The following is a 61,028-nucleotide window of genomic DNA, read 5'->3' on the forward strand; positions in this document are numbered from 1 at the left end:
CTCTCACATCATGGGTAGTGGGAAGATAGGTATAACTATCCCACTTCTCTTATAGCATGGATAGATATAACTACCCCACTCCTATATTATAAGCAGTGGTAAGATAGGTGTAACTACCATTCTTGGATTGTGCTTTACTAAGGTCTCATTATAGATTGATAACTCTCGTTCTCTTGAATCTACACCACATTCATTTGGTTTGTGCCACCTTGGTATTTTAGCCTGCACCTCCTTTAGTGTATCAACCTTTAGATCACAATCGATTGGGATATGCTGTAAATAATGCACCCTATATCCCATCAATCGATGATCAGAAAGGTGATGGATGTATCTGACACCACATCCATCGGCCTAAGTTTTGGACTTGGATTGCATTCAACTTGGCTGATTTGAAGATATGGAGGTTGTGGTAGCAGTGAGATTTAAATTTGACCAATAGGTTGAAACCATGGAGGATTTGGTAGAGGTAAAACCCATCATCGTATTTGCTTCTTAGCGTGTATTCACTGCTAATTGATTAGTAGTTTGTCCCCTAATATATGGTATTGGAGCACATGGATGTTGATGAAGAGAAAACAGAAACTTCCACTGACGTTGTTGCCCCACAACCCTCAATATTATAGGCCATATTGGCTCTTCTTATCTTGTTCAGGTATGCCAAAAAACTCGTTGGCTGATGGAAAAAGAAGGTAATCAAAGGGAAGATGGAGAGTAGCATAGATCCAGATGCCATGATCTTCAAGAACTTTCACTACAATCATACAACCATTCGAAGAAGATAGGTTTGGATAGGAATAGAAGTGTAGTAATAGGTTACGATGGTAGAAATTCTATGTTACAACTACTTCTAAGGTAGAAACTAGTGGTAGGTCAAGGATTCATGATAAGGATTTTAGTCACATCGTATAACTTGAACTAAAAGAAAATGCACCAAAAGAACTAAATAAATACCTCATTTTATTGGGTAATATCCATTTTGAACTCTTGATTTTCTCTTTCTTAAGCCTAATGTTTAACATCCATGTGTAGTTGCACTAGGATTTTAATCTAGACCTAACACATCTTTAAGGAATATAAAATCCTTCTAACTGCTCTTCACTAGACAACACTAAAGCCTCATCATTGCATGATTGCTTTTTGCTAGAGTATTTATCACAATAGGAGCAAACTTTTGTCGTATTTTTTTATCTTCTATTTCTAAGTTTAGATTGCATTTACACCACATCTCCACGACCCAGAAAGCATCAATAGAAAGACGCCACATGGACCAAGTTTGACGAAGTCATAGAGTGAAAATCACATGATCCTTACTAGGCTTGATAGAGTTGGTCATGATAAATTCCAGATAGGGAGGGATAGGCCAAAAAGATGAAGATTTGATGATGAGCAGGCCAAATTATCAAGACAACAATAATCAACCATAATACAAGGATGGGTGAGTCGGTCCCAATGGTGTTAGAGGAAGCAGAAGATCCTGCTGTAGGATGCTTAAAAAAAAGGGCCAACAAAATAGGCCGAAGAAGGTGAACGGTAGGTCAAGGCTGACAAATATGAGTATCAATTTAAAAATTAATTGATCCTGATGATCAAGTAGTAGAAACAAGATAACTGGCATCGATTAATAGAATCGCATAGAGTGGAGGCTAGACATCGACCATAACTATCAGAGTCGGTAGTTAGTTTATTTTAGTATAAATATTGGATTTATACTATGTAGTGTGACCTTTCGATAATTAATATAACAAATCTTTATCTTTTATCTTAATTTAATCTACCTTTTATCCTAGGAGTATGCATAACTTAGTTTTATACCATAGCCACACACTACATATTTACTATAGCCCAATACTATACTCCTATCATAGCCTAGTACTGCTACCCTACCATAGTGCAATGCTACATCCTTCTTCCATAGTCCAATACGTCACCCCCTTATCCACCTTTGAACGGAGTCATGATGGTGATGAAAGTCCTTAAGGTCAAGGTACCTAGATCCATGCTATTCTCTATCCTCCTTTCAATCTACATCATCATCTTTTCAGTTGATTAAACACTGATTACATGCTAGCGTATACCAATCTCGTTACTGTGGAAGACTTGGTGCCTTTCTACATTAAACCTAATTTCCTGAGACCCTGAGTTCCTTGGCACTCACCTAAATAGGATAGAAAAAATGCCAACAAATTAATAATAAGATCTTATAGTTTTACCTTTAAATCCTCTAAATCCTTTTCTTCTGTAATTTCTTGAATTTTTCTTTTGATGTTCTGTTGGAAGCATTTATTAGCATAGTATCGTTTTTGCTTGCATTTGTAACAAGTTAGAGTTTTTCTTGTCTTCTTATTCTTGCTTTTAGTTTTTCCTCCAGATTCTTCTTTAAGACTTCTTAGAGGTTTTGAATGCTTCCTTTTAAGATATTTCTTCTTATATTATTGCTCTATGATTTCTTAAATCTTTTACAATAAGGTTTATAGGGCTAAAATTGGATCGATACGGATTGGATAATAGCATATCCATATCCATAATTATTTTGTTTAATAAATACAAGTGCAGATATGGATATTAGTTGAATGCAAAAATTCATATCCATATTTAATTTAAGCATATATAGATACAAATTGCATAGTGAAAGTATAGATATAGATATGGATATAGGTCAGATAATTAAACTTTATGACTACAAAATTAAAGATATTACTAAGGCCCTGTTTGGAGGAGCTGTTGGCAGTAGAGCTTTTAAAAGTAGACATGTTGGAAGTAGAACTTTCTGAAGTAGAGCTTTTATAAAAAGTTGTTTGCTGTTTGGTAACTACATTTTTAAAGTACTGTGGCACTTTAACATATGTTTGGTGAACAAACTGAAAAAATACTTTTGGTATGACAAAATGACTATAAAAGATATTGCATAGTATTATACCACATAGTATAATAAAATATAATATCCATTAATACATAAATTTATGATATAGTATAATATTACTGTAATATAATATAATATTATATTTATAGCATAATCTAATAATAAAAATATAAAATATTATAATTATTAGCATAAACTAATTTTCCAAAATACAACATAATATTAAATTATTAAACATAACATATTAATATATTATGATATAATATAATATAATATTATATTTATAGTATAATACAATTACCATAAAATTGGTTATATTTATATTATATTATTACTATAAAAGTAGCTAGAGTTTCTTGTTGGGACTCTTACAGATTTTCAGGATTATAAAGGAACATTTTGTGTAATTGTTATATTTTATCATGGGTATTTTGGTCAAAAAACAGCTTTTCGAATGAGCCTAAAAATATTTTTTCGGAAAGCTCCAAAATGGAGCTCTTCCAAAAAGCTGTTCTTAGCTTTCTGAAAAAGCTAAAATAGCTTTACAAAATTTTTACCAAATATTTTTTTTCGTCTAAAAGTGCTTTTGGAGGGTAAGAAAGTGCGTTTTGGCCCTCCAAAAGCTCCCCCAAATGGGGCCTAAGTAAATAGTAAATCAAGTTAATAGTATGTTAATGTGGTTATATATTTCTCTTAAAAAACTATAAGTGATGTAAAATTAAATAGGGTTACAAATAGAATTTGATATTCGGATATGGCTTGAGTAGTTATCCATCCATATCCATATCCATTTTTTTTATGGATATGGATATAGATATAGATATTAGTTGGATGTTTAAATTTCTATCCATATCTATATTGATTTAAAAAAAAATGAATCCAAACTGATATTACCCGATCCATCTCTAAAGGTTTATCTATTTGGAATATAAATTGATAGCAGAAATCTTCTAGTTCTCTTCTTCCAAGCATTTTATCTCTTTAGTTGATCTCTTATTTTCAAGTCGTTGCATAGTTCAGTGCCTACCCTCTATATTTTTTATACTATGCTCTCCATGTTTAATTGGTTATATTTATACTTTCTTGTTGTTATTCCTTTTGTGCCCTAACCTTTTCCATAAAAAGGGGTGGCAAACTGGATATGAATTTTTTCTTCTAAAAATCTTGATTAGGCTTTGAAAGTTGATATAGTTTAGACAAAAATGTATCTTTGTACCATCTAAAATATATCATTATTTTAATCTAAATACAATTAATTATTTTCTAAGTTTCTCATATATCATGATAATCACCAATGAAATGAATATAGTATTTAATACTAAGGCAATAACAACATCATAATGACGCTCAGGTAGACAATTACCTTTAGGGTCTCTTGTGATAGAATTTAAATTCTTCTTTCTTTACTACTCATTGAGATAGCTGTCTTGCCATTCTCTCATTTGCCTAGAGACACTGGCTATAATCATCCTGGCAGTAGTTTTTTCAGAGTTTAAATGGAAACTTTACAGGCATTGGAGTATGAAATCATCTGATAACATGTAGTGAATATCCGATGCTCTATTAATCTATCCAAGTTTCACTTAACTAGGTACCACCCATCAAATTGTATTACGACTGCAATATCGGAGGTTTTTTCAAATTGTAGATCAACGTGAGTAGGTCTCGGGTAATAGTTTCATATCCTAGAGGCTAGGACTATCTGTTTATAGGCAAAAATTTTATTTACCTCTTCTTCTGATTCTATTGAGTGTCGCTATCCTCTTCTATTGTAAAGTCTTCCCTGGATATATAATTAACATATTCCTTAATCTTTAAGGATGATAGCCTAATGATCAGCTCATTTACTAGATAGTTTGAAAGAGATCTTCCTAACCTAACTTTTGGATTTATCTCATGGGTTATGAATATAATGGAAAAGCTTCTTGATGAAGTGATTTTATTTCTATTTGGTGCTAGCTTTATCTATTTGATCCAAGGCATTTTCTTACTATCAATATTCTTAGGGTTTATCTTATCTATTTTTTTATTTTTCTCTAAATGTATAGTTTCTATTCTCTCTGTTTGTTTTCCTATAGAGTGAGGAGCTATATCAGTAAAATTTTGTTGTTCTACAATTGCTCGAAATTTTCAACCTCAACATTTTCATTGAGGTTTTTATAGAATAATTTTAAAGAATTGGCTCTTACTTCCCTCTCTACTGGTATAGTTTCAAAGGTGGATGTATTGACTCTAGTTTTCTATGCCTTGGATGGCCTTCCAGGTGATGAAAGCCTCTTTATCACCATAACTTACTTTTCCATAGAGAGGTGCCAAAGCATAAATTTAGGGTTATTTAAATTATAATGTTTATACCAATCGAAGAAGAATATATTTCATTCTTCTTATGTCATTTGACTACCACATTTTTCTAATTTACTTCCTTCTTTTCTCATCATAATTTTTGAAAAACCATTTCTTCTTATCCTTTTTTCCTTCAGTGTTTAAAGTCTTTTCTTAAAAGTTTTTTTGTCAATTTGGATTTCCTCTTCTAATCTATTCAATTTATTTCAAACTTTGTGATGGATGGTTCATAACTATCCATATAAGTAGCATAGGCAATATCCGTTGGCTCAAGTAGATCCTTTTTTGGTAGGTGCTGACAGGGCAGATGTGGAGTGATTGAGTAAACCCCTATTTGATTTTGATGAGCTCAAAGCATTTGAGTATATTTTATGTTGTACTAATGAATTCAATCTAGTGTTTCAGGCAAATATGTATGAATTTCTAGTTAAGTGCTTTAAGCCTTGGTTCAAAGTAATTTGGATAAGTATTAGACTCAATTTGAACCAAAGTCTGCATCCCGAGTCGACTCCGGAAGATTACGAGTCGACTCCGGATGGTTTAAAGGTTCTGGCACAAGCTCGAGTCGACTCTGATACTCTACGAGTCGACTCCAACTGAGAACAGACAGAAAGAAGAGTTTTAGACACTGTCAGTGAGTCGACTCCAAAATGTTTCGAGTTGACTCCAATGCTTGCCTAGTCGACTCCCGACGGATCCAAGTCGACTCCAAAGGGTAACAGACAGAAAGACAGAATGATGGATTTTAGACCCTGTTACCGAGTCGACTTCAGAAGGTTACGAGTCGACTCCGACGTTTGGCGAGTCGACTCCGACGTTTGGCGAGTCGACTCCTAGTTATGTCCGAGTCGACTCCTAGAGAAAAGCAGTTGATCGGTTCTTTCAATTTTGAAAATAAACCACGCAATAGCACGTATCCTGTAGGATAGTGATTACGGATGTCGGTCCACAGGGATTGGAGACAAGTTATTTTTCTTTTAAAAGTAAATTAAGGAGAAGAGTTTGCTAACTTAATTATACTGAATTAATCTATGAGTACGAATTGAAATTTATCAAAGTAAATAGATCTAGGATTTGGAATCCACCGCGTAGCATTGCATTAGGGACTGTGTTCTTAATTTTTATCTTTTGGAGAGGCATGCAAATTGGCTACAAGCCTTTTAAAATAAAAACATAAAGAGTTTTAAGAAAATCCATCTTCGGTATAGCAAGAAGTGTCTACCTAACTATGCTAACCTAGGGTGCAGTACACCTCATCTTCCTAGGCATGGATCATCTTAGACTACTTTAGCAAACATGAATAATAAATAGCATGCTTAAAGTTTAAACATCATAAAAGGATTTTTCATTGATAATAAGAATTTAAACAAGCTCCAAAATAATAAAGAAAATAAGAACTACAATGCCCTGTAACATTGCTAGGGCTTCATCCAGCCCTAGACTAGACGTTTAGCCGAGCATGGCTTCCGGACGACCTCCCATCTTCAAATGAAAGCCTTCACTTCCCATTATTCCCAATATATCACAAACTATTCTCTCCCCCCCCCTCCTTTCTCTCTTTTTTTATTTCTTTCTCTTCCGAACAGAGGCTCCTCCTCTGTTCTTCAAACCGTGGCCTTCCCTCTGGCTCTTCCCAACCGTCCTCCTTTCTTATAGACCGCTGAAGACCAGCGATGGATCCCGAGAGAGGAGGAGGGCGTGATGCTGGGGGGGCAGATCGCGGACGAAGATGATGAAGGGCGTCAATGGCTGGATCTCGGGCTTGATTGCAGATGCTAGTGAATGCGGAAGGGAGAAGAGCAGCGGAGGCGGGGTCATCCGGGATTTGGGGATCTTGAATCCGGAGGAGACGCGGACGGTGATGATGAAGAACGGGATGCTGGGTCGCAGGAAGGAGGGACGCGAGCTGGAAGGAGCGGATCACGGCTTGGAGCTGGGAATCCGGACTCTTGGAAGCGAAAGACGCTCGGCTGGCTGGAAGGAGCTGATCGGGTCGCGGGATCTCGGCTGCTGGGAGGTGGAATGGGCTGCGTCACGGGCGGAAGAAGGGTCGGAGATGAAGACGATGCCGCGTAGGTGGATCTGGCATGCGGCTGATACGAGGTCCCGTTGTTTTGAAGCGAGGATGGAGGATCGGGTTGCTTTGGTGGGGGAGGATACGAATCATCGGCATCAAAGAGTCTCCCTGTTTCAGCGCTGTGATTGGAGCCGGCTGGGGCGGGCTGATGGCAGAGGAGCTGGACGCGGTGGGCACTCGTGGGATGCGGCTGGGAAGGAGCTGGTCGCTTGTGCACCGCGTGGATCACGGAGGGTTGGATGCTTCCCCTGCTTCGATGCTGGGATGGAAGGCTGATGCGGAAACCAACTCATCAAGCTGCGAGACGGCTGAGCTTGCACACTTTGCATTGGGCTGATCTCCCCTATTTTGGCTTGGTCTATTGGGTTGAGCTCCATCATGTGATTGACTTGAGCTCGAGCTGAAGAATGGCACGGATCCTGGAACGATTGGATTCTTCATCGCGGACGGTTGGGAGGAATCGTGATGCGGAAACGGAAATTTCTAAACCGTTGGATCACTTGGAGAGCCACGGATGGTGGACAGTGTTTGGGTGCATGCATGGCAGTTGGGCATTGAGCTCAAACCCAACGTTATTGAGTCTCTAGGATTACTTGCACTTAGCTTAAGGAGGGAATTATTTATTTCTTAACATGTATTAAATTTATTTCAATGATTATTCAATTTTATAGTAAAATAAGTATTTATCCATTTAAGAACATTGGTAAGTGCTATGGAAAGATAACTAAATTATAAATTATTCAACACTTATCACACCCCCAAACCTATGTTTTGCTAGTCCTCGAGCAAAATAGAAAAGAAATTAACTCACTTTCGCAGGAATTGCGATTGCATTTACCATATGCAATAAGGCTTTAAACCCCTAGGTGGCCCTAGTGGACGAGTTTTGTCTCGTGAGGATTTCCAGTGATGATATCCACAAACTTCAATATTAAAATAAATCATTTATTGTTATGATTATTAATTTTTTTTTATTTTTTTTTATTTTTTTTTTCAAGATCTATGAAGTGAAAATCAAATTCCAAATGCATACTAGCTAAGAATTTCAAAAACTCTCTCTCTTTTTTTTATTAAAATCTAATTTAAGATACATAAATGATGAAAATTTCAAAACACACATGGTTTTATTTACTAAGTCAGCCCAAATCCTAGGTCAAAATGCAATTCAAGTTGAGGTCATTAAGTTTCCGTTAGGGAGTTGTAAGACTCATTTATACTGGAGTGCTCGATGAAATATGGACCGTACACAAGCTAAGAGTTCGGATCTCCAAAATATTGTTAATACTAGTAATTTTCCAAGGATTGGTCGAAAGGACCTGCTCACTGATTCAAAATCATCTTATATGCAGAATTTCGAGAGTTGTGGATGTTTACTTTAGTACCTCACGGGCTTTATCTGTAATATTCCAGTTTACTCGAATTTTTACAACGACGGCTTTCACACTATTGTCTTTTTCAAGGTCAATACAGAGTTTTTTTTTTTTTATAAACATCATAAAAGATATATAAATTGTGCACTTTTACTCTTGTAGTGATTTCTCCATGTAACGAGCAGTTAGTCGACAACTCTCACACCAGTTGGCATAAGGTGTCGGGCATCAAGACTCCCCTACGGACTTATGCTCGGAGTCCTCATCACAAGCCCATTTGATCTTTGACAATAGGTAGCCCTTTTCGATGTTCCTGGCTAAATCCATTTTTATTGATGATTTTTTTTTTTTTGGATTAGATAAGTATGATTCATCAGGGTCCAAGGTTGCTACCATACTCTCAACATAATGTCGAGCCTAGACCTTAGAAGAGTCGGCCAGTGTGTAGTGAAATTCCAAAGTATTAATTAGCTTACAACTCCCTAAGAGAGACTTAATAAAAAGAACTTAAATTTGTATTACTTCCGACTAGTCATTGGGCTTTTTAGATTTTATATATCCTGTGTGTTTATCATTCTCGCATTCATGTATAGAAATTAGGTATTTTTTTTTAATTAATTATAAAAATGAACACAATTTTTTAAAAGATATTTTTATTTTTTTATTTTTTATTTCTTTTGATAAACCAGACATTATGAAGTGAAAACGAATGCAAGAGATGCAAACAAAATAAAAAATGAAAAAAAATACTTAAAAATACCCCCAAACCTAAACCTAACATTGTCCTAACATTGTGCACTTTTACTCTTGTAGTGATTTCTCCATGTAACGAGCAGTTAGTCGACAACTCTCACACCAGTTGGCATAAGGTGTCGGGCATCAAGACTCCCCTACGGACTTATGCTCGGAGTCCTCATCACAAGCCCATTTGATCTTTGACAATAGGTAGCCCTTTTCGATGTTCCTGGCTAAATCCATTTTTATTGATGATTTTTTTTTTTTTTGGATTAGATAAGTATGATTTATCAGGGTCCAAGGTTGCTACCATACTCTCAACATAATGTCGAGCCTAGACCTTAGAAGAGTCGGCCAGTGTGTAGTGAAATTCCAAAGTATTAATTAGCTTACAACTCCCTAAGAGAGACTTAATAAAAAGAACGTAAATTTGTATTACTTCCGACTAGTCATTGGGCTTTTTAGATTTTATATATCCTGTGTGTTTATCATTCTCGCATTCATGTATAAAAATTAGGTAAATTTTTTTTTAATTAATTATAAAAATGAACACAATTTTTTAAAAGATATTTTTATTTTTTTATTTTTTATTTCTTTTGATAAACCAGACATTATGAAGTGAAAACGAATGCAAGAGATGCAAACAAAATAAAAAATGAAAAAAAATACTTAAAAATACCCCCAAACCTAAACCTAACATTGTCCTAACATTGTGCACTTTTACTCTTGTAGTGATTTCTCCATGTAACGAGCAGTTAGTCGACAACTCTCACACCAGTTGGCATAAGGTGTCGGGCATCAAGACTCCCCTACGGACTTATGCTCGGAGTCCTCATCACAAGCCCATTTGATCTTTGACAATAGGTAGCCCTTTTCGATGTTCCTGGCTAAATCCATTTTTATTGATGATTTTTTTTTTTTTGGATTAGATAAGTATGATTCATCAGGGTCCAAGGTTGCTACCATACTCTCAACATAATGTCGAGCCTAGACCTTAGAAGAGTCGGCCAGTGTGTAGTGAAATTTCAAAGTATTAATTAGCTTACAACTTCCTAAGAGAGACTTAATAAAAAGAACTTAAATTTGTATTACTTCCGACTAGTCATTGGGCTTTTTAGATTTTATATATCCTGTGTGTTTATCATGCTCGCATTCATGTATAGAAATTAGGTAATTTTTTTTTTAATTAATTATAAAAATGAACACAATTTTTTAAAAGATATTTTTATTTTTTTATTTTTTATTTCTTTTGATAAACCAGACATTATGAAGTGAAAACGAATGCAAGAGATGCAAACAAAATAAAAAATGAAAAAAAATACTTAAAAATACCCCCAAACCTAAACCTAACATTGTCCTCAATATTAAAAAAAATCTAAGAGAATTGGGTTACCTCCCAACAAGCGCTAAGTTTATTGTCTTCAGCCAGACACAGTGCATCCTTAATTATTTTGATAAACAGGGTTCGTCAAATTAAGGAATTCGATCAATTGCCCATCGGTAACAGAGTCCACATAAGGTTTTAACCTTTGGCCATTGACTTTTAAAACATGTTCACCATTGAGGTGTTGGATCTCTACTACACCATAAGAAAAAACCTTTTTCACTACGAATGGTCCATCCCACCTAGAGCGAAGTTTACCCGGAAAGAGTCGCAACTTTGAATTGAATAGCCAAACCTTTTGACCAGGTTCGAAGGACTTACGGTTAATATTTTTATCATGAAAAGTCTTAGTTCTTGCTTTACAAATTTTAGCATTTTCATAAGCCTCATTGCGCAATTCTTCAAGTTCACTTAGTTGGAGTTTTTGGTGAGGACCAGCTACTGCCATGTCTAAGTTAAACTTTTTGATAGCCCAGAAAGCTCTATGTTCAAGTTCTACCGGTAAGTGACAAGCTTTTCCAAAAACTAATCGGTAGGGAGACATGCCAATAGGAGTTTTGTAGGCAGTACGATAGGCCCAGAGTGCATCATTTATCCTTTGAGACCAATCTTTCCTATCGGGACGTACCGTTTTTTCTAAGATGTGTTTTAACTCTCTATTGGATACCTCGACTTGTCCACTCGTTTGGGGATGGTATGGGGTAGCAACTTTGTGGGTGATGTTATATTTGCGAGCCAAAGCCTCGAAAGACCGGTTGCAAAAATGAGATCCCCCATCACTGATGATGGCTCGGGGTGTGCCAAAACGACAAAAGATGTTTTCATGTAAAAATTTAATCACAACCTTGTGGTAATTAGTTTTAGTGGCGACAGCTTCTACCCATTTTGAAACATAATCAACCCCTACAAGAATATATTCGAAACCAAAGGATGGTGGGAAAGGGCCCATAAAGTCAATACCCCATACATCAAAGATTTCTACAATTAAAATAGGATTGAGAGGCATCATATCTCTACGGGAGATGGTACCCATCCGTTGGCACCGTTCACAAGTTTGGGAAAAGTTATGGGCATCTTTGAAAAGTGTGGGCCAATAAAATCCACTCTGTAAAACTTTTGCTGCAGTTTTTCTACTCTCAAAATGTCCCTCACAAGCTTGTGAATGGCAGAATGAAAGAATACTTTGAAATTCGCATTCGGGGACACATCGACGTATTACTTGATCGGGACAATACTTGAATAGATCGGGATCATCCCAATAATAGAACTTTACTTGTGAAAAGAATCGGTTCTTGTCTTGAGTTGACCAATCATCAGGAATTCGTCCTATGGCAAGGTAATTTACTATGTTTGCAAACCATGGCGTTTTCATTCCTTGTACCCCAAATGATTGTTCATCTGGGAAAGCATCATGTAAGGGTGAGGTATTCTTAGAGGGCTCAAGAAGAATCCTAGATAAGTGGTCTGCTACGACATTTGCAGTTCCTTTCTTGTCACGAATTTCTAGATCAAATTCTTGTAGTAAAAGAATCCATCGAATCAGACGGGGTTTGGTGTCCTTCTTTGCAAGAAGGTGTCGAAGGACAGCATGATCAGTGAATACGGTAACCTTGGATCCTAATAGGTAAGATCGAAACTTGTCTAGCGCGAATACTACAGCTAGCAATTCTTTCTCAGTGGTGGTGTAGTTCAATTGTGCATCTGAGAGTGCTTTACTAGCGTAGTAGATGACATGAGGTACTTTATCTAGCCGTTGTCCTAAAACTGCCCCAATTGCATAGTCGGATGCGTCACACATTAATTCAAATGGAAGGGTCCAATTAGGGGGCCGTATGATAGGTGCAGTGGTCAATTTCGAGCGAAGATTTTCAAATGCCTCCTCGCATACTTTATCAAAGACAAAGGGAGTGTCCTTGGCAAGAAGATTGCACAAGGGTTTGGAAATCTTGCTGAAATCCTGAATGAAGCGACGGTAGAAACCAGCATGGCCAAAGAATGATCGGATTTGTTTCACAGTTTTGGGTGGAGGGAGATTGGAAATAAGATCGACTTTTGCTTTATCTACTTCAATGCCCCTCTTGGACACGACGTGTCCTAAAACTATGCCTTCTTGAACCATGAAATGGCTCTTTTTCCAACTTAATACTAGGTTGGTCTTCTTACATCTTTTCAAAACTAAGGTCAAATTGTCCAGACAATCGTCAAAAGATAGGCCAAAAATTGAGAAATCATCAATGAACACTTCTAGAAAGTTTTCCACCATATCTGAAAAAATGGCCATCACGCATCGTTGAAAAGTTGCGGGTGCATTGCATAGTCCAAAAGGCATCCTCCTATATGCAAATGTCCCAAATGGGCAAGTAAAGGTGGTTTTCTCTTGATCGTCCGGGTAAACAGGTACTTGATTATATCCAGAATAACCATCTAAGAAGCAGTAGAAACCTTGACCAGCCAACCGTTCCAAAATTTGATCCATGAAAGATAGAGGGAAATGGTCCTTCCTAGTCATTGAATTAAGTTTTCTGTAGTCAATGCACACGCGCCAACCCGTGGTTGTGCGTATTTGTATCAATTCTCCTTCCGTATTTTCAACCACAGTGATACCTGATTTCTTGGGTACCACTTGTGTCGGACTCACCCACTTACTATCAGAAATTGGATAAATAATTCCGGCATCTAATAACTTCACCACTTCTTTCTTGACTACCTCCTTCATGTTAGGATTGAGTCTTCTTTGCATTTCTCGAGTGGGCTTTGCATCATCTTCGAGGTGGATTCGATGCATGCATATGGAGGGGTCAACCCCTTTCAAATCGGCTACAGACCATCCTATGGCATGTTTATTCTCTTCTAGTACCCTTAAAAGTTTACCCTCCTGTTCAGTAGATAAGTTGGCCGCGATGATTACAGGGAGGGTATCTTCTGGTCCTAGAAAGGCATACTTAAGAGTTGTCGGAAGTGGCTTTAACTCAAGTTTAGGTGGAGAATCAATGGAAGGACAAAGTGGTGCGCTAGCAATGGGGGGAAGAGGTTCAGGTCGGATCTTCCAAGGAAGGGAACTCATGGGAGATTGATTGTCGAGTAAGATGTTGACTTCTTCTATGGCCTTGTCTATGTCAAAGTTGTCAATGTCAAAATGGGCCAAGCATGCCTCTAGGGGGTCATCTGCTAAGATATAGGGAAGGGCTTCCTCTACAAGATCATCCATTTCATCAATTAGGCAACACCCGTCTTCCCTCACATGTTGGTCAGCGGCATGAAACACATTCAACTTAATTTTCATGTTCCCAAATGATATATCCATTGCTCCAGTTCTACAGTTGATACATGCATTGGCTGTAGCTAAAAAGGGACGACCAAGAATCACAGGGATTTGTTTTTTAAGGTTGGGCACATGTTCCATGTCAAGGACGATAAAATCTACTGGAAAATAGAATTTGTCTACCTTGACAAGAACATCTTCAATCATCCCCCGTGGTATCTTCACAGATCGATCAGCCAATTGTAAGGACACTGAGGTAGGTTTTAATTCACCTAACCCAAATTTTTCATAGATTGAATAGGGTAGAAGATTCACACTTGCCCCTAGATCTAAGAGTACTCGGTCGATGGAGTTATTTCCTATGATACAGAAAATAGTGGGAGCACCAGGATCTTTGAACTTTGGAGGGGTTGTGTTGGAGAATGGAACTTACCTGCTCAGTTAGGATCTTTTCCGCTTTTGGGTGCAAAGGTCTTTGAGAAATTTGGCATAGGAGGGAACTTGTTTGATGGCATCAAGGAGTGGGAGGTTGATTTTAACTTGTTTGAAGACCTCCATCATCTCTTCTAATGAAGTTCCCTTCTTGCCAAAGGGAGAGGGTGCATTAAGTGCTTCAGGGAATGGAGCCTTTGGAATGTGGGTTGTGGCAGATGGTGGACTAACTGAAGAAGGTTTTGGGTTTTCATGTGATACATTCCTCTCCTCTTCTTCACCTTCCTTATTGTTACCCTCCCCAACCTTATTATCTATTATACGTCCACTCCTTAGGGTAGTCAAAGCATTGGCTTGCTCATGATTTAGTCGAGTTTCTTGAGCCACGTATTGTCCCCTAGGATTACTCATTGGTTGACTTGGAAGCTTACCTTCCTCTCGCTTGTTTAATGCATTGGCTAGTTGACCCATTTGGGATTCTAGCTTAGCAATTGATTGCGTGTGAGAGTGCAATAGTTGTGTGTTTGCCTCCAAACCTTGAAGGGCGGTCAACACTTTCTCCTCAAAGGCTGTATTTCTTTGGGTTGGAGGATGAGGGTGTTGAAATTGAGTTGAGGGACGGTAGAGATGAAAATTCTGAGGGTTTTGAAAATTTTGGGAGTAGGGTTGGGTAGTATTCGAAGCTTGCTGCCTCCAAGAAAAATTTGGATGATTCCGCCATCCCGGATTATATGTATTGGAAAATGGATCATTTACGGTCTGGGTTGTGTTTGAGCAGCATTGATGTGTTCTTGCACGAGTTCGGGGAATTGGGTTGCTGAGGGGCACTCATGAATAGGATGCGATGGGCTAGAACAGATAGCACACACTTGTGCTTGGAAAGAGCTAACGACATATCCTCCTATCATCAGTTGGTCGATCTTATGGGACAATGCATCTACCTTGCTAGACAGGTCCATAGAATGACTTATTTCACAAATGGTCCCTTTTCTTTGAGAACTCGGAGATACTTGACGAGAACAGGAAGCATGGTGGAGGGAGTTTTCATTAAGATTTTCAAATAATTGCCATGCTTTATGCTCATTTTGAAGCATGAAAGTCCCCCCGCATGCAGCATCGATCATCTGACGGTTTCGTTCAGTCAATCCGTCATAAAAACATTGCACTAGTTGCCACTTAGGTATTTGATGATGAGGGCATTTACGGATTAGGTCCCTAAATCTCTCCCAAGTTTCATGAAATTCTTCTCCCTCAGTTTGGGAGAAGCTTGTAATGGCACGTCTAAACTGGTTCGTTCTTCCTATGGGAAAGTATTTTTTAAGGAATTCTTGTTGCATTTGATCCCAAGAACGAATCGAGTTAGCTTCTAAAGAATTCAGCCATTGTTTGGCTCTATCTTTAAGGGAGAAAAGGAATAATCTAAGTTTCAGAGCATCATCAGTGAAGTTCTAAATCTTGACTGTGGTGCAAATCTCAAGGAATTCATCTAGGTGTTTATATGGTTCTTCGTTGGTGAGCCCATAAAAAGATGGGAGCATTTGGATCACACTAGACTTTATTTCGTATTGTACAGCTGCTACTTCAGGTAATCGAATACAAGATGGGGAAGTGTAAATGGTGGGAGTAAAGTACTCCCTCAGGAGTTTGGGTTGTTCTTCAGCCATCTCAAGAGGTGGGGATGATTCTATTGTTCTGATCTCAGCTCGAATATTTCTAAGGGTCCGTTCTATTTCAGGGTCAAAAGGTAATAGGTCACGTACTCTAGAACGACTCCCTTGCATACACTAGTACTTGATCAATCAAGCATGCAATAAAAGAAAAAAAAATACATAAATCCTTGTATTTGTCCTAAAATCACTAGACAGCTCCTAACTGGTTGGAAGAGGGCACCTAAGCCTCCAATCCGGTCTAATGAACCGAGTTGACCAGGTAAGCTCCCAGGTAAGTGGAGGGGTCACGATGCATTCGCAAAGGTCCCACTTAAAACCCACTTGCCTCGAACAGATGAACTGTCTCCCTTATAGGGACAAAGCTTGCCTAGACATCAACTAAGCCACAGAGCGAAATTGGTGCAACTTTCGGTGATCTTCGTCCTATTGAGCTCGAATGTCCCTAGGAGCCAATGTCTAATTGATTTTAATTAAAGTGACACTATGTGAGATTGAGTTCACCTAAGTTGGGCAAGAATCCGGTGATGAAATCCGGCTCTTATCTTGTTGGGGTGATTGCCCTTACTATGTGCGGATTAATTTGTGTATGTGTATCAAGCATGCATTCACACTTTTGTTGAAATTAAAATCAAACAATCACCACAAAATTTCAATCTAATGATAAATTTAAACAAGAAAGGTTTAGAGGTTACCAAAGGAAATTTTCCCAGCAATTTAAAATTTTTTAAGCAAACCTCTAAAGCATTCCTTTTTGATAGCCTAGATCTCCTCTTCGATTCCTGATCAAATAAGACCAAAAGAAAAATTAAAAAAAAATTAGTAGAGGAGATAAAAAAGTAACAATAATAGAAAATAATTTTTTATTTTATTTTAGATATATATATTTTTTTTGAAAGTTTTTTTTTAATTAATTAATTTTTTTAATAATAGGAAAAATAACTATGCTAGCAATCCCCGGCAACGGCGCCAAAAATTGATCGGTTCTTTCAATTTTGAAAATAAACCATGCAATAGCACGTATCCTGTAGGATAGTGATTACGGGTGTCGGTCCACAGGGATTGGAGACAAGTTATTTTTCTTTTAAAAGTAAATTAAGGAGAAGAGTTTGCTAACTTAATTATACTGAATTAATCTATGAGTACGAATTGAAATTTATCAAAGTAAATAGATCTAGGGTTTGGAATCCACCGCGTAGCATTGCATTAGGGACTGTGTTCTTAATTTTTATCTTTTGGAGAGGCATGCAAATTGGCTACAAGCCTTTTAAAATAAAAACATAAAGAGTTTTAAGAAAATCCATCTTCGGTATAGCAAGAAGTGTCTACCTAACTATGCTAACCTAGGGTGCAGTACACCTCATCTTCCTAGGCATGGATCATCTTAGACTACTTTAGCAAACATGAATAATAAATAGCATGCTTAAAGTTTAAACATCATAAAAAGATTTTTCATTGATAATAAGAATTTAAACAAGCTCCAAAATAATAAAGAAAATAAGAACTACAATGCCCTGTAACATTGCTAGGGCTTCATCCAGCCCTAGACTAGACGTTTAGCCGAGCATGGCTTCCGGACGACCTCCCATCTTCAAATGAAAGCCTTCACCTCCCATTATTCCCAATATATCACAAACTATTCTCTCCCCCCCTCTCCTTTCTCTCTTTTTTTATTTCTTTCTCTTCCGAACAGAGGCTCCTCCTCTGTTCTTCAAACCGTGGCCTTCCCTCTGGCTCTTCCCAACCGTCCTCCTTTCTTATAGACCGCTGAAGACCAGCGATGGATCCCGAGAGAGGAGGAGGGCGTGATGCTGGGGGGGCAGATCGCGGACGAAGATGATGAAGGGCGTCAATGGCTGGATCTCGGGCTTGATTGCAGATGCTAGTGAATGCGGAAGGGAGAAGAGCAGCGGAGGCGGGGTCATCCGGGATTTGGGGATCTTGAATCCGGAGGAGACGCGGACGGTGATGATGAAGAACGGGATGCTGGGTCGCAGGAAGGAGGGACGCGAGCTGGAAGGAGCGGACCACGGCTTGGAGCTGGGAATCCGGACTCTTGGATGCGGAAGACGCTCGGCTGGCTGGAAGGAGCTGATCGGGTCGCGGGATCTCGGCTGCTGGGAGGTGGAATGGGCTGCGTCACGGGCGGAAGAAGGGCCGGAGATGAAGACGATGCCGCATAGGTGGATCTGGCATGCGGCTGATACGAGGTCCCGTTGTTTTGAAGCGAGGATGGAGGATCGGGTTGCTTTGGTGGGGGAGGATACGAATCATCGGCATCAAAGAGTCTCCATGTTTCAGCGCTGTGATTGGAGCCGGCTGGGGCGGGCTGATGGCAGAGGAGCTGGACGCGGTGGGCACTCGTGGGATGCGGCTGGGAAGGAGCTGGTCGCTGGTGCACCGCGTGGATCACGGAGGGTTGGATGCTTCCCCTGCTTCGACGCTGGGATGGAAGGCTGATGCGGAAACCAACTCAACAAGCTGCGAGACGGCTGAGCTTGCACACTTTGCATTGGGCTAATCTCCCCTATTTTGGCTTGGTCTATTGGGTTGAGCTCCATCATGTGATTGACTTGAGCTCGAGCTGAAGAATGGCACGGATCCTGGAACGATTGGATTCTTCATCACGGACGGTTGGGAGGAATCGTGATGCGGAAACGGAAATTTCTAAACCGTTGGATCACTTGGAGAGCCACGGATGGTGGACAGTGCTTGGGTGCATGCATGGCAGTTGGGCATTGAGCTCAAACCCAACGTTATTGAGTCTCTAGGATTACTTGCACTTAGCTTAAGGAGGGAATTATTTATTTCTTAACATGTATTAAATTTATTTCAATGATTATTCAATTTTATGGTAAAATAAGTATTTATCCGTTTAAGAACATTGGTAAGTGCTATGGAAAGATAACTAAATTATAAATTATTCAACACTTATCAGCAGTCTGAAAGACAGAGAACCAATCTCGGAAATCCTGTGAACGAGTCGACTTCAAGAGTTCCAGAGTCGACCCCCAAGTCAGCCGAGTCGACTCCGACAAAGCGCGAGCCGACTCCGAGGCAGGTCAGTTCAATAGACAGAGAATCGGTTTTCGGACTCTGAGAGCGAGTCGTCTCCCGAAGATCTCGAGTCGCCTCTCAAGAGAGCCGAGTCGACTCCCAGAATACCCGAGTCGACTCGAGGAAGAAAAACAGAAAGATGGAATTCTGGAACCCTGAGAACGAGCCGACTCCTAAGTGCCCGAGTCATCTTCAGATGTTGGCGAGTCGACTCGAGGTTTGATCCGAGTCGACTCCAGGACGGGACAAGCACTTTAATTCAAATTCTGAACAACGGACGAGTCGTCTCCAGTAAAGCATGAGTCGACTCCAGCAACAGCCGAGTCGACTCCAGATCGCACGAATCGACTCCGATCCCAATGGATATATTGTCAGGATGTGCAGACTGGACAGAACGGCTCCAAATCACTCTCTAACAGCTAGTTTTGAATGGAACTACTTAAATAGCCAAAGTGAACAGTAGTAGACAACAAGAGAGCTATTCCATCTAAGCATTAAAGCATTTCAACCACCAAGAGCTTCCGTTGAGTAAATCCAAGAAAAAGAAGGAAGAAGTGCATTCAACTCAAATCTGAAAGTGCTTCCTTCGCATTCAAGGTTCTACTACTGTCCTCCATCATTCGGCACATTCAAGAGGAGACTCAAAAATCGAGAAGCCCCCTCTTCCTCATCTGAAATCTGTTTGAGGGCTTCTAACTCTACTTTGCTTATATTGTTCTCACATTTGCTTTTTTAGAAGCTTTCTTTGTGAACTCCCAACCTTTGTTTTTCTTACTTGATTCAATCAGGGGATTGAATCAAGGGTTGTAAGATTTGTTGGTGAGCCAAAGATAAAACCAACGGTGTAAGGTTGTGGTTGGTGAACCGGAAAAAACCAACTGGGTTTGATTGTGAATCTGGAAAAACAATCGGGTTGTTCTAGTCGGTGAGCCTGTGAAAATTGACCGAGTTCGTTGCGATCTCGTGAAAACAACAAGTTGGGTTGTGAGCTTGTAAAACAACCGGCTGTAATCCTAGGGATTATAGTGAACTCCTAAGTACGGCTTGGGGAGTGGACGTAGGAGCAAGAGTTGGCTTCGAACCACTATAAACTTTTCTGTGTTTGTATTGGTTATTATCTCTTTCTCTCTCTTCACTTACTGCATCTAGTAAACTAACTAATTTGCTTACAATAGATTTAGTTAATTACTCATTATATTTTTAATTGGTCAATATTTAATTAAAACCTAATTCACCTCCCCCTCTTGGGTTGTCTCCTTGGGCAACAGCAGAGAATCAAAGACCTAGGATTGTTCTTCTACTAGATGAAAAATATATATCGGCATCCCTTTCTGGTGTTTCTAAGATTCTTTTTATTTTAGTTTCTTGAGCCCTTTTGGGCTCAACATTCTAGAATTAAGTTAATTTTTCAAGAAGTATAATTTTCTCCTATTTAAGTTTCCTTGGATGACAAAATTATTCCTAACTTTGGCTTAGAAAAGTGTATTTAATTCTTTTGGAGTGGCTCTCTTCGCTCTTGGGTCAATGATGGTCAGAGTATTATTGTAAACTCTATAGGTTATGGTAATATTTTATGCTTCTGATTTTCATCGTACCTAAGTTTTATAAATTTAAGGTCAAACACTCCAAAATATTGAGATCAAGAAGTCTGGAAAGATATTGAAGAATATTGGTCCATCACTCAAGCTCTCTTCTATTAAGCCTAGGGGTGAGTCAAAGAATTTAGATTTCTAAAATCTCTATGACATGCTAGAATTGAAGTGTTCAGGCCTTTTCTTATCAAAGGTCATATGGCTACTTGAACAAGTCCTAGTAGAGATATCAATATTCTTTTTTAGAACGAATCTTTTCTAAATCCTTCTTTCTAATAATTGAAGAGCCGTCTAGACTAAATCGGTAGATAGAATTTTCTCTATGATCTACATGTAATAGTGAGCTTTGAACAAGATGATCCTTATCGATAATTTTATTTGATTGAAATTTAGGCATTTTCTAATTTTCAATACTTTGTTCTAGTTTTTTAGAATATATAAAAAATGGGGTTTTAATAGACACAGTCTAATAAATATTTGTTTTTCCTAACTATCATGCTTAGTTTTACTTCTAGTGAGCTACTAAATAAGTCTAGCTATAGTATAATGCCTATTTCGATCCTTGAGCAATGACCTATCAATGATTTTCTATAGTTTTCTTAGATAAAAGCACTAACCCTTTTGTTTGGTACCAAAGATGGATTGGAGGAAGGAAGGATGGGGGAGGAAGGATGGATGAGAGAGGAGATGGATATGTCTTCCATCCATCTTCTCTTGTGTTTGGTGAAACATGGAAAGATGGATGAAAATGATTCTCTCCTTTATTTGGTATAAGAGGAATGAAAAGAAGGATGGATAATATTTGTATGATATTTTTATTATGCTACCCTTTGATACAAAAAGTATTATTATTATTATTGATATATAACACTTAGTTATATTAAAGAAGTAACGATTAAAGAAGTAATATAATACATAAACTTATAATCTTTGTAATCATAATTATATAAAAAAATTATATAAAATTCAGTAAATAATTTTATAAATTAATTATATATGAATTAATTTATTGAAATTAATCACATAAATTACTAATTAATTTATAATTTAATTTAAATAGTTAATTAATTTTATATAAATAGTTAACTAAAAAGAGTGAATATAAATAAAAAATAGAAAAGTATTAAAATATTGTCAAAGAATTAATGATGGATAATTTTGTCAACATAGAAATCTACCCCTCACATGCCCCATCCATCCTATCTTGCATACTCCCAATTTAGGAGGATACAAATTGGTGGGTTAGGATGGATGAGCAATCCCTCCCTTTTAGCTATCCTTCTTAAAATTTTTTGTACCAAATAGTGGATAAGGAGGTCATCAATTCTTCTAAGCTTACTTATCCTTCCTCTTATAATCCCAACCAAACACAGAGTAAATGCCCTCTCAACTTTAAATAGGCACAACAAGCATTCATAATAAGGAGGCCTTCGATATAACTATGACCACTTGCCATTCAACATGAAGAGGCAATAAGGCTCCACTTGGTATTGTTATAGGTGGTAGAACTTTTGTCTGTAGAGCTTTGGATAGTGCTTACACCCCATCTCGATCATCCATCTAACAATTGAGAATAAGCACAAAATGGATTAGATGTGCTGAAACCAGGGTAGGTGAGATTCATATGACTTTTGCTGAACCAAAGAAAGTTCGACCATGACAAATTTCACTAAGTGTAGACATATAGACTAAAGGAGGAGAGTTCAATCAAGACCAGGCTGAAATCCTAGAACTTGGCCATGATCAACTATAATGCATGAAAGTAGACTGAGGAGATTAAAGCAGTTTTGGGATATTCTTAAGTATAAAATTATATCTTGGGCTAAAAGAGGTGATTATCAGCCTGACATTTGTAGAGTAACCATGCTGATGAATGTATATAGTGGATGCTAACTGGTGCTAGTTACCAGAATAATTAGAAGTGGAGGCCAGAGTGTACATGAGAGCAACCGTTAGAGTGCACATTTACTATCTATTATTATAAATTAGTGGAATTATACTCTCTAAAGGGCATCCTTCAACAATCAATCCAATACATCATTATCTTGTCTTAGTTTTACTCTATTTTTTATTTGAGGACTAAGCATAACTTAGATCTCTATTATAGCTCAATGCTGCATCTTTACCATATACCGACACTACACCATAGCCTAGCTTTATACCCTTTATCCATCTTCTAACGGTGGTGGGCCGATGAGGGTGTAGTGTCGGTGAGTAAGCATAACTTAGATCTCTCTTATAGCTCAATGCTGCATCTTTACCATATGCCGACACTACACTCTCACCATATCTTGGACTCACGACACTCTCTATCCTCCATTTGATCCATACCATTATCGTTTTGGCAGATTAGAAGTTGGTGGCAGCCCCTATGCACCAACCTCATTGCTAATGAGACTCAATGCCTTTTCCGACCAGCCAATCAAAACCCTGAGTTTCTTGGCATTTGCTTGGATGGGACGGAAAAAATGCCAACATGTAGTAAAGTTTTCACTAATAGAGCTTTTAATAAAAAGCTACTTGATGTTTGGGAACAAAAATTTAATAAAAAGCTATGAAACTTTAATATTTGTTTGATAACTGAACAGAAAAAATGCTTTTAATATCAACAAATAATAACAAAAGAAATCATATAGTACTTTCAATTGCTTAATTATTCGTGCCATCAAAATTGTTATTATTAAGTATTCTTAATTTATAAATTATTTATTTAATATTTAACCTGTTGTGGGGGGGGGGGGGTGCACCCGAATTTAGTCCCACATCGGCTAGTAGCGGAAATGTTCTGTGCCTTAAATGGGGGGTGGAAATCCTTTCCTCTTGAGGGCCCTTTTGTGGGACAAAACTGTGAGGGCACTAATCTCTCCCCATCCGCGCTGGACGCGCGGGCCGGAGCGCCCAAAGCGGATAATACCTCGGGAGGAACGCAGTCCTCTTTCTCTGCTAGCTTAATGTGGGCTAACTGTTGCGCGAGGCTCTGGCCAAAGCGTCCGTCCCCGCAATAGATTGGCGCTAGAGGAAGGGCTGCGCCCCTTGCCGCAGACTACCCCCTAGGATTGGGAGGCGCCACAGGAACCTTCCCGCTAGGGGGGCTATGTTGTGGGGGGTGCACCCGAATTTAGTTCCACATCGGCTAGTAGCGAAAAGGTTCTGTGCCTTAAATGGGGAGTGGAAATCCTTTCCTCTTGAGGGCCCTTTTGTGGGACAAAACCGTGAGGGCACTAGTCTCCCTCCGTCTGCGCTGGACGCGCGGGCTGGAGCGCCCAAAGCGCACAATACCTCGGGAGGAACGCAGTCCTCTTTCTCTGCTAGCTTAATGTGGGCTAACTGTTGCGCGAGGCTCCGGCCAAAGCGTCCGTCCTCGCAACATAACCTAAATAATATAATAAATAATTTTTAAATTTAATAAAAAATAACAATATTTTTATCATATTTTTATATTATAATATTATATTATAATATAATAAAATGATAATACTATTTTAGTACATTATAATACTATATTATAATATTATTATAGTATAATAATATTTATATTATATTATATTGTACTGTATTATAGCATAAAAAACTATTATTATAAAGTATTGATAGCTTGTAAATTATTTTTGAATTAATTTTTTAAAAATTTTATTACTAGGATTAAACCTGCTTATTGGGCAGGTCGGGTTCGGGCTAGATTCAGCCCATGGTATAATAAAATTAATTAGGTCCAAGCCCAGCTTGGCTTGGACTGGTCTTCGAGCCTACTTCTCGAGCCGAGCCTGATACTTACTCGGGCTTAAAGCTTCCGAGCTAGGTCATGGGCTTCTTTAACTTCTTCTATTTTCTTAAAAAATACAATACCCATAAAAATATATATTTTTTCATATTTGTATAATTTTAAATATATATTTTTTTTAATTTAGGTTTCATGTAAAATTTTTGCTTATTTGCCCTTTTCAAGTTTTAGTTTTAATCTAAAAATGGAATGGTTCTGCTCCTCACAAGCACCAACCCTAGAGAAATACAGAGATCATAAGACAAAAAAAGAACCATTTAGAAGAATCCAGAGACAATAGCATTCCCTTCAGAATAGTCTTCTTTGTAAAAAAATAAAATAAAAAATTGAAAATAAAAATATAGAAATGGCAGATCTTAGTGCAGTTCTACCCCTCAACTCGACTACTTAATATCGGAGAGCAGCATCGGCAACCTCCCCATCGACTCCGTCCCCTTCGCTTCATGCTTCACCACCCCCCGCCATCGTTGCAGAGAACGTGGATGTTCACGACCTCGGTGCCATCAACTTGTGCAGTTGCTGCTCCACTTGGAAGAACTCCCCCAACAAGGTGGGCCACGCCATGTCGTCTTGACACAACCACTACGACTCGACGATTGGAGAAAAAAAGAAGAGGGAAACCTACAAAGGGGAAGATAGGAGAATAGGATCTCTTAATAGGCGACAAACCATGAATGGGCCCGAATAACATTGAACCAATCCTTATATTTCTCGCCGGGCTTCACAACTAAACCTGAGTCCAACCTGTTTAACGAATGGGGTTATATTTTAGGCTCGGTCTAGCCCGCCGGGTTTTAAAATCTAGATCCAAGCTCGCAAAAAAGTTTTGGGCTTGATGGGCCAGAAAGTTATTTAAAAATTTTTATTAAATATTTTAGAATTATTTAAAGAGTACCTCATATTTTATTATTATTATTATTATTATTATTATTATTATTATTATTATTATTATTATATATCGGCTCCTCACACTAAATGTAGATGAGTATAATTAAGAAAATTAAAAGAAAAAAGTCGGCTAAACGAGTAGGAAACATCCGTCTGATTCATCCGGAGAAATTTTTTCGAGTGCTATGCTACATAGGAGGGCTCTTGGTAAGTGGCTGTGTTGGCCTTCCGACACACATGACCTGAAGAAACTACATTACCCTGCCATCCATCAATCATCATCATGGAGCGAAAGATTACCTATCCAACACAGCATTGGGCGGAAAGCAATGACAAGGCCGGTTCGGTTGAGAGAACGAAAAAGAGGAACCCAAAGTTTTGTAGCGGTCCTCGAGGGAAAACCTACTTTGGATTGATATAAATCTGGTCTTATTCGCCCTTGCCTCCTCTCTTAATCTCCTATCCCCCTTTCTTTCGGCTGTCGTCGGGGAGAAGGCAAACCCTGATCCCGAGCTCCGGCGGCGCGATCGGGACCCGAGGCTTCGAAGAGGAGAAGAAGAAGACGCCAGAGATCGGCGCCTCAAGCTCTCTCCACAGCTCGCACTCTTTAAACCCTAGCGTCGAGGAGATCTACTGCACGCCTATACTCGAGTGAGTAATCTCCACCTATTCGTTAAAATCCTCATTTCTCTCTGCCTTTTTCGTGCTTCATGCCAAGGAATAACGGCTCTGAGGTCGAAATTAACGATAGGAGTAGGTATTTTTGACTGAGAAAACGAGGACTTTGATGATTTTTTTATTGGTTGGAACTGCGAGAGGATGTTTTGTTCCTGGTTACTCTTAAGTTGCTAAAGTTTGATTTCTTTCTTTTTTTATTCCCATGGATCTGATTAGTTTTTTGTTCCCTGGGTTTTGTATTTCTTTAATTTAATTTGTTCAAATACATGATTTGCAAGCGAAGCTTCAATCATGGTGTGGGCTTATTTTCATTTGTTCAAATACTTGATTCGCAAATGAAGCTTTAATCATTGTGTGGGTTCGGCATGGCTCCATGTAAAATAAATGTCTTGGATTTGGCTTAAATGTTTTGTCCTTTTTTTTCCATGACCAGATTATAAACGGTTGAGTTTGGTTTGAGGGTTTTCTCGTCCTTCTTGAATCTGACTAGTCTTAAGCCAACCTATGGCGCGCCCTAATAAGGAGCTCCCTCTACCATGCAACATATGTCTTGAACTTGGCTTAATGTTTTGTTTTTTCCCCATGATTGCATTATAAACAGTCGAGTTTGGGTTGAGGGTTTTCTCGTCCTTCTTGAATCTGACCTGTCTCAAGCCAACCTGTGGCGATTCCTATTAAGGAGCTCCCTTTGTGTGTGTGTGATTATGATAGGGAATTTTTTATCTGATGAAATGAGAAAGTATCTAATGAGTGAAGAATTCCCTTTTGAATAACTTGTTTTGTAGGATAAAGGATAAGGATAAAGGATACAGATAAATGCAAAAGGCAACATTGTCTGTTTTGCTTATAGATTTGCTCATATTATTGCCATATGGCCTCTCATATCCAGCTATTGTTGCAATTGAACTCACCCTTCTTTTTTTTCTTATTAGCTGGTGGCATTGTTATATGTAATATATATATATATATATATATATATCTATCCTATCATTAACTTAAGATATACAGAAGCTAGCAGCCAGACCTGCTCTTGCACGTGAGCTTCCCATGTTGAGCAAATCCAATGGTTCCAATTTCTTAGTGAAAAAGTTATATTATTACCAAAAATATGCTTTATGAAGTCTTTCCCACATCATCGTTCTTTCTCTCTTTTTCTCTCATTGGACTCAAGACATCAAATGTAGTTCTTGTCTCTCATTGCTACAATGTGAGCTTCCCATGCCTAGCAAATCCAATTGTTCCAGTTTCCTAATGGAAAACATTATATTATGCCAAAAATACCGTTTATGAAGTTTATCCCACATCGCCATTCTTCCCTTTTTTTTCTCTCATTAGACTCAAGATCTAATGTAGTGCGTCTCACTCATTGTTACAAGCTATTGATCCACTAACTACTCTTTTCCCCTCAAGTAGAAAATCCAAATGCAAAAAAACAAAAGCAGGGAAATTAGATCAGATTGAAAAGAAACCCAAACCCATAAATCCTTTGGGTCATGAAAAGGTATAAATAAATAACATAGAAATGAAAAAAAAAACCCAAAACAAAGTATTCCCTAGACATACTAGTGTGAGAATTTCTTGCAACCTAAAAACAATGTATGCCAAATCGAAAACAAAGGTTTTATTTTCCTTAGATGCTAAATAAAATATGTTAAGGCCTTTTCTTCCTTCAATAGGGGAAAAAACAGAAAAAAAGCTCCAGAATTTTAGAACAAGTTAGTGTAAAATTCCTTAAGAACTTTTTGGGATGGATATGTTCCTCAAGATCTTCGAGTTCAACGTGATATTGTTTTGCATCAGCTTAGATGAAAGAGACATCTTAAATGAATATATACATATTCAAGATGAAAGTTAAAGAAAATCTATAGGCGTGTGGGATGTGAGGGATGTAGTCATCTAGGGTAGGAAATAGAGTGAGAGGAAAGGATGGAAGATAGAGAGCTCATGAGGGGAAAAATCAAAAAAGAAAGATGCTAGCTATTAGGAGAGAGGAGGGCAAGATGAGAGAGAGAAGATACATGGAGGCGAGGGTAATATTGGAAAGAGATTTGTCTTCTTTGATAATTCGGAGAGCTTGGTCTCTCGTAAATCATGCTGGCATTCACATGTATTTCAACCAATCTAGACATATGGGAAATTAATGTGGAAAATATAGGTGTGGTTGCTAAGTTTTTCTCTTTAAAATATATGATTAAAAATTGAGAGCACCCTAATTGGATTGTAGGCTGGGTAGGGACCCATATAATATAATTTATTTTTGTTTTGGTTTACATTTTTCGTCCTTATTATCAATAGGTCGAGTTGAGGATAAGGACTTTGTGGCTATCTTGAAATTGATACAAAAGATTGTTAACCCTACTAAAAGTTATTTGGTTGTCCCACTCCTCTACAAAGAGAATGGAGATGATTACAATAATGTTGTTTAATGAGATTAGAGAGTAGCTTATGTTTGAACGATTCTCAAGTAAATGATTTATTTTGAAGGATAAAGGACATTGACAATTGAGTGCTAAAGGTACAATCACATGCTTCTATTTAGCAAGAAAAGAGTTCTAACTCATGATTGTATCTAGATAAAAGAAGATTTAGAATTGAGAAAAGGATAACAATTTGGTGCAAAAAAGTGTTGCATCATATGTTTTTTGGTGACGGTGATGTTGAATCATATTTCTGACAGTTTCTTTATTTGAATATAATTCTACACATGTTTCTCTGGCCTTGGTGTCAATTTTATTCATCTCCACATTAGGATGGAATTGTGCTTCGTGTGACAACAAGAAGGTACTTATGCAATATAATGAGCTATGAGTAGTTGTTTGAGTAAAGAGTGTTAATATGATGATTTATGATGCTAATATGTGAAAATTAATCAAGTTCAGGCATGCCTTGGGGCTGAAAATAAACCTGATTTCACTTGGTTATCAACCTCTAGTGGTTGTGGTAACAAGGCAAAACTTTTGAAAGTCACCAAGGGCTTAGAGGTGGTGATGAAAGGTGAAAAAAAGCTTGTTGAAAAAAAGTGTTGTTTACATCAAATTCAGCAATCATGACTCTCTAGAGGTGAAGAGTGTGTTTTATCTTCTAAAGAAGGTGGACTTGTATAGGTAGCTGGTTGAGCATCATTTATCCTATTGCTAAAAGTCACAGAGGTTTTGCGTTGCCATATGCATTAGGAGATTCATCAAGGTGAGTATGTTGAAGGATAGATTCTCTAAAAGTAAAATCCTGAAAATTTTAGATTTTTGCTTGTCATACAAAAAATTGATTTGTGAAAGAGGGGGAGGGGAAGCATCTTGAGGTGAAGAAAATGAATAATTGAGGAGCTTACATTGACCATAGCCATGTTAACTTGATTGATACCCCTTAAAGGTGTGTGTTCAAAGATGTTTGTCTGAAAAGGATCATGAATTTGCTAGGTTATGGATAGGAAGCAACATGTGGGGTTTTGTAAGTCAATAAGGGCTTTGCATTGCTTATCCAAAGAAAAAGTCAGCAAGGGCTTAGTGGTGATGGAAGGTGGTAATTTAAGAACATATACGGGTTGAAAAGAAGTGTTAATGTGGGGTTGAGCAACGCTGAATCTCTTGAGGAGAAAGGTATTGCTTCGTATTCTAATGGAAGGAGAATTTGCAAAGCATAGTCAAGTTATTATTTTGGAACTAGAGCATGCTCTATCCTACCAGTGAAAGCAAAAGTTTGCAGTGCTTTCATGAGGCCATATGTCTCAGGACGATCTTTAAATTATATATTTAGATGAAGTCAAAGGTGGAGTTTTTGTTTAGAGCCTGCAGAAGATAAGATTGGGTTTTTTTGAGAAAAAGATGCATTGTTGTGTGAAAAGATGGAGAGTCTAAGAGCTTACTTGGATTACAGTAACATGCACTTTAGTTGTTTTATACCCCTTGAGTATATAAGGCAAAAAAAGTCTGAAGTTAGTTTAAATCGAAGACTAGCCAAAGTGAAAATTGGCAGAAAATGATTGTGTTCTATCTTTTGGAAAAGGACAAAATAGGCATTAAGTTTTGTAAGAGGTGAATATTTGATCTTAAGAGGAGGGGTGGGGATGGAATGCAAAAAGGACTTGGGCCCTGTTTATAGAGAATGAGAAAGCGAGGAATCTCTGCATACTCTCAAAAGAATCAGACAAAGATTCCTTTCATGGCTTATCTGAAGGAGGAAAAGGAACTCTCTTAGTTATTGGTGCTGGATTTCTTGCAATCAAAATTTGGCGTCTCACAGTTATGGGCTAACATGTAGGATCCAGCAGGCTATTCCTAGGTGTGATTAAGAATTATACAGGCCAAGTCCTAGTCTTAGTGCTTCTGTGAGAAAGCAATTTGCTAATTGAAAGTCTAGAGAGGTGGTTATAGAAGAGGAGTGCGAAAAAAGAGAAGGGATGCTTCACGGGCTTATCCTACATTGCTTTAGCTATAATATTATTATTTTTTTCTTATGATTTTTCCTAGGGGAATGGTTATTGCAATCAAAATTTGGCATCTCACCGCTATGGGCTCACTTATAGGATCCTGCAGGCTATATTTCCTATTCAAGCTGTTATTAAGAATTATGCATGCCAAGCAAAGTGCTAGTTGAAAGTCTAGAGAGATGGTTGTAGGAGAGGAATGCAGAAAAGAGAAGGGGCGCTTCATGGGCTTAACCTACGCTGCTCTAGCCATAATATTAGGTATTTTTTTTCTTATGATTTTTCCAAAGGAAGGGTTCTTCTAAAAAAGAGTTTGTTTTCTTCAATTCTGTAAAAAATGTCAGCAGTTTCTGCTTATGTTCTTATTTCCTATTGGATCTGTTGGTCTTTACACTGTGGATTACCTTAGTTTGTAGAAAACTGATTACTATTTTTCTTTGTTTGCACAATCTTTAGCATGACTTTAGCAACATACATCTGCATGGCGATGTTTCATAACAGTGTAAATACCAAAGGTAGGTCATTAACTGCAAAGCCAACAAGTCAGTCCGAAGGAAGAGTCAAATCCAAAGCAATATGTGTGATTGGATATAACCTTAAATCCCAACCTAAGTAGTGGTTTATTTTCCGAATTCAAACTCAAACTGAACCAGTGAGCTGGTTTGGTTAACTTGACTATGTTTTTCACTTATAGCTACGTCAGATCTCTAAAATACTGCATCATTTTAGAAGGTCTACATCATTATGTTTTTGAACCATTTTTTGCAAAATGTCGGATTGAAGGAAGATATATATTCAAAAATTTCTGGAGGTTGGATTCAAAATGGAGTTCAAATCCTATAAGGCTTTGGATTTTTCAAACTTATATCCAATGAATATGCCGGTTTAACTATTTATGCTGTATATTGCTTTTGCTAATAGGTCATACTAGATTTCTGCACCATTGTATCATGCTAGAAGGTTTACGTCATATGTTTTTCAACCCTTTTTTACGGGCCTAGTTTCTGGTTTTGTAAGAAAATGTTTTTGTTATAGAAATGACAGCTTTTAATTTATACTTGGTGTGTACGCATCTATCTTGGCCATCGGCCGTTGATCAATTATTTGCTAGATACTTGGTTGGTATTAAGAAGATATATACCACCTCTTGCGTTGCTACAAGGTCTAAATAAGTCTAGACAATTTTGTGTAATTAGATGAAATTGGAATAGAGATTGTCAAGGTTCACTGCACTGGACTGATACTCAATACTGGGGGGGGGTTCATATTGAGTGTCAGTGCACCAAATTGACTCGTACCAACATAAACCAAGATGGTACTGGTATGGATATTGGAACCGGTATTGCAAACGTTGTGAGATATTTTGAAGGAAGTAATATATGTGCACAGAGAATGGGCTTTGAGCTGCTCGAGTAATTCTAGAGGGTTGTGTGGTGCTATCGAGCTTAGTAGAGCTGTTCTAGATTGTTAGTCAGCCAACTTTTTTGATACTAAATAGGGGAGATTTTCATTGAGGATATGTTGTCATCATGGTAGAGTTAAACGGACCTCTATAGTGTAAGATGCTTTTGCAAATTGGCTAGCTATTGCCTTGTTACACACTATGAAGTGGAAATTTTCCTAGGGAAGTTTGTGAAGACATTCCATCCACTTTATCAGAGGATTGTGTGTAAATTTGGATATTCTTATATCAAAAAGGACAATTTATGGATTGAATAATCCAAATGACACTCATTAGATATAAAACTAAAAATGAAGTATGCTGTTTTGTACATGCACGTTACATCAGATCTCATGTAATATTGAGCGTCGGTACACCAAACTGACTTGTATTGGCACAAACCAAGATGGTACTGATATGGATATTGAAACCAGCATTGCAAACCTTGTGAGATCTTTTGAAGTAATATATGCGCACAGAGAATGGGCTTTGAGCTGCTCGAGTAATTCTAGAAGGTTGTGTGGCGCTATCGAACTTAGTGGAGCTGTTCAAGATTGTTAGTCAGTTGACTTCTTTGATCCTAAATATGGGAGATTTTCATTGAGGATATGTTGTCTTCTAGGTGAGAATCATCATGGTAGAGTTAAATGAACCTCTATAGCATAAAATGCTTTTGCAAATTGGCTAGCTATTGCCTTGTTGCATACTATGAAGTGGAAATTTTCCTAGGGAATTTTTTGAAGACATTCCATCCACTTTATCATAGGATTATGATGTAAATTTGGATGTTCTTATAACAAAAAGGACCATTCATGGATTATTAGTAATCCAAATGACACTCATTAGATATAAAATTAAAAATGGAGTATGCTGTTTATTACACGTACGTTACATCATATCTCATGTATGCTTATTTGAATTACGCGTATAATGCACGTGGACTACTGTTGAGTAAACTACCTGGTTATCGAGTATGGATCTGACAATTACCAGATTGGACTGAATATGAAATGAGATGATGCTTGCTAGGTCCATAGCTTGTTCCAAAAGCCTTTTAAGTCCAAATTTGGATCTAGATGGATCTTTTTGCTAATAGGGGTACATTATGTAGTCATTTGATGCGTTTAGCTTGACATCTTTAGCCCTCTGCTTAGATTATATCCCATTGAGGTTTTCTCATTAGACTAGATGTATTTTGTTTTTTCCTTGAACATTGAAGGTTTTATAGTACATAATAATTCAGAAGACATCAATTATGTATTGCTTTTCTTTTTGGGCAAGTTTAAGATTTGTGCGAGTTGTTTATAGGGAATTCTTGGAGCTAAAAGTGATCTTTTCCTTTTCCAGGTTGCGTATTTTGTTACTGGTCTCCCATATGTAATCTAGTGCTTTTTGTTGCCTTGCATAGAAGATTAATGGCCTTTAGAATGTGTACTCGTAAACGTGGGGTTTTCTTCAAATTTGCATTTTTTGGTGTAGTCTTTGATACCAAGATGATTTTCTTAAAAACTTGGGTGTTCTCTAATGCATCCAGTGGTTTACATTTTATTGTTTGGTTTGCAAGTATTAACATCAACTTCTATCTTGTGTTGTAGGTACCATTGGTGCTTGTTTGGAAGCAGGCATTATTTTTTGGTCATTATGGCTACCGTTGCTAAGCCAGAGAATGCTTTGAAGCCTATTGAGGGTAAATGCTTCTTGTTTGACTCTCTTCTTTTTTGGTAATGATATTATTCTCTTTCCATCTAGCAACTGCCAGTTTTTATTCTTTTGGCATTTGTAAATGGTATTGCTCAGAGTTTATGATGGAGAGTTTGAAGGTGCTATTCTTTCTCATCATGGATTTTAGTTTCTAATGAACACTAACTATATACTTAATGAACAGTAACTATATAATTAATAAAACTAAACATTAGGGACCTGTTTGGCATTAGGGACCTGCTGCTGCTGTTGCCATCATAGCCTTCTCCACACCACTGCCACCTTCATTATCACTGCCACCACAACCGCTGCCATCACCTCTCCCACAGGTTCTGCCACATAGTTGTTGCCATCATAGCCTTCTCCACACCACCACCACGTTCATTATCACTGCCACCACCTCATTGTCGGTGCTAGCACCCCCTTGTTGTAGCTGTGGCCGTCACCACTGTGGCCTCCACTGTCTTTTCCACCACTTCACCACTATCACCACCTTAGACACTATCATCATGTTTATGTTTTTAAAAATGATTGATTATTAGCATACACATTTTAAAAATTTAGAAATAAAGTCGAAACATAATTTCTATTTTCTATTTCTGAAAATAAGAAAATGAAAGTGATGACAAAAGGCATCCAAGTAAACCATATAAATGAATGATAAGCAATTAATTAAAATAATTGTAATTCATCGTATGGAAAGACAATAAAATTATGACAATTCACCGTAAATAAATTTTAATATAAACAATAAGCAATTGAATAATGAACCATAAGTATAATTACACAATTAAGCATTAAGCAAGCTAGACAAATGAATAATAAACGATTAAACAACAAAAATGAAGAGTAAAAGATAATCCATGTAAACAACAAACTTGAAAATACTTGTATATTTAACTTCCAACCAATAAATTGTCACCATCATTACATGTCAATAGTGATATATATGAGAAAATATCCATAAAATCATTAAGCATGTCCAAAACAAAATGCCAACAAGCTTATATCACCGGGCTCGTACTAGACTATTAATACTATGATTTTTTTCAAGATGAAGCAAAATCCAAAATAAGATACCATAACAAATATCCACAAAACTAGGAAGCATGTCCCAAAGTAGAATGTTGTCAAGCCTATCACAAGACTAATTGTAGTCTAATAAAACTCTAATTTTCTCTAAGATGCAGAAGCTCTACTTCGAAATGAAATTCATCATCTAATTATCATGCAACTCAACATTCTCTTCCACCTCCTCTTCCTCAGCGTCCTCCTCTGATTCCAAAGATTCTTCCTCACATCATCTACCCTTTGAGAACTTGAAGCCTTGGAAGATGAGGCCATGGACCTCCTAACTCTAATACTTCATTTAGACTTCAAAGCTTCATTTGCTCTCGAAGCCTCCTCAACTAACTTCCAAGTCAACCCCAATCCAACAAAAACTTCTTCCTCATAAATATTCAAATTGGACATCCAAGCAACCACATTTAACATGTACTTTGATGCTATGGGTTTTTTTTTTTTATCCTCGTGTTGTTGTGCTTTGGCATTAAATTGGACATAGACTAGATCATTGAGCCTTTTGTGCTCATCTATTTCTCCTATTGGTATGAATCTATATGAAAATAATACTTCAACATTATACTTCAAACTAAAATTTACCAATTTTGCTAAAATATAACATAACATTCACTTACCATCTCAAAAGTATGCCAATTACATTCACACCCGGTGGCACTGCATATCAAGCTCAAAATCCTAATGGCCATAGCTTGCAAGTATTGGGCATCCCCCTTACAACGACCACCATTTAACTGTTTCATGTTATAATGTTAATTATAGAAATGTAAAATATGTCTAGGCTAAAAAGAAAAAAGCAAAAAGGAAAACTATACCTAGATTAAACTCAGGGCTAATTGGCTAAACCTTTGCCTTAAGGCCGTCTTCTTGCCAAAAGATTGGAGTTTTTGTAAGAATCAAACTCTTCATGCTCATCTTACCTTGTGCCTCTTCATCTCCTTCATTAAAATGTTCAATGCACTCACCCCCCAAAAAAGGCATCCTAGTGCATGAGTCTCTCACCACTACGGAGTTTGGGAGGATGATGTACACAACCTACTCCTAGAAGCAGAGAGGTTGTATTCTTGTTTTAAACCTATGATACCTAGGTCACAATTGAGCAACCTTACCATTGTACCAAGGCCCACTGTCTAATGCACTCAATCAACTCATCAATAAGAAGTTTGTTGCTTTGTGTGCCCTTGTTCGCATAAAAGCAATGCGGATTTAAATGATAACTAGCCTTATGCAAGGGACTACATAGCCTTGGTTCACATTTCCCATCAATAATATCTTATGGGTTTATATTTGCTCTCGTCATCGTCATAGGTCTTCTTTATTTCTTCTCTTGTATCTCCTATTGTGCCATGTATTTATCCCATAGCCGGTTTCTTATCGCCGTCCACTAGGTGAGGATTTCGAATAAGTGGCCTAAATATCTTCAATGTAGTCCCCATTTCAAAAATTTGTGTTCAATACAATAGCTGATGCCTTTTTCCCTATCATTGTTGGCCTATTTGCAAGTCAGCTATCCATCCAAATTCATCTAATGTTAACATGAATCTAAGCCTTCTTTTTGCTAAGAAACCTTGTAAGCTTAGAAATGCCATTGCAAAGTAACACCTAGCCTCGCCAAGTCGTTCCTGGTGCAACACCTCATCATGCTTAAGGTGATATGATGATTATAGATGCATATTGTGATAACTTTTGCCTTAGAAGTTACACTGTGTATCCTATACAATTTCCCAATGGCGTCCAGCATGAGATTGAGGTTATGAGAAGACAAGGCATCCAAATATCGCAGGGTACCTCTCCTTTAGAAATTGAGAATCCACAAAATAAGAAGATGCATTATCTATGACAACTTGCAACCATTTTTCGGTCCCACTTCTTCAGAACAATTTCAATCAACTTGAATATGTACTCTTCAATGTCTACTTCATTTGAAGCATTAATGGACTTTAAGAATGTAATGCCCAAGTGACAATTGGCACAAAGATTCATGATGCTTCGACCTTTCCTATTCATCCAACCATCAATCATGACCGTGCACTCATATTGCTCCCATACATTTCTATGGTTTTGCAAGCCATCTCTTTTCGACTTCACATTAAAACTACTCACAAATCTCATACAAGGAAGGGCCTTGAAGTCCTGGTCCAAATTGTCCTATTGCTTCAAGCATCAAAGCAGAACTCTTAGAGATGACCGTATTCAATGATATACACTCTTTGTAAATATGCCAGGCAATGTACTGACATACCTTATCCCTCCCTTATTCTTGACCTCATCCATTGTTATTTGCCTCATATACTTTTCTTTCACTACCTTTTCAGGGTCCAGAGTCATAAACTTATCAAGCGGACCAGAAGTGCGAGGCCTCTTGGCCTTTGAAGAACTCCAATGATAGGAGTTACATCAATATTCTCTTCATTGGCATCCACATCATCATAGACATCATATTCCCTCCTTTCAGATAGTTCAAGGGACTTCATCGACTCTTTCTTCACTCTTCTCCTTTGCTTTGTCAACCCTTTTTTTCCTTGTTTTGATTCATATGTTCTTATATCTCCATTTGAATCTCATCTGGTGCCTTCTTTCAAAACGCTGTATCGCTATGTACTTTTGAATCTAAATATGCTATTTGAAATGTGCCCACGATAATTGCATTAAAGCTTGTTGTTGTCTTTTGTGCCTCACTTTGAACAATATTTTCAACCTGGGTCCTTTTTGACATTGGCCTTCAAAGGTTTGGATACACAAAGCAAGGGGAAAGATCACTTCCACCACCTAAATAAAATTTTCAAATAATGATAAGTATGTCACAATTTAGCAATCATACAAGCAATATATTAATAACACGAATAAAATATGATCTATCGCAATGACTCAAACAATGTAGTCTCCCAATCAACCCAAAAATTTCTTCTCTTTCAAGCATGTAGCCATATAATGTCGACAACCAAGTAACCAACATAAAAGTTCTAGCTATCAAGATCCATATCCATACCCTTATTGTCAGAACCAAATGTTCTAGCCCTAGATCATCATGTCTACAGACTTTATATCATTGGTCTTCCTTCACCAAATATGCAAGGTTTCTAAGTACTAGATTACACATGCCGAAACGTTTGTGCTTCTGATCATGAAGTTGTCATTGTTCATATTCGATCTTCTTGTACTGTTAAGCATATCATTCCTGTGTTTATCCTTATTTAACTAGGTTATGATTACTAAATTATGTCTGTTTTCTGCACCTTTGTCTTGATCTAGTAAATGTTTGAAGCATGCAATGTAGTATCTGTTGCATGAGAGGAAAAATGTATCACTTGACTCTGTGTACTATATGATATTAATTTGTTGCATGGTTCATAAAAATTAATGATATGCACCATTATTTATTGCCAAGAATTCTCTCTTTAGGCTGAAATGCATTTCCTTCTAAGGTGTGCTTATAATTTTGATCATATAATTAAAGAATTTTCAAAAGTGAAACACTAGGAATCCTGATTGAATTAGGAATTAGAAAATTTTGAGCATAAAACTTCCAAAGTGAAAACTTCCTAGCTACTAGGTGCCACATTAAGGGCACGATAGTGAAAACTCTATCAAAGTCATTACTCATTAGCCTCTAGCTGATGTCTGGAGTACCCTTCTTTAGGAAATTTAGAATGATCATAATCGTGCAATGAAGGAACCATAGGATTATTTGATCTTCTCTGGGATTTTCCAGGAGCTGATGGAGCTGTATTTCTTCAATGCAGGATTGGGTGGATTTGATAGGATGCCAGAAGTGCAGAGATCGTTGCATTTTTTTAAGGAAAGAACATTTTCTAGCTAGCGTTGATCTAAAGAAACACCTGAACTGTATGTTTCTACAAGCAAATTACTACAGAACTCTGGAAAGTGAGCACTGAAGGGAAACCAATACTTGTACAAATTAATCCCATTGTGTCCGAGAGAAGGCTACTCTTGATAAAATGACCTCCATGTGTTAAAACTAAATTTGGAATGAGTTTCGTATTGATTTTCAAGAAGCTGGACTATTGTGGCTGTGGGATCCTATGAGTGCAGGGATTGCTGTAATCAGGATTGTAACAAAGTTGATTAAAGTCTTTTCCTGTAGAATGATTTGGCTGTGGATAATATCAATGCAATCTCTCCTGCTGAAAGAAGTACTTTGATTCTGTTTTCTTTAGTTCAAAGAAATGTTAGACATTGCAAAACATGCTAGAATTGTTGCAAATATTTTCAAAGAAGAAAATCAGGTGCAGGCCAGCTGCTAATTCAAGTTCTTTGGACTAATTGAGCTGTGGCCCAAGTGATGAAGCTCAGAAGCCAGAATTCTTTCTCTATATTGCTTTTGGCTTTTTAGGTGTCTCTTTTGTGATTGCTTGCCTCAAACAATTCTGACTTCTGCTTTCTTCAAAGGTAGAAGAAACTGTCATTGTACATGAACCAAACATTTCTTCCATGCCAGGTTTTCAATTAGTGGTACTTTGTTCGTGAATTAAAAATAGGTGTCTTTTGTGATTGTTTGCGTCAAACAATTATGGCTTCTGCTTGCTGAAAAGGTAGAAGAAACTGTCATTGAACATGACCCAATCATTTGTTCTATGCCAGATTTTCAATCAGCGGGACTTCGATCATGAATTAAAATAGGTTTTCTATCCTTTTCCATTACAAGTACATATGTACATGTTGTTCAACTAGAGTATGATTTGTTCCTACGGCACTATGGACGTTAGATAACTAAGCCATCAGCTGAATATGCTATAAGGAAGCCTCAACTTTTTTTCACTAGATTATATTTGTGATTTGATGCATATCTTATTAGCCTCAAACATGTTCACCTTGTATGAATGCATTTTGCACTAAAAATATCTATTGAACATGCATGCTGTTGCTGATATAGCATAACCAATGTATCTCTTATAAATGCAGTTTGCACTAACAATCTTTAAATATGCTTGCTGTTGCTGATATAGCATAACCAACATATGGCATTGCATTATCAAATATTAACATCTCTACTGTACAAGTACTTACAACTCTATCGCACCAAAAAAATTATGAAAAGAATAAATACAGATGTAACAGATAGGTCATCGTTTAAGTACATAAACTTTAAAATTAATATAAAATGCTCTTTTTCTGGCAGAAAACTGGAATATACACATCAGTGCCATTGCGCAGTCCAGGATGTTGGGCTGAAGCAAGATAGACATGTTGGGAGGCTTTATTGTATGAGGTTCATGATAGGATGCTTGGGCCATGTTAATCCTCCCTTCCAATCTCTTCCATATCCTTGATAATGAATGACAAAGTCATTTCAAAAGCACTTAGTGTTTCTAGTTCAGATGGTGCAGCTAGCGCTAGAGTTAGGAAGGCAAGAAGGCAAGGAGTTAATTCACAGCGTTGGAGTCTGAAAGCAGAAGGCTAGGGCTTCAACTGCTTATACTTGTGATACACAAGCTACTCTTGAATGTCAGCTATTGGAATTGCACTGTTTTCAGAGGCAGACAATTCCAAAAATAAATTTCACAAATATTTCTTGTCATACTATGAATTATGAAGTTGTAGTTCATAAACTACTGTTAGGTGGTAATTGTGTAATCAAATATGCCATCTTGTTTGTGTAGATGTTCGTCTCATCAAAAGATGATGGTCAAGTTACTATTTTCATCAGTCTCAAATGATTAACAAGTTGCTGATTAATGATGTAATGCAGCTGTGAGGTAATGTTTTATATATATATATACATAGAGAGAGAGAGAGAGAGAGAGAGAGAGAGAGAGAGAGATCTGATAAGGGAGTTGGGCACCACCATCAGTTAATTCCATGTTACCATATTGTAATCGACTGGCTCTGTGAAAGCAACTAATAAATCAGACCTTTGTTGTCTTGTATGCAATTTCTGATATAGTGAGGATTAGAACCTCTTTTCTCAGCTAAATCTAAGATTCATTTTTGGCACTGGAAATAAGCTAGCACACGAACTAATGTGCACTAATGAATTTGCATCTGAGATGATCCATATTTTAAATTTTGGTCATATTATGTAAATTTTGTTTTCTGGCACCAAAATTGTGTCGTTCTCCATGTTCTTTATAAAATATTTAGTTCCGTTCTGGAAAAGCAGAGGAAAAGCTGTATTAACCATTGCCATAACCTCCAAGCATTCCTGACAGTTCGTCATTGTGAAAATCATTAGTATGGTCCATCAAATTTTGATATCATATCATGACCAGCTCAAAGCTGATATGAATACTGTGATTGGGTGCCACATTGCTGACTAAGACAGCCTTTGGGAAGATGAGAGCCTGCCAGGTCGGTCATGGAAATTACCATATCGAGGTCTAATCCTCCAAGATATCAATGGATCAGGAATAAACAAGTTTAAATGAACAAGGTAGAGGCAGGATTTGATATGACTGAATTACTGCATTGTTGGGCACAAAAAATAAGCAAAGAGATGAATTGAAAGGCCATCCTGAAGCAATCCATAGCCATAACCATTAAGCTTTGTCCCAACAATTTGGTGTCAGCTAAACATAATCTTTCTTAAACATCATTTGACATAGTTCAGACATAAAAGCAAGTAATAGGTTGGTCTCCTTTCTATGCAGTTTTGTGTTGTTTGACATACATAATATGCTGATATAAATGAAACATGTCAATGCTCAGCACTTTCGGTCATTTTATCACTTTGGGAAACTGAATGCATGTTTTCTGGTATGCATGGTTAATGTATGCTCTGTATTCTCTAGTGGTTAACACTGGTGGTGGTGGGGGGAGGGTAAGCCTCTTAGATCTTTCAGTTATTCTATTAGTAGTAGGATTATTTCTCCTGAATTTGCACCTTATAATGTTCTATTCCTCAGTGGGGTTCCTCTAAGCCATCCAATCAGGAGAAGCCAAAGGGTGCCCACATGCCAAGATTCCACACCTGGTTCATGCAATGCCACCCCACAAAATCTCCATTCCAATATTCCTTGAAGTCTCCAAAGCTAATTTTGATTTCCCACCTTTTTCAAAGAATATTTCATACCATGCCAAATAAATCTAGAATATTGAAATTTTCCAATCTGAAAGGAAGCAGATCTACTTGTTCGAGATATACTGAAGTTCTTTGCTTAGAGTGTTGACTTAACAGTAGGAAAGAGGTGAAGCAGAAAAAAATAGGAAAGACAAGAAGAAAATAATGAAAAGGAAGAGAGAGAAAGGGGGGGAGGGGAGAGAGAGGTGTAAATGTACCTCATATTTTGTAGCCATCTATAAGAGCTTTGATATAAGCTAATGCCTATAAAATTGTGGCATTTGCTCCTTAAGCTCCAACATGTTTTTTTCTGTAAGAAATTATAAACTCAAGGTGATCTGTTATCTTGGTATTATGTATACATATACACGTATTTATGCATATGTGCACACATATATTTACATAAGTATATACATACATATGCACACATTTATTTATTATTTTATGTAACGATGTCATGCATTTTGCATTTTTTTTGAAAATTGATTGATCTATTTAAAAATAACATCAAACAGATTTTTATTTCTTTGCTTTTTTATTCTTTTTTAGTACCATCATTTCTTTAAAGTGTGGAGATAGACATTGCATAGTTTTGATGTGAGTTAGAAAGAGATGGACTGGACTATATCTTAAATTGATCAAAAAGAAATAAGATAATTTGTTTAAGAGTTTCAGTATCTTCTATATATTTAAATAACTTGTAAGAAAAGGGTTTTTCAGTTTATTAAATTTATACAATATTAAATCATTAACTTATAGACTGAACTTGCCTGCAATATCCTGTCTCTGCTGCTGCTACTATATGCTGTATTTACCTGTCAATATGTAGTATATGGAATCTTTATATTAATTTAGTTATTGTCGGTGATTTGCATTTTATGACATAATAAGTATTATAATGTTATGTCAATTTTTACATTTTACATCATATTTACTTGGATATTTTGTATGAACAGCCTTCAGCTTACAAAACTATTTCAGATGTTTTGTTTTAATATATTCTTTAGCATTTGCATTTTCTCTAGAAAACAATCTCTTAATATATGATGTAGGTGTTCTTATGATGTGCAGTGTTTTCTGCAGATGTATGTCTGAAGATCTAATAAATTTTTGAGGAAACAAAGGCTTCTGTCTTAGGAGGTTCACCAAAAAAAGTACATATTGCAAACACTGCTTATAAGGAGAACAAAAATGGCTGAGAATGTCAGGAAACGGGTATCTAAATGGGATGTAGTGGCTGAACCACATGTACCAGTCATAAGTAGACAAGACAATTCCCTACCTTTAATAGCAAATGATCCTCGCAAGGAAAAAGTACAATCAGATCGGGATTCTTCAAATGTTTATGGTGAACAATTTTCTAGGTTGGCTGAAATAAAAGCTGAAGATTCTGTGCATAAAGATAAATCTGAAGCAGATAAAAAATTTACAAAATGGTCTGAACAAGCAAATGACAATACTAAACTATCTAAAGATTTTTCTCAAAGGCCCCCATCTCCAAAGCACTATGACCTGGAACTTCGCTATAAAGATGGTTCAAGTAAGTCATACTGGGAACCACAGCATGAATACCAAACTACAGTAAAAGTTGTTAATATGAATAAGGAGACAGATGGATTGGTTATAGCTCAAGATCGTGGTTATAGTTCAAGCATGTCCCCTGGTCTTGATTTGTGGAGGCAGCATAGTCGCAGTATCTCTCCAAGAGCTGGTTGGTGGAGGTCCCGCAGGTATGCATTAAACACCTCATCTGCTGTTAAATTTTCTAAATGTTTTGACTCATCTGGTTGATCTTGTCCATCCTTGTGCACTGTCGGCTGCCCTTTTTGCATGACCCACAAACAATTCCCATTTTCATAGTTGATTTGCATGATTGATTCTCAGATATATTGAACTATACAGGAGCAGAAGCAGGAGCAGGAGCAGAAGCAGGAGCAGGAGCAGGAGTCCTTGTGGTTTGAACCGTGGACCTGAGAGATGGGCCGACAAAGGTAGAACTGGGGCAGGAAAATCGGCTCCACCATGCAGAGATTTTGCAGCAGGGCGGTGTAGAAGAGGCAGCCAGTGCAAGTACCTTCATGAGGATGGTGGTCGGAGGCATTCTGGCAGGAATTATGAAACAGATTTGAGAGAAGACAGATATGAAAAGCGAAGATACTCAGGACATGACAACAGGGAGAAGAACTATGCTGATTCAAGGGAGCAAAGTGATTACACTCAGAATAAGCTATCCCAGAGGCATGGAAGTCACTATGATGAAGGTGACTGCGTGAAACCTGAACTACATAAAAGTAACAAGTCTACTGAGCGGTGTTATGACTTTACAAAGGGGAGATGCCACAGGGGTTCATCATGCAGATATGTTCATCATGAAGTTTCCTCTCATGGTGGATGGAGTATGAGAGATGAAGCCAGAGAAATGACTTATGATAGAAGGGATTCAAATGCATCTCTTGGGCAGAGGATTGAGTCTCGCAGGGTAAGTGACACTCCTTGCAAGTATTTTGCTGAAGGCCGTTGCCGTCGTGGTGAAGATTGCAAGTTCTCGCATCAAGGTGGAACTCATGGACATTTGGAAGGCAGGCCAGGTGATGATAGCTTGATTTATAATCTGGGAACTGGTGATGGTTTAAGAAGTATTATCTCAAATTGTAGTGACCAGACCACTGCAATTAATCTGACAAATTCATCGCAGTGGATTTCTAATGATGGTGCAGGAATTGCTCCTCCTCAGTCTATTGATAGAGTAGATTCTGGACAGAAGCCTCAACATCCACAATCCCAAAATCCTGAAGGCAGCAACTGTCAAATAGTAGAACATGAAGCTTCCCAAAAGGCTTCAACCTCCCAAGAAGAGAAAATTACTGAAGAAAATTCTGGGCAGTATCAAATTCCAACAGTCTCTGCACTACAGACAGCTGATAGAACATATAACATTAAGAATGATATGTTCTCTTGTGAAAAAAATGGGACTATGGTTGCTAACAATGCTAGGCCCAATGCTGAGATGAACTCAGCTAGTAATCTATCCACTGTGGTTTCTATTGCTGGACAGAGCTTCAGCCAGGATGGGCAGAGACAGTATATGGGTCCACAGTCTTTTCATGCACAAAGTTTCACTCCAAATGTCCAGTTTCAGCAAACTGTCCCTCCACTAAATTTTAGTGGGCAATTGCAACAACTCTATCCAATGACTTCGAATGGGCAGAGTCAGTTTATAGTTCCTCCAGCACTGTTAAATACTCAGAATTTTAAGCTTGGCATGCAGAACCAGCCAGTTCATCTTGGACAAAACAAACCAAACTACAGTCCTGGAGGGCAGATTCAACAGAATCTGAATCTTCCTCCACCTCAAACCGGACAGAGCCGACAGAACTTTCAAATTGTACAGAGCCTTCCTCCACCTCAGAGTGGACAAAGCCAACAGAACTTCAATCTTGGTGGGCAGATTCAATACATTGTTCCTCCTTTTAATGGACTGAACCAACAGAACAATAGTTTGAGTGGGCAGAGTCACCAGAGTCTACCTCCGCCTCAAAATGGACCAAGTAACCAGAATATCCATCTACTGGTTCCAGATGGGCAAAATCAATATGCAACTCCTGAACCTCCAAATACTGTGAGCTTTAAATCAGACGAGAAGAGTCTTCAAACAAGCTCCGAAAATACAGGCAGGGAGCAAATTAATCAAAAAACTGATGAATCAGAGAAAAAACCATTGCCACTATGTTCTGATACTCCTGTTGCTCACAAAGTGGTAACCAGTGAGCTAGCTGCTCGAATAACAGACCTTTCAGCATCTTTAGCACAGTACTTCCATAATTCCGGACTGCAACCATCGCAACTGTTCCCCCCCAGTTCTGTGACGCCTCCTGCACCTCCTGTGGCACCATTTCTTCATCCTAGCGAAGAGTCTTGGACACAAAAGCCCCATGTTCCTACATCTGATAGCATGCAACCTATTAAGTCTGAGACCGGCAATCTTCCACCTGGATTCTCATCAAATTCCACAGAGCAAAAGGATCCTAGAATGGTGGAAACACAAACACAAACACATTTGAAGAGCATGATTCCAGTATCTATTATTGATGGCACTGATGGCAATCCCAGTAAGGGTGTTAATTTGGAGGAAAAACAACATCATGGAGATGATAATCCTATGCAGGCCGATTTGAGTGGCGATACTGCATCCAAGAAAGTAAATGAAATAGAAACTGGTCAAATTAAGAAGGAACAAGCTGCCCATTCGGAAGATTTGGATGCTGATATGCGGACCGATGGGGAGAGCAAGAGAAGCAAGGAGATGAAGGGCATTCGGTTGTTCAAATGTGCACTTGTGGAGTATGTGAAGGATATATTAAAGCCGACTTGGAAGGAAGGTCATTTGAGCAAAGAAGCTCACAAGACCATTGTGAAGAAAGTAGTTGAGAAAGTTACTGGTGCAATGCAGGGCCCCAATATCCCTCAAACACAGGAGAAAATCGACCTTTATCTGTTGCACTCTAAAACGAAACTCAACAGACTTGTACAGGTGACCTAAGCTTATCCTTTTAGTTTATTTCTTTGGTAATGTTCTTGTCATTATTCTTGGGGATCACTTACCTTGTATTTTTGTTCCCTGCAGGCTTATGTAGAAAAATATGTGAAGAGCTGAGCCCTTGCTTCTAAACAGTCCAGCTATTTATCATGTTCCTTTTGTATCAACGTGGTGCTCTATTTCCCAAGATACATTTTGTAAATTTGGGGCTTAGCTTCTTAGTTAAGTTTTTTCTTCTAGTTTCATTTTCTTGTTAGATATGGGCAGTAATATAACCCTTACGATGAAAAACAAAATGTAGCCAACGCTACCTGTGTTTAAATATGCGGCACGCAGAAATCTCTTATGGAAATTCTGTTGTCTTTCTAATGATGCCTGTGAAGCAGGCCCTGTTCTTATGATATACTTTGCAGCTGTAAAGGGAATAATGATGCTCTGCTCGTTCCAATAAACTGTCAAAAATGCGACTAGGGAGTGCCCAGCTGTTTGGCTTAGCTCTCGTCTTTATTAGTAGTATTCTTTCTTTGATCACATGAAACAATGTTGTTTAGATTTATGTTCAGGTTGGCTTTAGATTATATGGTCCGAGCATGACGAGTCCTTCGAAGTATAGAGCCACGTCTGAGCACTCTGGTACTCCATTAGGCTCCTCTTCTTAATCACCCTTCTTCATGGAACACCCAGCTTAGCTAATAAGAAATTTGGCCTGGTTCACATGATTAGGTGACGAAAAAAAGAATAGAGCTTTGTTCGACTTAAAATAGGAAACGGAAAGAAAATAGATAACCTACGATGGTTGTTTAAAGATCCCTATATCTCCTTTTTGCCTCATCGTCGATAGGTTTTGTTGATTGCCACTGCTAAATTATCGCCGATATTTTTTTTCTCCTCTTGGCATCTAATGGTCTTGGCTCACAATGCTTATATAAATTTTAGTTAAGGGCTTGCGAGAGTCTTTGGTTTTGAGAGAGATTTTTGAAATTATTTAGACATATAGTTTGGTTCCGCTTGTAAGGTAGATAATGTGATTTTTTTTTAAGATTTATCAACAAATTATAAGATTATTAAGTTAATAAATTTTAATCATACTATTTATGATGCATGAATTTAACGACCAATATTTTAATCATATTATTTAAACATTTTATCAATGAAAATGTTTTATTTTGGAATATTATGATGGTGCAAGGTTGGAAATATTGAACTCGTTTAATTGATTTCGATATCTTATAATTTCTTGTATGTTTGTTGAACTGCAATATGAGCTCTATGATTGTTTTGAACATAGACGGATTATATTAAGGACCCTGCCAATAGGGCTAATACGTTGGCATCTGATTAGTCTTGAAAATTATGTCGCAAGAAGATGTGCGGCATACTGCAAGCAGAAATGCAGTCCTGAAGGACTTTTCTGCAAGATGATGCGCAGTATACTGCAGGAAAATATGCGGTATTGTGACCCTGCCACAAGAAAAATATGGTCATTGCTCATGATTGATGAGATAAACTTGATGATTTAAAAGAATTTGTATTTTTGAACAAAATTTGATTTTGAGAAAGATTAAATTTAGCATGCATAATATTTTTGATAATCCTACATACTGGGATTTAGTTTTGCATTAATAATTTCCATATGCTTATTTTTTGTAAATAATTATTTAATTAATATAGTTAAAGTGTTCAATGTTCATTGGGCTATCTAGCGTATTATTTCATATCTTACTATTTTTACAAATTCTAATATCTAAGATGGCATGAAGTTATGATTGAAAGAGTGACTAGAGGTCGAATTTGACATCTTTAAATTTAGATAAGGATTTGACTAGCATTTGATGCAAAATCTTTTGAATATTGTTAGCTCTTTGAGACATTACAATTTGGTTATAATTATTTAATTAAAGTTTGAACAATGGTTATTTAAATTTAATCCATTGTTTTCTTTATGATATCATGATGAGATGCCTTGCATATTAACTGTCATGCCCCCGATCTAAGATTATGAGTTAGGGGTCGCGGCAATTGCCGCATACTTATAGAAAACTTTTCTTACAAGTATACAAGGCATTTCATCATGATATAATAAAGCAAACAACAAAATAAATTTAAATAACCAATGTTCAAACTTTAGTTAAATAATTAGAACCAAATTTTAATATCTCAAAAAACCAACAATATTCAAAAGATATTGCATCAAACTCTAGTCAAAATCTGATCTAAATTTAAAGATGTCAAATTTGGCCTCTAGTCACTATTTTGATCATAATCGTGTGCTATCTTAGTTTTCAGAATCTGTAAAAATATTAAAATATAGAATAATGGGCTAGATAGCCCAATAAACAATGAACACTTTAACTAAATTAAATGAGTAATAATTTAAATAATTATTTACAAAAAATAAGCATATAGAATTCATTAATTTAAAACCAAATCTTAGTATGCAACATTATCAAAATATTATGCATGCTAAATTCAATCTTTCTCAAAATCAAATTTCATTCATAAATCCATATTCTTTCAAATCATTAAGTTCACCTCGTCAACCAGGAGCTACGATTATATTTTTTCTCTCGCAGGGTCATAATACTGTGTATCTTCTTACGGTGTACCACACATCATCTTGTGGCAAAGTTCTTCAGGACCGTGTATCTACTTGTAGTATGTCGCGCATCTTCTTACGATAGAACCTTCAGGACTAATCAAATGCCAATGTATTAGTCCACATTTGCGGGGTTCTTAATATAGTCAGACCGAGAGTTCAAAACAATCATATAGTTCAGATCTCAGTTCAACAAAAATACAAGAAATCATGCAATATCAAAATCAATCAAACGAGTTCAATATTTCCAACTATACATCATCATAATATTTCAAAATAATGTATATTCAGTAATTAAAAATATTGTTCATCAAATTCATGCATCATGAATAGTATGATTCAAATTTATTAAGTAATAATTATATAATTTGCCGATAAATCTAGAAAAAGGGTCACATTACTTACTTTGTGAGTAAAACCAAATGATAGGTCCAAATAATTTTAAAAATCTCTCCAAGACGAGTGCTCAACTGTAATCTCTGTAAGCACTGTGAGCCAAGGTCGTTGGACACTAAGAAGAAGAGAAAGGAACCGACAGTGGCTAGTGGTGGCAATTGGCAAAGTTTATCGGCGGTGAGGCGAAAGGGGATGCGGGAGTCTTTAAATAGCCATTGGAGGCTAGATTTTCTAGCTGCCGTAGGAAATCAGGATGGAGGATTTTGTTTCCTACTTCAAGTCGAATAGGGTTCTATTTCTTTTTCTATCTCCTACTCCTTGTCGAATAGTTCTATCTCCTTTTTTATTTTTCTCCTACTCCAAGTCAAACAGGGTTTATCCTTTTTTTTCATTTCCTACTCAAGGTCGAACAAGGCTCTATTCTTTTTTTTCCATCTCCTACTCCAACTCTAGCATCTGGGTTGGTCTACTCCAAGTCGAACAGGGTTCTATCTCTTATTTTTTCCATCTCATACTCCAAGTCGAACATGGCTTACCCTTTTTTTTTGTTTCCTACTCAAAGTCGAAGAGGGCTTTATTCTTTTTTTTGTCTCCCTCTCCAACTTTGATATTTGGGCTGGTCAAGTGAACTAGGCCCAGTTTCTTATTAGTTGGAATAGGTATTATAACTTAGCACATATCTTTGTAAGTAAACAACATTGATCTTTTGATTTCTGGCAGCTGTAAGGTCTTGTGCAGTTCTTGGTATTATACAGTCAAGCAATTCTTGATGATTACCATTAGTTGTGAGTGATTTTCCATAATATTTCTATTCATATAATTCTTTATAAATTCATTTCAATTAGTGGTTGCCGTGGAAATTTCCCCTCGTTGCTATTATAGATATAGTGAACAAGTGAACTTTCAAAATTTGTAACAATTGGGTTGTCTTTCCTTCAGCCACTAGGGTTTCAATTAGCTGTCTTGTTGGCTTCAGCCACTAGGGTTTCAATTAGCCGTCTTGTTGCCTCAGAACTGTGGTACTCACTTCTTACTATAGTAGTTTTAAGCTCAAAAACCATGTTGAAAGATTGTGACATTCAAGGCTAGCTAATGGAACTCCATGGCTGTGTTTTCCTTTATTGTTACACACTAATTGAGATTGGATGTCTTGTTGATTGTCTTAATTATCCTTCTGAATTTAGGACAAGATAACAAGTTCTTCATCAAGCAGGCAGGTACCTTTGCCTGCCTGAAGCACAACTACCATTCATTTTTGAGTTATCGCTATTGATTTATTTAGCGTATGAAACACCTCGACCCGAGATCTTGAGCTAGGGGTCGCAGCAACCGCCGCATACTTATAAGAAATTCTCCTTACAAGCATGCAAGGCATCTCAACATGATATCATATATGAGCAGCAGAATAAATTTAAATAGTTAACATTCAAATTCTTATTTAAATAATAAAATTAAAAGTCTCACAAAATCAATAATATTCCAAAATCTTGCATCACTCAAAAAAATCTAGTTTAAATAAAGATGTCAAAATCTTATCTCTAATCGCTCTTTCATGATAAATCCTCGAGTCAAGCCAATTCTTCGAATCTGTAAAAATAGTAATAAATCATATAATAAGCTAGAAACCTAGTAAGCAACGAACACTTTAGTTAGATAAATTCAACCAATATAATAATAATAATATACTTAAATTAAGCATGCAAAGTATATCAATTCAAAACTATATCTATACACTATCTTATCATTTCAAAATCTAAATTTTGCTCATAAATCAATTTTTTTTCAAAATATTATGATCATCTCGACAACCATGAACAATGACCACATTTATACCCAATAGCTGGGTCAAATATGAGCTCAGTAATAATCCAAGTCCCAAAGTACTGTTAGGAACCCGCCCATGCCACAGAAAAAATTCAAAAATTTCAGATGCAGCGGAAGAGGCATGCGCGGGATCAACCGTTCATCGCATGAACGTTGTTTAAAACCGTTCGTAGATAGATAAGGATTAAAAACTTTTTAAAAACATTAGAAAATCAGATCTTCATCTTGTGCGGGTAGATGATCACCGCAAACTGATGATCGTGGTTTTGGATGAAGGTTCGTTTGAAGCCGTTCAAGTGCCCGGCCTCTACGGGTATCCACACGAAGTAGAAATCGATCCAAGCTTCTTTTTCTCCCCGGGGTGCTAGCTCCCTTGCAGAGAAAACTTGGTGGCTGATGTCCTCCCTTTTAATCAACCCTTGATTGTACTTGGGAGGAGGAAGAAGAAGGAGCAACCATGGAAGAAGATCACCAAGCCTTGCAGCCCTTTTTCCTTTGCCTGCGTTGGAAGAAGGAAAGGAGGAAGAGGATGCCGCCAAGACTCCTCTTGGCTTTTCCCTTTGCTTGCGGCTGAAACAAGAGGAGGAGAGGGGGCTCATGGGTGGAGAAGGAAGAGGGCTTGAATCATTAGCCCTAGGGTGCCGCCCACATCCCCTTTTAAGCATGAAGGGCTCCTACAAGTTAGGAGCCCTTGATTGTTTTCCAAGAGGGGCGCCGGCCCCTCTTGTGTTACCGCACCAACAAGGGAAAAGAGGAGGGGCGTGCGCCCCCTCCCTCTTGGCTAACCCTAGTCCTCCTCTAAGGAGGATTAGGAGGTCTTCTAGTGGCTAAGTCCTAATCTAATTAGGCTTAGTCCAAGGTTTAACCAATTTGGGTTTTATACAAGTCCTAATCCAATTAGAACTTGAATGAACCATGACTTAATTTGAACTCTTCAATCCTAACCCAATTAGGAGTCATCTTGATCCATTAGGTTGATGATTAATTAGGGCTTAGGAGATCCTAATCCAATTAGGACTTATTTAATTTTAGTCCTAATCCAATTAGGACTCTAATTTGAATCCGAAGTCCTAATCCGATTAGGACTCTAGGAATCCTACTCCAAGTAGGAATCCAAATTTAATTCAAAACTCCTAATCCAATTAGGATTGTAGGAATCCTACTCCAAGTAGAAATCCTAGTCCTACTCCAAATAGGATTCCCAGTCCAAGTAGGAATCCCAGTCCAAGTAGGATTCCTAGTCCTAATCCAATTAGGACTCTAGGAATCCTACTCCAAGTAGGACTCTTGTTTTAAGTCCAATTAATTAATTTCCTTTGTTCCTTCTTCAACTTATTATCAATCGAATTGATTACTTGTGATTCCTAATCACGATTCTACCATCGGATCGGTCAATACTTCTAGTGTGTGGGACCCCATAGGTTCTATTCTGACTGGTAGTGAGATATATTGTGATCTCTATCACAATATCATTGAAAACTCCTTTCAATGGATCGGAACGATTCCAACTCTACTCATTAGGATTAATCGATCATCGAGATAATTCCTGTGAGTCCCACCATCCACCAGTGACACCTAGCAGCATGTAGTGGCTACCCAGCAGAATAGAATGATGAACCTCTAGGTGCAGTTATCATGTGATACAGTCCTTCTATCGTGGATCCCTACAAGACGGAGGTTATGGATAACTCGTCAAACCCCTTCGTCTGTTATATGTCAAGATTTATTCGACTTAAGTTCGAGAGCGGAGAACTCTTTCTCCACTGTGCAATCTGCCCCGGCCGAGGTCTTACGAACTCAGTCTTATAAATCACATAGGATCTCTCCTTATCTATCAAGGTCGATAGATTCGTTATAGGTGCATACCCTACTCCTACAGTGAACCTACTGCAGCCAATCTACACTGCATGGACCCATATGGCTAGAGACCATGTATATGTGCAGTCAAACTACAATAACCTCACAGTGAGTAGCCGAAGCATCGCAGGTCAAAGGACCAGTCATACTACTGCAACATCAAGCAAGTCACTGACGAGTGGATAGACATCCAAGTGACTTCTTGTCTTGGTCACGCTCAGTACCCTTGTTCTTAACAAGCACCTGCACTATTACTTCAGTGTCTGCACACCGTGGACTCAAGTCTCGTCCATCCATAAGGAAAGTAATGTGTGCACTGATCTCATCGGATCGATCACTATCCTCGTGATGATCCATCGATCAGGAGCGTTTAGAAATTAATCACTAATGATACATGGCTCAAATTCTCAACTCTTGAGAATATGTATCATTATCTTATTAATTCCTTGGACGATTCATAGACACAATAACAATATGAATGAAAAAGATGCCTTTCATTTATTCAATAATAAATAGTCAAGTACAAAATTATGTCCCTAGAATTAACAATGTGTCAGCCAGATTGGCTTCTAGGGCATACATCTAACAATCTCCCACTTGCACTAAAGCCAATTGGTCATATATCTTAGTCCCATCTTCTCAAGGTGGGCTTCAGTCTTTTGCTGACTCAGCTGCTTAGTGAATGGGTCTGCCACGTTGTCCGCGGAGTCTACTCTCTGCACCTCGACATACTTCTTCTCAACATAGTCGCGTATGAGGTGGAAGCGCCGCTCTATGTGCTTGGGCTTCTGATGAGACCTTGGCTTCTTAGCAAGAGCTATGGCGCCATTATTATCGTAGTAGAGTGTTATGGCATCTGATGTCATCACGTCCAACTCTGCAGTGAATTTCTTGAACCAGAAGCCTTCTTTAGCAGCTTCAGAGGCGGCGATGTATTCAGCTTCCATAATAGAATCAGCAATGATCGGTTGTTTAGAACTTTTTCAATTCACCGTACCACCATTGCACAAGAACACATATCCAGATGTTGACTTCCTATCATCGACATCAGTCATGAAGTCTAAATCTGTGTACCCTTTTACCTTTAACTCTGATGATCCTCCAAAGACCAAGAATAAATCTTTAGTTCTTCTCAAGTACTTAAGAATATTCTTCACAGCTGTCCAGTGTTCTTCACCTGGATTCGACTGATATCTGCTTGTGACACTCACAGCAAGGGCTATATCAGGTCGTGTACATAGCATGGCATACATGAGGCTCCCTATTGCTGATGCATAGGGGATCTTGCTCATGCGTTGAATCTCTTCAGATGTGTTGGGGCACATCTTCTTGGAGAGATGAATTCCATGCCTTAGGGGTAAGAGACCCCTTTTAGAGTTTTCCATGCTGAACCTTTTCAGCACTTCCTCTATGTACATGTTCTGTGATAGGCCAAGCATCCTTTTGGATCTATCTCTATAGACCTTTATTCCCAAAATATAGGATGCTTCCCCAAGGTCTTTCATGGAGAACTCTTTTGACAACCAGACCTTGACCGAGGTTAGCATGGGAATATCATTCCCTATCAGGAGGATGTCGTCCACGTACAGTACGAAAAATACGACAGCACTCCCACTAACCTTTTTGTAAACACACGGTTCCTCTTCGTTTTTGGTGAAATCAAACGTTTTGATTGCATCATCGAAACGAGTGTTCCAACTCCGAGATGCTTGCTTTAGTCCATAGATGGACCTTTGCAGCTTGCAGACCTTGTGATCTCCATCACTGGAAGTGAAACCTAAAGGCTGTTCCATATAGATATCTTCATCAAGATATCCATTCAGGAAAGCAGTTTTCACATCCATCTGCCAGATTTCATAATCATGAAATGCTGCAATGGCAAGCAATGTTCGGATGGATTTTAGCATGGCTATAGGTGAAAAGGTCTCCTGATAGTCAATGCCTTCGCGTTGACTATACCCTTTCGCTACTAGCCTTGCTTTATAGGTCTCTACCTTTCCATCCGAACCTATCTTCCTTTTGTAGATCCATTTGCATCCAATAGGTACAATACCTTCTGATGGATCTACTAAGGTCCAGACCTGGTTAGAATGCATGGAGTCTAACTCTGACTTCATGACTTCCAGTCATTTCTCGAAATCGATATCTGATATCGCCTTGTTGTAAGGTTTTGGGATCCTGTATGTGATCCCTATCTCCCACTAGGAACATTTCCTCGGTATCCTCTTCTAGTATACCTAAGTATCTATCGGGAGGATGGGAGATCCTACTAGATCTGCGAGGTGGTTGAGGGACAACATGTACTGGCTCTGTATGAATGGGTTCTATAGGATCCATGACTCGTTGCTTTTCAGAGACTTTCTCTTCAAGCTCAATTTTCCTCCCACTGCCTCTATCAAGGATAAACTGGTTTTCCAAGAAGATGGCGTGACGGCTCACAAACACATTGTGATCCTCTGAGACGTAAAAATTGTATCCTAATGACTCTTTAGGATATCCTATAAAACGAGCACTTATGGTCCTAACCTCTAGCTTATCCGCCTGTAGTCTTTAGACGTGGGTCGGACATCCCCAAATCTTGAGATGACCAAGACTTGGTTTCTTACCATGCCATATCTCATACGGTGTGGTAGGAACGGATTTAGAGGGAACTCTACTCAGTAGATATACTGCGGTAAGTAAGGCATCTCCCCAAAGAAACATTGGTAGATCAGTGAAGCTCATCATGGACCGGACCATATCCAATAGAGTCCGATTTCTCCTCTCTGATACCCCGTTGAGTTGAGGTGTACCCGGAGGAGTCCATTGTGAGACTATGCCGTTGTCCTTGAGATAGTCCCGAAATTCTCCACTAAGGTATTCTCCCCCTCGATCTGATCGAAGAGCCTTAAGAGGTTTTTCAGTTTGTTTTTCCACTTCATTTCTGAACTCTTTGAACTTTTTAAAAGATTCAGATTTGTGTCTCATAAGATACACATACCCATACCGTGAATAATCATCGGTAAAGGTAATGAAGTACGAATAACATACACATCGAATGGGCCAGACGCATCTGTGTGTATCAGGGTAAGTATTTCAGTGGTCCTCTCCCCATGTCCTACAAAGGGTAATCTAGCCATTTTTTCTTGAAGACAGGACTCGCAAACTGGATATGACTCGGAAGTCAATGAGCCGATAAGCCCATCTTTCTCCATTTTGTTCATTCTATCTTCTCCAATATGGCCAAGCCTGAGGTGCCACAAATATTTTTGGTTTATCTCATCTCTGGATCTCTTGGATCCTTTGGCACCCACTTCTTGCTCAGACACATTTATAGATACATCCATATGCAAATGATAGAGACTGTCAATCATAAAACCACGTGCGACTATTTTATTTCTGAAATAAATAGAACAACAGTCTTTGTCAAATATAAAAACATGACCTTCCTGTGCTAGATATGAAACAGAAATCAAATTTCTGCTAGCAACAGGTACATAATAGCAGTCTCTAAGTAATAAACTAAAACCAGACGGTAGTCGCAGATGGTAGGTGCCCACAGCCACAACAGCAACTTTTGCCCCGTTGCCAACCCGAAGGGTTACCGCACCTTCCACCAGCCTTCCACTTTCCTTTAAACCTTGCATGGTAGTGCATAAATGAGCACTAGAACCAGAATCTATAACCCAACTAGAAGTAGAAGAAACCGTTAGATTAGTTTTAATTATGAGCAAGTCTATACCTTCTGAAGGTGTGTCACCTTTCTTGTTCTTCAGGCTCTCGAGGTATGAAGGACAGTTTCTCTTCCAGTGGCCGTCGACATTGCAGTGGAAACATTTTCCTTTGTCATTAGCCTTTTTCTTTTGAACTTCCTTCTTTGGCTTCTTATCTTTCTTCTGCTTCTTAGCAGGCTTCTTTTTCTTTCAAGTAGACTTTCTCTTGGAACCAGAAGTCAACTCAGCAGCAAGGACATTGCCCCTTGAACCTTTCAAGGCTCCCTCAGCAGTTACCAACATATTTATCAGTTCAGTCTTAATGCATTCAATCTTATTCATGTGGTAGTTTACTATAAACTGTCCAAATGAATCAGGTAGAAATTGAAGGATCAGATCTACTTGCAATTCCTTGTGCATGTTCATACCGAGCTTCTCAAGCTCCTCTAGGTCCTTGATCATAGTCAGACCGTGATCATGGACAGACTGCTCCTCGCGCATCTTTGCTTTGAAGAGCCTCTTGGACACTTCAAAACGAGCTGTGCGACTCTGCTCACCATACAACTCTTGCAGGTGTGCCAGTATGTCCCTAGCAGTCTTCATATTTTCATGCTGGCATTGTAGTTCATTGGACATGGATGCCATGATATAGCACTTGACTCTGATGTCATCATCCGTCCACTTTTGATGCGTCACACGCTGATCATCAGTAGGACGCGCTGGTAGTCTAGGGATATCATTTTCGAGTATATAGCCCAGTATCTCATAATTCAAAACAATTTTGAGGTTTTTAAGCCAGTCCTTGTAATTGGTTCCGGTCAGTCGGTTGGTCTCAAGAATACGGGTCAAAGGATTTGAAGCTGACATTGTATCTGCAGAGAGTAAAGATTCTAGTTAGACTTTGTACTTGATCTTTAATTTGTTCTAGGATCTTTTAGAACAAATGTGCCTCCCACTATTTTCTCGAATCCCTTACACTCCCCTGGTAAGAAAATGGAAATCCTACGCGACTAGAGTTTCTAGTAGGTACTGCGGTCTCACCAATCTACATGGCACCTCACCTATCAGTTATTGGTGACACATAGATGGATGAGTGTACAACTCTTGTACAATGCTTCTCAAGCATGTTGCAGTGCAACTTGGTCTCTAAGCCATGAAGACCTCACCTAACAGTTATTGGTCCCATTTCTTAGTTAAGTCAGACCCACCGTATAACCGTAGAAATAAAGTCGTCATTGGGTCCTTACCTAACAGTTATTGGTGCCCAACCCCACCTTTACCCTACAACATCTCATGTCTATAGAGAGGTCCAGCCTCCCGATGCAACTTGCCCACTGTATCCAGCCGAGACAAATCAACATCAGAAAGACCTTAGCAGCTCTACTACAGTGAAAGACCTATTGACTTAATATTGGTTAATCAGGTCTTAGTGTTTGCAACTTGAGCTCTTCATAAGAGGTAATCAAACAATTGGCCAGGTAAGCAGGTGGGAGGCTCCCCTTACTCAGAGAGTAAGGTCCTAATTAAGTAACCACCTTTCATGCTTTCCTAGACACCAATTAGATCAATTAATCTAATATGACTCGCTCATGTTGGTTCACTCTCGACTTGATTGAGGAGGTTTTAATTTAGGTCTCAATTGGGTTTGTTACATCACATGTAAACCTATCTACCCCGCTCCCATTCACATCACATGCAAACGGCACATCACAGGCAGTTATAATCGCAGCATCAAATAAAGCTAAACTTTAAATAGGTGATGATCATGGATTCTAATTAGGTCGTATTACAAGCACATGCACGTCAATCGATCAATTGGTCTTCAACTCTTGAATTGGTTCCTAGCCTCCTTGATTCGATCCTTGATCAACTCTTGATCCCATCGCCATCAACCGCTTAGATCGCCGTTCATCTCATGCCTTGTCTTCAACTTGATCGTTAACGTACATCACATCACAGAAATACAACCAGATGTTAAATAAAAATAATAATAAATTACATCCCCTTTTAGGAGGCACGCAGGCCTCTCAAAACATCAAATAAGATGCATGCAAGCATCTGAAAAATTACATGACATTACAGATCACATCGCAGGTCATTACATTTGATACCAAAAGGGTTTGAATCCTATGATCATCACCATATGCAGCAATTATAATTTTCAGATCTGAAATCTAATTGATTATCTCATGACATAGGTTGCTGATCATGCTAATCATGATTCTAAACTTTGTAATCCCATTAACAATGCGATTAGAATCATCTTTTTATCACATAAAAATCAGCATGCAAAAATCAGCACCCTAGGAAAAATTTGCATGCAGAAAATTTTCAGCATGTATAATCATTTAAATTTCACATCTAATAAGCCTATTAATAATTAATCCTTACCTTAATCTACGATGCCTAGGCTCTGATACCACTGTTAGGAACCCGCCCATGCCGCAGAAAAATTTCAAAAATTTCAGATGCAGCGGAAGAGGCATGCGCGGGATCAACCGTTCATCGCATGAACATTGTTTAAAACCGTTCGTAGATAGACAAGGATTAAAAACTTTTTAAAAACATTAGAAGATCAGATCTTCACCTTGTGTGGGTAGATGATCACCGCAAACTGATGATCGTGGTTTTGGATGAAGGTTCGCTTGAAGCCGTTCAAGTGCCCGGCCTCTACGGGTATCCACACGAAGTAGAAATCGATCCAAACTTCTTTTTCTCCCCAGGGTGCTAGCTCCCTTGCAGAGAAAACTTGGTGGCTGATGTCCTTCCTTTTAATCAACCCTTGATTGTACTTGGGAGGAGGAAGAAGAAGGAGCAACCATGGAAGAAGATCACCAAGCCTTGCAGCCCTTTTTCCTTTGCCTGCGTTGGAAGAAGGAAAGGAGGAAGAGGATGCCGCCAAGACTCCTCTTGGCTTTTCCCTTTGCTTGCGGCTGAAACAAGAGGAGGAGAGGGGGCTCACGGGTGGAGAAGGAAGAGGGCTTGAATCATTAGCCCTAGGGTGCCGCCCACATCCTCTTTTAAGCATGAAGGGCTCCTACAAGTTAGGAGCCCTTGATTGTTTTCCAAGAGGGGCGCCGGCCCCTCTTGTGTTGCCGCACCAACAAGGGAAAAGAGGAGGGGCGTGCGCCCCCTCCCTCTTGGCTAACCCTAGTCCTCCTCTAAGGAGGATTAGGTGGTCTTCTAGTGGCTAAGTCCTAATCTAATTAGGCTTAGTCCAAGGTTTAACCAATTTGGGTTTTATACAAGTCCTAATCCAATTAGAACTTGAATGAACCATGACTGAATTTGAACTCTTCAATCCTAACCCAATTAGGAGTCATCTTGATTCATTAGGTTGATGATTAATTAGGGCTTAGGAGATCCTAATCCAATTAGGACTTATTTAATTTTAGTCCTAATCCAATTAGGACTCTAATTTGAATCCGAAGTCCTAATCCGATTAGGACTCTAGGAATCCTACTCCAAGTAGGAATCCAAATTTAATTCAAAATTCCTAATCCAATTAGGATTGTAGGAATCCTACTTCAAGTAGGAATCCTAGTCCTACTCCAAATAGAATTCCCAGTCCAAGTAGGAATCTCAGTCCAAGTAGGATTCCTAGTCCTAATCCAATTAGGACTCTAGGAATCCTACTCCAAGTAGGACTCTTGTTTTAAGTCCAATTAATTAATTTCCTTTGTTCCTTCTTCAACTTATTATCAATCGAATTGATTACTTGTGATTCCTAATCACGATTCAACCATCGGATCGGTCAATACTTCTAGTGTGTGGGACCCCATAGGTTCTATTCTGACTGGTAGTGAGATATATTGTGATCTCTGTCACAATATCATTGAAAACTCCTTTCAATGGATCGGAACGATTCCAACTCTACTCATTAGGGTTAATCGATCATCGAGATAATTCCTGTGAGTCCCACCATCCACCAGTGACACCTAGCAGCATGTAGTGGCTACCCAGCAGAATAGAATGATGAACCTCTAGGTGCAGTTATCATGTGATTTTAGTCCTTCTATCGTGGATCCCTACAAGACGGAGATCATGGATAACTCGTCAAACCCCTTCGTCTGTCATATGTCAAGATTTATTCGACTTAAGTTTGAGAGCGGAGAACTCTTTCTCCACTGTGCAATCTGCCCCGGCCGAGGTCTTACGAACTCAGTCTTATAAATCTCATAGGATCTCTCCTTATCTATCAAGGTCGATAGATTCCTTATAGGTGCATACCCTACTCCTACAGTGAACCTACTGCAGCCAATCTACACTGCATGGACCCATATGGCTGAGACCATGTAAATGTGCAGTCAAACTACAATAACCTCACAGTGAGTAGC

The 61,028-nt window shown here is 38.1% G+C and overlaps 1 protein-coding gene, 1 non-coding gene and 1 pseudogene across 10 annotated transcripts; 2 read left to right on the top strand and 1 right to left on the bottom strand.

The window, feature by feature from the left end:
• Positions 1 to 15,645: 15,645 nt before the first annotated feature.
• On the top strand, positions 15,646 to 15,751 carry LOC120105164 (small nucleolar RNA R71). Its single transcript, XR_005507536.2, has one exon. It is a non-coding gene; the product is annotated as a small nucleolar RNA R71 (small nucleolar RNA).
• Positions 15,752 to 25,762: 10,011 nt separating this feature from the next.
• On the top strand, positions 25,763 to 46,695 carry LOC103720926 (zinc finger CCCH domain-containing protein 55-like). Of its 9 annotated transcripts, none has more exons than XM_008810897.6 (6): positions 25,763 to 26,099; positions 33,586 to 33,677; positions 38,515 to 39,181; positions 42,873 to 43,519; positions 43,692 to 46,320; positions 46,414 to 46,695. In XM_008810897.6, exons 4-6 carry the CDS (start codon positions 42,981 to 42,983, stop codon positions 46,441 to 46,443), a joined length of 3,198 nt encoding a protein of 1,065 aa, XP_008809119.3. In that variant the 5' UTR covers positions 25,763 to 26,099; positions 33,586 to 33,677; positions 38,515 to 39,181; positions 42,873 to 42,980; the 3' UTR covers positions 46,444 to 46,695. The 9 variants fall into 9 exon arrangements, with proteins under 9 accessions (XP_008809119.3, XP_088559050.2, XP_026665749.3 ...); XM_088702924.2 differs by having other exon boundaries at positions 25,799 to 26,099; positions 37,087 to 39,181; positions 43,674 to 46,320; XM_026809948.4 differs by having other exon boundaries at positions 25,799 to 26,099; positions 43,674 to 46,320.
• LOC149752995 (uncharacterized) lies at positions 35,057 to 35,640 on the bottom strand (annotated as a pseudogene).
• Positions 46,696 to 61,028: the final 14,333 nt, after the last annotated feature.

This window comes from Phoenix dactylifera, chromosome 8 (assembly GCF_051530095.1).
Source record: "Phoenix dactylifera cultivar Ajwa chromosome 8, Ajwa_hap1_PhDact_Kaust_v1.1, whole genome shotgun sequence".
Taxonomy (NCBI): domain Eukaryota; kingdom Viridiplantae; phylum Streptophyta; class Magnoliopsida; order Arecales; family Arecaceae; genus Phoenix; species Phoenix dactylifera.

Bases quoted from the DNA above. Each gene is read 5' to 3' on its own strand.
- LOC103720926 (XM_026809951.4), top strand. From the start codon at position 42,981: ATGGCTGAGAATGTCAGGAAACGGGTATCTAAATGGGATGTAGTGGCT. The intron at 43,520-43,673 runs GTATGCATTAAA...ATTGATTCTCAG, and splicing joins GGTTGGTGGAGGTCCCGCAG to ATATATTGAACTATACAGGA. The intron at 46,321-46,413 runs GTGACCTAAGCT...TGTTCCCTGCAG, and splicing joins AACTCAACAGACTTGTACAG to GCTTATGTAGAAAAATATGT.